The 72,089-nt window shown below is 40.6% G+C and overlaps 2 protein-coding genes and 1 long non-coding RNA gene across 3 annotated transcripts; all 3 read right to left on the reverse strand.

Moving 5' to 3' along the window:
- Nucleotides 1-17,249: 17,249 nt before the first annotated feature.
- Nucleotides 17,250-18,866, reverse strand: LOC122023153. The gene is made up of 2 exons (XM_042581239.1): nt 17,681-18,866; nt 17,250-17,635 (listed from the first exon to the last, which is right to left on the reverse strand). The coding sequence occupies exons 1-2, from the start codon at nt 18,864-18,866 to the stop codon at nt 17,250-17,252; spliced, it is 1,572 nt and encodes a 523-aa protein (XP_042437173.1).
- A 5,551-nt stretch (nt 18,867-24,417) lies between these two features.
- Nucleotides 24,418-38,679, reverse strand: LOC122023154 (beta-fructofuranosidase, insoluble isoenzyme 3-like). The gene is made up of 4 exons (XM_042581240.1): nt 38,322-38,679; nt 25,420-26,288; nt 24,942-25,342; nt 24,418-24,856 (listed from the first exon to the last, which is right to left on the reverse strand). The coding sequence occupies exons 1-4, from the start codon at nt 38,677-38,679 to the stop codon at nt 24,574-24,576; spliced, it is 1,911 nt and encodes a 636-aa protein (XP_042437174.1). The 3' UTR covers nt 24,418-24,573.
- Nucleotides 38,680-52,465: 13,786 nt separating this feature from the next.
- Nucleotides 52,466-53,124, reverse strand: LOC122025656. Its single transcript, XR_006123795.1, has 4 exons — nt 53,086-53,124; nt 52,782-52,865; nt 52,626-52,702; nt 52,466-52,547 (listed from the first exon to the last, which is right to left on the reverse strand). It is a non-coding gene; the product is annotated as an uncharacterized LOC122025656 (long non-coding RNA).
- Nucleotides 53,125-72,089: the final 18,965 nt, after the last annotated feature.

A 72,089-nucleotide genomic window follows, 5' to 3' on the forward strand; every position in this document is an offset into this window, starting at 1 on the left:
TGGCTATTATTCATGGTATGAACGTTCCGCCTTGTATCCGTCTGTTATTATCCATGGTATGAACATCCCGACCTGCACTCTGAGTTCGCTCCATGACCTGAATCCGTCTGTTGTTATCCATGGTATGAACGTCACGACCTGCACGTTGGGTCAGATCCCTGACCTGTGTCTGTTTGTTGTTACCCATGGTATGAAGGTCCCGACCTGCACACTGGGTCGGCTCCCCGACCTGCATCTGTTGGCTATTATTCATGGTATGAACGTTCCACCTTGCATCCGTCTATTATTATCCATGGTATGAACATCCCGACTTGCACTCTGAGTTCGCTCCATGACCTGAATCCGTCTGTTGTTATCCATGGTATAAACGTCCCGACTTGCACGTTGGGTCGGATCCCTGACCTGTGTCCGTCTGTTGTTATCCATGGTATGACCATCCCGACCTGCACGCTGGGTAAGATCCATGACCTGTGTCCGTCTGTTGCTATCCATGATATGACCGTCCCGACCTACACGCTGGGTCAGATCCATGACTGCATCCGTTATTATCCATGGTATGATCGTCCCGACCTGCACGCTGGGTCAGATCCATGACCTGCATCTGTTATTATCCATGGTACGAACATCCTGACCCGCACGCTGAGTTCGCTCCATGGTTCGCTCCATGACCTGAATTCGTCTGTTGTTATCCATGGTATGAACGTCTCGACCTGCACGTTGGGTCGAATCCCTTACCTGTGTCCGTCTGTTGTTATCCATGGTATGATCGTCCCGACCTGCACGCTGGGTCAGATCCCTGACCTGCCTCCACGACGGTAATCGTATTCGGTATATCCATCCGATCAATAAGCTGATCCCGAGTCGCCTCCAATCCCTGGTTGCACCTGACCCCTGGGACCGACCCTTCATTGAATTTGGTCCTGAGGGTCGGGTCCTTTTTTCGATTCCCTTTTGAGATCGGATCCGGCCCCGGATCCAGCCCAACTTGTGAATATTACCCTTTGACTAGTACCTCAACTGAAGCTTGGACTTTAGCCACGTGTGCCGGAATCTTGACCTCCTTGTAATTCTGACTTTTGACCTCCACGATGGTGTAACTTTTGACTAGCCACGAGGGCTAGACTTCTGACCTCCAGGCTGGCATAACTCTTGACTAGCCACGAGAACTAGACTTCTGACCTCCAGGCTGGCATAACTCTTGACCCTTCTATGGCTTTGACTCCGTGTCATATCATCTCACAGACCCCACATCCATGCACCATATCACAAGCCTCCCCCTCAAGTCTAGTTGAAGGAAGACGCAAGTCTGACTGACTAGACCCATACACACCTCTGTGCTCTCTGCCTCATGCCTTACCTACCATACCCACCTTTATGTCCTGTCGCCTGGGATACCCTATCTGCGTAATGGCTTTAGTGGCTGCCTAGGGTACGGCGCCTACGTAATTGCTTTAGTGGTTGCTTGGGGTACGGCGCCTGCATAATTTCTTTAGTGGTTGATTGTGGTACGGAGCCTACACAATTGCTTTAGTGGTTACCTAGGGTACGGCGCCTGTGTAATTGCTTTGTCTTGAGTATTCACTCTCCTCTATAAAAAGACCACAAGATGATCGCTTCTCGTATCCTTCTTTTCCCATGCTTTCTTCCTACTTTTCGTCACTCTGCTTTCTCCCGGCTTCCCCTTGACACAATGCATTCGCCCTCTTCCGATGAAGTTGATCAGCCAACCCCCCAAATGCGGATACATCAACTCACCCAACAGCTTGCAGAGAAGGAGCGCGAGCTGAAAAACATGACCGTGGAGCGAGACCGTCAACTTGCATCCTGGCAGGACGCAGACGCCTTGTATCGCCTTGCTAAATCTCGTGTTCACGCCGAAAAGGCGATGAAAGAAAAATTCCAGTCTGACCTACAACGCCATCTTAGCGCCCAGGAGCATCTGCAGCTAAAACATGAGGCCGAGCTATCCCTCCTACGTGCGTGCCTTGATGATAAACAAGACACCATCACTCGGCAACAAACCGTCATCAGATCCCTTCAAGCAGAGCTAGCCCTAGCTTCACACTGTTGGGATCTCTTCGTACTCGTACGGCTAGAGAGGGGGGGTGTGAATAGCCGACCCCAAATCTTTGCTCGTTTCTTTCTACAAATTAGGTTAGCAGCGGAAATAACAAAAGGAAACGAAAACAAAACAAACCAAACCTCAACTCGTCGATGTAACGAGGTTCGGAGATGAAACTCCTACTCCTCGGCGTGTCCGTAAGGTGGACGAAGCCTATCAATCCGTCGGTGGATGAGTCCCCGGAAAACCGGCTAATTCAATATACTCCTTGTGGGTGGAGAAACCTCGCCACAATATTCTTGCAACAGCAAGAAAGGAATACAACAAGAAATACAAGAAGACAAGAACAATAAATGTAAAAACACAGGTTTTCTTGCCTCCTCGCCGACTGGATTCGTTGAAGCAGCAGCTCCTCAGAACACCTCCAACAGCAGGATATCCCAGTCGAGAAGCTCACGCGAAGCTTGTGAAGAAGAGCTCAACAAAGCTCAAGCACGACAGCCATCAGAGAAGAAGAGAAGAGGAAGAAGAAGCGAGGAAGCCCTCGACCCCTTTATACCTGCAAGAAGGCAGCGAAGAAACTAGTCGTTGCGTCATAGCAGCTAGAACCCCGATCGATCTGCGGCACCGATCAGCACATAAGACTGATCGGTCCCCGGACCGATCAGGTGTCGCGATCAAGCCCTGATCGGTCTAGGGACCGATCGGGCCTGATCGGTCCCAGACCGATCGGCCAACTCTATGTGAACAGGACTATCGGAGATGGGTGGACCGATCGGCCGAATGGATCGGTCCAGCGATCCATACCCTTGCTTTCATTCAGCGACATCATCTCTGATCGGTCCCGGACCGTCGGGACATCTTTGATCGATGCGTGGACCGATCGGCTGTCTTCTTCCGCCTCTGTTGCTGGCGATCGGTCACGGCCGATCGATAACGAAAACTCTGACCGATATCGATGGGTCACGGACCGATCGAACAACAGGTATCCTTGGATCGGTGCGGTGATCGATCCAGAGCTTGGTTTTTGCCCAAACCAAGTCCCAAGACTTTCAAACCAATATCCGGTCAACCTTGACCTATTGGTACTTCATCCCTAGCATCTGGTCACTCCCTTGACCTGCTAGAACTCCCTGCCAAGTGTCCGGTCAATCCCTTTGACCTACTTGGACTTTCCAACACCAGAAGTCCGATCATCCCTGATCCATCTGGATTTTCCCTTGCCTGGCTTCACTCACCAGGACTTTCACCTGGCTTCACTCACCAGGATTTCCTAACATCCCAGTTAGGACTTTCTCACTGCCTGGCTTCACTCACCAGGACTTTCCCACTGCCTGGCTTCACTCACCAGGACTTTCCACACTGCCTAACATCCCAGTTAGGACTTTCCACTGCCTGGCTTCACTTACCAGGACTTTCCAACTGCCTAACATCCCAGTTAGGACTTTCCCAGTGCCAAGTCTCCATACTTGGACTTTTCCAGTGCCAAGTCTTCATACTTGGACTTTTCGCGTGCCAAGCTCCCTGCTTGGACTTTTCCGTGCCAAGTCTCCATACTTGGACTTTTCCAGTGCCAAGCTCCCTGCTTGGATTTTTCCGTGCCAAGTCTCCATACTTGGACTTTTCCCGAATCAGGTCAACCAGGCCAACCTTGACCTACGGTTGCACCAATAATCTCCCCCTTTTTGATGTTTGACAAAACCATAATCAAGTTAGGTTAAACCGATAACCTTAACTCAGGTTTTCCAATGTTCTTCCTTGAACATTCTTTCCAAACTCCAATATTCTCCCTTGAACGTTTCTCCCCCAAACTTAGGTTAACCCGATAACCTAACTTGGGTTCCCCAATACACACATCTCAGTGGCTTCTGACCCTCAGGATGTTCCTTCGAGTGGCAGTGCCCACATCCCTTAGCTAACTCCTGTAGCTCCTGTCGAGACTTTAGTTGTCTCAGTGACTCCTGTCCGGGCTTTAGTTGTCTCAATGGCTCCTTTCCGGGCTTTAGTTGTCTCAGTGGCTCCTTTTTCGGGCTTTAGTTGTTTCAGTGGCTCCTTTTCGGGCTTTAGTTGTCTCAGTAGCTCTTTTTCAGGTTTTAGTTGTCTCAGTGGCTCCTGACTGGTAGGGCGCTCCTTCTTGTAGGACGTTCATTCCTGTAACAGTGTCTGTATCCCTTACTTGTCTTATGTAATTCATAAATAATAACTCAGTTATTGAGCTTGTGTAATGGGTGCTGGCTTTGTAATGAATGTGTTGTATGCTCACTGAACTATGCTGCGGTACTAGCCTATGATCTTGATATTTATTAATTGGAGAGGCTCATCCTTTTGGGCAATCCATCCCGCTTGATTCCCTTTGCCCATTTGGTCTATTTTGAGAATCAATTGGCTGCTTGACCTGATCACTTAAAGATGCTTCGGTCAGCGTGAGACATGCCCACCTGACTGTGCTACAACCGAGCGCCCCTCATGATCACACTAACCCTTTGACTTCCGAGTCGAATCCGCCTTTATTGCGACACCGGTTCCCAAGCGCCTTCGCCAGCTTCGAGAGAGTCCTTTCACCTTCCTCGTCTGTATAAAAGATTTGAGGGTATTTCACCCTTCCTATCCACATATTCTCTTTATACCTGTGAACGTGTTCATGGAATTCCCCGAATTGTCTGCTTTGCGTCGCCGGCTGGCTCTTACCGAGAAGGCTTTACATGATATGACCTTGAGCCGGGATCTACAGACCTCTCTTTGCAGGGAACTAGAAGAGTTATGGCGAGCGGCCAAATGCAGGACTCAGGCAGAAATGGCTCTAAAGATGAAAGCGCAAGCAGACTTTCACGCTCAACTCCATCATATCCTCTATTTGAAGTTGAAGCATGAGGATGAGGTGACATCTTTGAAAGAGGAGAATCGACTGCAAAACGACACCATTAATCAACTGCGAACCACTCTTGATCATGCCCAGGTAGAGCTGGCTCGAGCCAAAGCTTGCTTAGAGGAACTCTAAGCACCTCAAGTGTCTGGATCACATAGCGATTGAGAGCGCTATTAAATGTTCCTTTCTACGAATTCCTCTTTATGAAATGAAGTCAATTTTCTACTTTATGACTGTATTCCTTTTTCCTGTCTGTGCTTGTATTGCTATAAAACATCTACATTCTTTTAGCCTTATCAGAAAACATAACAAAAGCAATTCGCGTACCTCACTTTCTTCTTACCCCGGGCCAATGTAGCCGTAAGCAGTAATACCTGTAAGGCATGTTGTACTTTGCTTTATATGTAAAAGATAAAGGTACTGACCGAGAAAGTGATTGAACCAACCAGAAAGGTTGTTGGGCGTGAGAGCAGAGCTCACTTATAACTCGCACCGAGGCAAGAGTCTGGAATAGCCGACCGAGCAGCTTGATCGTTGGGCGTGAGAGAAGAGCTCACTTATAACTTGCACTGAGGCAAGAGTCTGGGATAGCCGACTGAGCAGCTCGGTCGTTGGGCGTGAGAACAGAGCTCACTTATAACTTGCACTGAGGCAAGAGTCTAGGACAGCCGACTGAGCAGCTCGGTCGTTGGGCGTGAGAGCAGAGCTCACTTATAACTTGCACTGAGGCAAGAGTCTGGGACAGCCGACCGAGCAGCTCGGTCGTTGGGCGTGAGAGCAGAGCTCCAGTCACAGTCAACCTGAGGGAAGAGTCTGGGACAGCCGACCGAGCAGCTCGGTCGTTGGGCGTGAGAGCAGAGCTCACTTATAACTTGCACTGAGGCAAGAGTTTGGGACAGCCGACCGAGCAGCTCGGTCGTTGGGCGTGAGAGCAGAGCTCACTTATAACTTGCACTGAGACAAGAGTCTGGGATAGCCGACCGAGCAGCTCGGTAGTTGGGCGTGAGAGCAGAGCTCACTTATAACTTGCACTGAGGCAAGAGTCTGGGACAGCCGACCGAGCAGGAGCTTTCCTGGTCCAGATAATCTGCTGTTCGATTTATCAACCAGGACCTCTGCAGCCGACCAGGGGGGTTTAATCTTCTGATCTGGATGTAAGTTACCGATCTGGGGGTCGAATTCCCGATCCGGCTATAGGTTGCTGATTTGGGGGTCGAACTCCCGACCTGGAACCGTTCGAAGAGCTTCATCTGTCATCAAAAAAACATTATTAGTGGTGTTGAGGGGATAGCCATATTAACACTTTACTTAGCCGGGGCCCTGCTGTGTTTGAATTTCTTTCCCGCTACTTTTCTTTCACGATTCCCCATAAAAGCATGTGGTAAGCGTTTCTGTATGCTTGCTTCATATCATGATTTCCTTATCACATCCATCATTAATATGGCTCCTCGGAGGTCGACACCTGTCCTCTGCCTTTATTGCTTATGCAGAGTGACGCCGCCCACACCACTCCTTTTTGTACACGCTTTCCCATAAGAGTATGTTCTTTGATGATCGGACGGTTAAGCACTTCACCCAAAAAGATACTCTTCTTTTCGATATTCCCTAGGAACACTTCCTTTATAAACCCTAAAGGCCGTCCGCAGTCATTGACTTGCACGTTTTGACTGTTGGACCCCGTGGTAGTTTTGATGTGATCAACCAAGTTGGTTAGGTCCTGCTGTGTTTGATCCCTGTGTCTGAGTGTGCAGGAGCTTAGGAACACAGGAAGTCGAGCGGAAGACGCAGCTAGCGAGAAGGACGGCACGGGAAGGGAGCCGACGGGCTCGGTGCGTCCGAAGGACGAGAGAGCTGTGGAAGAGTACTCCGGTGGGCGTGAAGAGCGTGCGCGGCGTTTGAGGGACGTTAAGTCGGGACGGAAGGCTTCTCGAGGAGAAGGCCGGGAATTGGGTTCGGGTGAGCCCTATTCTGGTTGGCCGCAATCACCCAAAAGAACGGAGCGTCGGAAGCTGGAAAAACCAAGCTGGAAACTGTGCTGCCAGCTTGGAGGCGCCTCCATCATGAAGGCGCCTTCAACCCTGTTGAAGGCGCCTTCAACAGGTCAGATTTGACCGTTTGCGTTGTGGATAAAGTTTTATCCGCTGACCGAGCTAGAGGCGCCTTGAACCTTGTTGGAGGCACCTTGGACCCTCGGGATAGACTTTCCAGGAGCTATATAAAGGCCCCTAGAGCTAGGAATTCAACAACAACTCAAGCAATCAATCTGTAAGCAATTCCTAGCAGTAGTTCTGAGCAGTTAGAGTGTAAAAGGTTTCTCCACCTTCAAAGAAGGAAAATTTTCTTAGTGCGCTTTTCACTGCCCTGGATTAACAACCCTCTTGGTTGTAACCAGGTTAAACTTCTGTTTCTGCTTTTATTTTCTGTCTTTATTATTTTACTCAATTTATTCCGAGTTGAAATCCGAGGAGGGTAGTTTCATTTTTGTTTCCGACCCCCCCCTCTTGCGGTCTCATTGCACCAACAAGTGGTATCGAGCACGATCGCCTCGGAAGGACTAACCGCAGCACTCCGATCAAGGCGATGGCGGGCGAACATTCATCCCAGTTCGGCGGAGACTTCGCCACATGGAAGCGCAAAATGGAGGTATTTTTAAAATCGAATTTGACATTACTTAATTATGAAATATGGCTATGTAGTTCCGAAGATAAGGAGAAAATACGGATGAAAAGGAGCAAGCGATTTCGTCCAGCGGAAGGTGAGTTCCACCTACTCGTTCTACTGCGAGGTAAATCGGATCGGAAGCTACGACTCGTGAAGATCTGGGAAAAATTCTTGGAGCTTCACGAAGGTACTTCGAGCGAAGCTAAGCGCGACATCCTCCGGAACCGGTTAACGAACCTCGGATGAACCAAGGCGAGAAGGTAGCGCAACTCGAGGCGAGAATCAAGGAGCCGATAACGCAACTAACGAACCTTGGAGAATAGGTAACCAACCGGGATTCAATCTGATGCGCCAATGCCTTCCGAGAACTCCAGGTGGGCCTCCTTAGTAGATGTGTACTACATCTCTAAGGACCTCGAGGTAAATACGTTAGAACAATTATTTTCGACTTTTGAACTTTACGAATCTCGAGTTTCAGAGCCAAATGGAGTAGAGAAGACCGGTCGAACATAGCTCTAAAGGCAAAGGTAACAGTTCGACTCCGAAGCCTCGATCGGCCAATCAAGCGGCACTACTGGTAGACGCTTCAATAAGTTTTCAGTTCTAATAAATTTAAATCGCGAGGCATCATCGAAAGAAGAGGGCGGTTCGTTGCTACACTGCAGCGAAGAAGGGCACATCAAGGAGGACTGCCCAATAAAAGAAAGGAGAAAGAAAAGGAAAAGCCAAAATACAAGAAACGAGAACCCTCCAAGAACAAGAATCAAGGCTACTTGGTGATTAGTCAACCTCTGAGTCGGACATCGAAGAATTCTCGGGGTTAGCGCTGTTGGCAAACCATCAACTGGAGAAAGCTCGCTCGAGATGAGCATCGATGAAGGGGAGGAACATCGAGAAGAAAGCGGCGGTGAAGGAGGCGTCACGGATCGGGTAAGTAAGATGCAATCTAACCTGTCTCAGTCATTTCGATTTATTAAATCGCTTTCTAAAGACTTATTCGAAGTAGAAAAAGAAAATAAAGAATTAAAAATGAAATTAGCAAAAGCATGCCCACTTGAAATGTATGATAGTGTAAAATCAGAAAATGATAAATTAAAATTAGAAATTGAAAAACTGAAATCTGCTGCATGCTTAAATCAATTTCCAAATTCAAAATTAAAAATTTATGGTAAATTAAATTGGTATATAAGGAAGAATCAAGGTCAACTTAGGAAAATACCAAGAAACTATGTACCCCCTAGATTTTTGAATAATCCTGTAGGAAGGAACCTCTATTGGTATCCAAAATCTGTACTTAATTAATTTTTCAAAAATTAAAAGCTTACAGTGAGAAAATTAAACATTGAAATTCTTTATGGAAGCTTTGTCTAAGGAAGTGGTTGTTACTCCAATAACCAAGAAGGCCTAGTGCCTCGCCACGACCTGGAAGCTAAAATATTGAAAGAAAATGTTTAATTAACTTTATGAAAAAGCATTGAACAAGAATTAAATAATACTTTGAAAGTTTATCAAATATTCGTTAAAATAAATAAAAATTCCTTAGAAATTTTTTAAAAAATTCTAACTTAATTTTTTAGGTTAGAAATTTTCTTCTGGAAAATTCTAAAAGTTCATTCACTTGACTTAGAAATTTTTTTGGGGAATATTTGAACATTTACTTAGGATTTTTTTACTTAGAAATTTTTTTTGGAAAATTTATTTTAACTTAGCAATTCTTTCAAAAATTCATTTTTAACTTAGAAAATTTTCAAAAAACTTCAATCTTACTTGAAAATTCTTAAGACCCCATTTTTGCTGTGATCAAAGGGGGAGAGAAAAGTACAAGTTTAGGGGGAGTTAGAGAAAACTTAAAATTTTTTTTATAAAAAGTGTTACAATTTTACTAATTGCAAAAATATTCTTAACTTGTTAGTTTAGTAATTTTTTCTTTAAAATTACTGTTTATGTCTATTTTTAACCCTAACTTGAACTTGGGTTGATGCACATCAAAAAGGGGGAGATTGTTGGACCCCGTGGTAGTTTTGATGTCATCAACCAAGTTGGTTAGGTCCTGCTGTGTTTGATCCCTGTATGCGGGAGCTTAGGAATCTGGTCGGCGGAAGATGCGAGAAGGGCGGCACGGAAGGGAGCGGACGGGTTCGGTGCGTCCAAGGGACGAAGACTGGAAGAGTACTCCGGTGGGCATGAAGAGCGTGCGCGGCGTTCGAGGGACGTTAAGCCGGGACGGAAGGCTGCTCGAGGAGAAGGCCGGGAATTGGGTTCGGGTGAGCCCTATTCCGGTTGGCCGCAATCACCCAAAAGAACAGAGCGACGGAAGCTGGAAAAACCAAGCTGGAAACTGTGCTGCCAGCTTGGAGGCACCTCCAGCAGGCTTGGAGGCACCTCCAGTAGGCTTGGAGGCGCCTCCATCATGAAGGCGCCTTCAACCCTATTGAAGGCGCCTTCAACAGGTCAAATTTGACCGTTTGCGTTGCGGATAAAGTTTTATCCGCTGACCGAGCTGGAGGCGCCTTGAACCTTGTTGGAGGCGCCTTGGACCCTTAGGATAGACTTACCAGGAACTATATAAAGGCCCCTGGAGCTAGGAATTCAACAACAACTCAAGCAATCAATCTGTAAGCAATTCCTAGCAGTAGTTCTGAGCAATTAGAGTGTAAAAGGCTTCTCCTCCTTCAGAGAAGGAGAATTTTCTTAGTGCGATTTTCACTGCCCTGGATTAACAACCCTCTTGGTTGTAACCAGGTTAAACTTCTGTTTCTGCTTTTATTTTATGTCTTTATTATTTTACTACTGCATTTATTCTGAGTTGAAATCTGAGGAGGGTAGTTTCATTTTTGTTTACAGCAATTCATCCCCCTCTTGCCGGTCTCTGCTGCACCAACATTGACTGCTCGCTTCCTGTTGCTTCGACTTCGCCGGCGTCCGAACCTTTCCTCTTCTAAGCTCCTCCGTCTAGCATTCTTCTCCTCTTCGACTAATCTCACCCTCAACCCCTTTCCCCTGATAATGGCTGATGGTAAGACCACTCTTTGGCATTCCTGCTTCATTTCAGATATGGATGACCAAGACCTATCAGTGATTTGCTCGGACCTGCATCTTGATACCGTTTATGAACTCCGAGCTCCCACACCGCAAGAGCATCCTGCTAGCCTCCCAGAAGGTTTCATGACTATTTTTAGAGACCAGATTTTAGGGGGTCTTCGCTTTCCCATCCATCCATTCATTTCTTCCCCGAGTGAATACTTTGGCGTTTGCATTTCTCAGTTTGCTCCTAACTTCTTTAGGGCCATTTGTGACACCATTATTCTATGTCGTGTATATGAGCTTCCCTTGACTGTTCATCTCTTTCACCACTTTTATTCCTTCAAACGTTCAGAGCCAGGAGTATTCATGGTACAAGCTAGGCCCGGCTATAAGTTCTTTGCGGACATGCCCTCCTCGAACAAGGGAAGGAAATCCCGATTTTTCTTTGTCAGGCTACCTCAACCGCTGGTCGGGCCCATACAATGGCGCCCAGACCTCCCTGACAACATTCCTACACACCAGCATCAACCTGCTTGTGTCTTGGCCTCCGAAGCACTCCAAGGCGTACTTGTTAACTTTTCTGTGATGTTGTTGGAAGGCTTTCTATATTTATTTGGGCTCAGCCTTGCTCAGAAGGACCTCGGGGCTCCGTTTGGTAAGACCTCGTTTTCCTTTCATCTATTATTCGCTAACTGAGATATCTTTCTTCTTTATTGCAGAGGCTGCCATGTATCGAGCTTACTCCTCCGATGTTAAGCGCCGGTCCTCCTCTTATTTGAAAAATCTAGGTTAGGAGCTTAGGCGGGGTGTAGCAGCTTCCTCTCAATCTGCTCCTACTGCTTCACAATCCACTCCTTCTGTTCCACCACCCATACTGCCAGCAACGACCCAAGAAGTAACCTTCATAGCGCCTCCCCTGGAGATGGTTCCCGCGGAGGGCCCAGTTGCTGCAGAACAAGATGATTTGTCCATGGCCGGGCAGATTGAGGGAGCCTCTAAAGAACAGGCCGAGGAGGCCATTGGAGAGCTAGTAGAGGAAAGACAAGTGGCATTCCCCCGACTGGCTGAACGCCTGAAACTCCAACGCAAGAGGAAAAGAGTGACTCCAGCTATTCAAGCGTCACCCCCGCCTATCCCATCCAGCCGTCGTTCTTCTACTGCCCATCGCTCTCTGGAACTCCCGGCTGCTTCCTCGGCCCGAGAGAGCACTATGAGGCCTGAGGTTCCTGTTGTGTCCCCCCGCCTGTCAGTATTGGCTCCTGGTCAAGATGTAGCTCCTGAACAAGCTTCTTCACAAGCGCCATACTCTTCTCCCGGTCAGCCACCTTTACCCTTAGCAGACCAGCCCGGGAGCTCTGCACTCCAATTGCCCCACTTCCCTTAGATGCTCCCGTGTCTACTTCGCGATCCCGGAGGAAAACTTGCAAGAAATATTCCTTCACTGATTTTTGGCGCGTGTCTTCCTCTACAGGCTCAAGGGTCGCCGCAGCAACTACTGATGGGGCTCCTCCTCTTACTGCTCTGATCGAGTTAGAGGGCGATTTGGTGGCCTCATGGCGCACTGGCAATCGCAAATTTTGGAAGAATGCTCCATTGGGGGGGGCTAGATCATGCGGCTTGTCAAATGGTTGTTGTAAGTCTTTTTATACCTACGCTTCTTTGCCACAATCTTTTATAGCCTTTCTTCTTATACCTGACACCCGATTCAGGCCTGCTCCGCCAACTTAAGTGCCCTTCAATACGCCTGTAGCTTACAGAGGGACAATGAAGCGCTGAAAGCTTGCCTGGAGGAAATAGAGCTGCCCCTGACTCCTCGCGATCCACTCAACCCAACCCCCGGGGATCTGGCTCACTATCTTCGCTTAATTGGAGAGTCCGTCGGCTCGGCCCGCGATATTTCTCATGCGGCTTTTGACAAGATCCAGGACTTGGAAGTAGCTTTGCGGACAAGTGAGTCAGAGTTGGCCTCCGAGGTAAAAAACCGTCAAGAGCTTGAGGCTGAGCTGAAGAAGAAGGATGCTCAATTGGCTAGCTTGTAAGGAACCCGAGAGAGTCTTCAAAAAACCCTGGCAGAGGTCCAAAGTCAATTGGCTTCTAGCGCCGACAGGGAGAAGGCTCTTCAAAGCCAGTAGGAGGCTAGCCAGGTGACTCTCAAAGATGTACATGCCGACCTTCTAAAAATTCAGGAGGATGCCTCCCAAAGCCATGAAGCCCTGACTCAAGCCCGCGCCAACACGAAGAAAGTAGAGACACAGCTAGCCGATTATCAAGCAGGCGAAGTGGGTCGGTTGAGGGCCTACAGACAAGCATATCTTACCTCCCCTTTCTTCATGAAGAAAATGGGGGATCTCATGCACTTCCTGGTATGCTGCGGCATGGGCGGAGGAGCTCGTCAGATGCTTGCACAGAATATGATCCTCACTGTCCCTTCAGAAGATTTTATAGATATAGATCGCATCCTGGATGAGATTCCTGATGGGTCCTTCCCCTCTTTTAAGGATGATGACGACCTCTTCCTGCTGCCCGAGCCTCCGGCTAACTCTGCTCCTGGCCCTACTGAGCATATGGCTGGTCCTACCGAAGATAATCCTCCCCCTGCTACCAAACAGCCTTAAGCTAGTTATATGTACTGCATTCTTAGGCACTTTCTCGGTGTACAGATTAACTTTTTTGCAACTTATTCACTGCTTTTTCGTTATTCCGCCATTCTTATCTTCCTCGTGATATCTCATGCCCGCGGATTTTCATTGATTCCCTAGCTTTGTCTGTAATGTGGCTCTATTGCTGATAATCTTGCATACTTCCCTCCTGGACTAATCTCAAAGTTCTGCTTATAATTTGGCCGCTTATTTTATATCCCATTCATCTTAGACCGGGGATCTTCCTGGTTCCTCAATCTGCATCCTATCTTTGGCCAATCCTCGGCCTCGATCTTACTTCTGATTTGCATCTCATCTCCGACCTGAGTAACCACAGACCAGCCACAGTTTACTCTGACCTGCGTCTTATTCCCGATCTGGATAATCGAAGGTCAGAAATTTGGGGTCACACACAGACCGAGGTACCTCTTGATCCAGGTCTGAATACGTAGACCGAGAAATATGATAATCATTCCTAGTTCGGGAAAGCCTGAGTACTTAACAACTGCAGATACCTTTTCCCAAGATCCTCCTCGTATATCACGCTGGTGCTCTTCCAAATATGCCCCTGGGCGTTACTTCCTAGGCGGATCCTACGATTTCCGTTGTTCCCGTCCATTATTTTGCGCCGATGGATGATAATCTGACAAAATTACCCCTTTGCTAGGCGTCTATAAATATTCTTCTCGCCTTCGACTTACAACGTTTGACGCTTTTTTCTTCTACCTTTTGCTTGCTTCCTTCTTGCACCTGCTGTTTTAGACTAGATCCTTCTCCACTTAATACTCCCTCTTTTCGTTTCCGCTTCTCATGGCGTCCCCTTCTTTTCTCTCTTCTTTGGTGTCGATACTTTACCTCGGCTCTTCCTCTTTCGATGAATGTGCCCGAGATGACTTACGGTACACCTATGGGGTCGAAGATGACGTGCAAGTGATCATCCCAACTGGAGTACATCGATTCTCTGACCCCCCCTATTAGCTCTAGCACCTTTTTTAGAGAACAATTTGTGGCTGGCCTCCGTCTTCCCATCCATCCTTTCTTTACCGATATAGGCAGCTATTTTCAGATTCCTCTAGGGCAACTGACACCCAATTCCATAAGGATCCTTTGTAGCTTTGTAATTCTGTGTAAAGTGTGTGAAATATTCTGGTCCGCCTACTTATTTCATTGTTTCTTTACCCTAGAGCACCAAGAAGAAGGCACATTTCGTTTCCGGCCCCGTCTTCGAACTAATTTTTTCTCGTCTCTACCACCTTCTGACCCGAGCTGGAGAGGCCAATTCTTCTTCATTGCCTTTCCCCGTGATGTGGACTGGCCCCTGCGATGGCGACAATTACCTCCGTCTTCTCCTGAACTGGGAGAGTTCCATCTAGACGCTTCTTATTTGGAAGCCTCGTCTCGCCTGGCCGGCTGGTGCATTAACTTAATGCGTCTTCTATCTGAGGAATTGTTGTCCTATTTTCGCTTGAGTCATCTGACCCAAGAGACGCCTCGCTCCCTGGGTAAGCTTTTCTTTCTACTCTGTCATCACCGCATAAATATTTTATTTCTTCTGGGGGCCTAGGGAAAATAATTTCACCCTTTACCCGATGCAGTTGAAATCCCGACCTATGCTTCGGAGGTTCATCCCCTCCCTCTAAGTGACATGGAGATAATGAGGCGAGGGCGGATTATCCTAGAGAGAAGAGCATTTCCCCACTCGTCTTCAACCTCAATCGGTGGGGCTTCATCGACCCATCCTTCGGTCAGACCCACTCGGCGAGGATCTTCTGCTGCCCGACCTTCGTTACAAACTCCTACTCGCTCTCGGTCAGCTTGTGCTCCTCGATCGGCCTCTTCCACTTGTCCCCGAGCTACTCGTCCACCTCGGCGGGCTACTCTTGTTCGTCCTCGGGCTCCCGCTCGACCCCGGGCCCCATGTACGGCCCGACCTATTCCCCCAACACAGCTACCCTCGGTTAGTCCTCCTCGAGCCCCTTACATTCCCAGTCAGAGCCTTGGTGAAAGGCATATGGGTCTTGGCGGAAGGACAGGTAGCGTCTCTCTTGCCAGTCCTGCTTTAAGAGAGGCTTCTCAGGCGGCTCGCAGGGCTCGTGCCACGAATGAACGACTGAACCAAAACACCCCACTTCCCTCTAGACGCAGAGCTCGGTTGTCCTCCGATGATTCTGACTCTGACGATCAGCCGCTATCTCAAAGACGTCGGCGCCGAGCCCCTCGCCTGATGTCCGACTCCGCCCCATCATTTATTCCTTCTCCTCCTCTAAATGCAGCTGCCTCTTCTACATCCCTCCAGGCAACTCCACTTTTAATCCCAGGCAATGTGGCTGATCCTCCTGCGTCATCCAATAATCAGGCCGAGCCCCCAATTACTCACCCGGCCATCTCACAGAACACTCAGGAAGATGAAGCTGGCCCCTCGGAACGACCTTCTACCACACCGTCTGCAGTACCTCCTCAAAGACCTTCTTCAGATCCTTCTGGTGCAGCCGCCGAGCCTTCAGCTCCTCCAAGCTCAGCTACAGGTCCCTTAGGACCCCCTCCGCTCATTTATCATAATTATTATACTACCCTTCCTTCTGAGGAGCAATTATGGTCTCAATCAGATGTTCCCACCAGCTCTCTCAAGATGAAAGGTTGTCTGGCCACTTTATGGGAAGAAAGCTTGCAGCATATGAATTCCTTGTCCTCCTCGGCTCAAATGGACCACTTCGCCGAATTATATATCAAGGAAACCTATAAAAACTTCCCAACTATTGTTTTTCCTGCTCTTATCATATATTTCTTGTATGTTCCAGGCCTGCACAGAATCTCTGATAGTGAACCATTCCTTCCATGCTACTCATTATCAAAATAAGATGCTGCGCGACCAGGTTGCTGAACTAGCATTACAACTGAATGATCCTGCTCAGGCTAGCCATGCTCTAAGGGCCGAAATAAAAGACTTAACCAAAAAGAAGAATAGCCTGGAAGTATCCTTGGCCCGCACCAACCACGAATATAAGGATCTCCAGGAAAAGCAAAGTCAGGCTGATAATGTACACCAACAAAGTATGAATCAGCAGGCTTCAGAGTATCAAAGAGCTATGGACCAGTTAGCTCAAAAGTTACGTGTTGCTGAGGCTTTGGCACAGGATCAAGATCAAAAGTTGAAATCACAAGAGGCCCTTTTGAAATCTCAAGAGACCCAATTGGCTTCCCAAGCAATAGAATTAGCCACTGCCAGAAGTGAGCTGGCTCAAGCTAGGGCCACCACAGAGGGCGTGTCGATAGCTCTGGCAATTTACAAAGAAGGGGAGAACGATCGCTGCTTGCAAAATCGTGCTATGTATCTGCGTTCCCCAGAATTTTGTGTTCAGGTGGGACATCGTTTTTCCACATCTGCTATCTACGAGGCAGGCGGGGCTTTGCGACAACTTCATGAGCAGGACTATTTAAAGTCCCTTCCGCCTCCTGAATTCTTAGACCATGATCGGATCATCAAAGAAATACCGGATGAGATATTTTCCCCCTTCGACTGACCTTTTTTGACTTTTTGTACATAATGATTCGAGAATTGCTTGTAAATTTCTTTGCTGCTTCTTTGTTTACCCTCCAATGCTTGCCTTAAATTGTTTAGCTTCGTCATAAAGTTTTACATATAATCTGCTTTCACATTTCTCGTTTTTTCCGATCTCCTTCTCCTCAGTCTACTAACCCAACCCGTAAGATAAATCACAGCTCAGCTTATCCCTCGACCTGCGCTTCTCGGCCTGTCTCTTCAAACTCGATAAGGTCGTTGATAATTAGCGCTCCAGGGCTGATCTAGCTTCTTGCCTCGTTCATCTTGTAAATAATAGGCTCCAGAGGCTAGCTTTTTAATGACTTTATAAGGTCCGTCCCATTGTGGTGCTAGCTTCGTCACGTCCCCTACTGGCTTGATTTGCTTCCAAACCAAATCTCCTTCTCCGAAGAATCGGGGAATTACTCTTCTGTTGTAATTTTGTCTCATTCTTTGTCAATAAGCCTCCAGCCGAGCCACTGTTTGATCGCGGGTCTCACTAATAAGATCCAGCTCAACTAGTCGTCGCTCAGTATTTCTTTCATCGTATAGTGTCCTTCTGACCGAATGTACTCCAATTTCTATAGGTACCACTGCCTTATTGCCATAAACTAAGTGAAATGGCGTCAGACCTGTGCTTTCCCGAGGTGTTGTTCGATAGGCCCACAGAATGCTTGGCAGCTCTTCCACCCAATTACCTCCGACATGATCTAGTTTGACCTTCAAACCTCGAACTATTTCTCTGTTAATTACCTCGGTCTGTCCATTTCTTTGAGGATAAGCTACTGAAGTAAAAGCTTGCGTTATGTCAAATCCCTTGCACCAGGCCTGTATCCTCTGTCCTTGAAATTGTCTTCCATTGTCAGACACCAACTTATGAGGAATACCAAATCTACAGAGGATGTTCTTCCATAAAAATTGAATGACAGCATCCTCTGTAATCCGGGCCAGGGCTTCTGCTTCCACCCATTTATAAAAATAGTCCACGACCACCAATAAGAAGCGTCTTTGACCTGGTGCCATCGGAAATGGTCCCACGATATCCATGCCCCATTGATCAAAAGGGCAGGACACTATGGAAGTTCTCAATAGAGTCGTAGGTCGATGTGTCAAGTTTTGATGCCTCTGGCAGGACAAGCATGTGTTCACCAACTTGTGAGCATCCCTCTGTAGAGTAGGCCAGAAATACCCGGCCAGGAGCACCTTGCGAGATAATGTTCGCCCTCCTACATGATTGTCACAGCATCCCAAATGTATTTCTCGCAAGGCCTGGTCGGCTTCCTCCATACTCAAGCATTTAAGTAAAGGTCGGGAGAAGGACCTTTTGTAGAGCTGGTCCCCGATCATGACATAAGCATGGGCCTGCCTCCTTATCAATCGAGCTTCTTCCGGGTCGGTTGGTAAGATACCTTGCCTGAGATAACTGGTCACGGGTGCCCACCAATCAATAGTTGCTTCTGCATTGTTTTGCAAATCTATCTGGGCTATCAGAAAGGTTTGTGCCGTTGACCGATCCAGCACCCAAGTAGTTAAGGAACTGACCATCTTTGCTAATTCATCTGCCCGTTCATTCTCCGACCTGGGTATCTTTGTTACAGTGACCTCTGTAAATTCTGCCTTCATCTTCTCATTCGCCTCCCGATACATTTGCAATTTATCATAATTTATAATAAAATTGCCCGTAACCTGCTGAGTCACCAACTGGGAATCTGAATAGATGATTACCCGAGCTTCCCCGACATGCCGAGCTGCTTGCAGTCCAGCCAATAAAGCCTCATACTCCGCTTCATTGTTTGTGGCTCGAAAATTCAATCGCACTGCCACCTGGAGTATATCTCCTTGAGGAGATATTATTAAGACCCCGACCCCGCTTCCATGATGATTAGCAGACCCATCCACATAGATCTTCCACATTTCTTCAGGGCTAATTTGATGTATCTCTGTTAAGAAATCTGCCAGGGCCTGTGCCTTAATAGCAGTGCGCGGCTGGTACTGGATATCATATTCTCCCAACTCTGTGTCCCATTTGATAAGCCGACCTGCAACTTCTACGTTGGTCAATGCTCTTCCCATGGTGCTATTGGTTAAGACGGTGATTGGATGCGATAAAAAGTAAGGTCGTAACCGCCGAGCCATAAGAACCAATCTATAAACCAACTTCTCGAGTGTCGTGTATCAGGACTCGGCTCCCTTTAATAAATGACTAAAGAAATACACTAGTCGTTGTACATTGTCATGTTCTTTAACGAGCACTGCCCCTACAGCTTCGGGGGTAGCTGACAAGTAAACCCATAAAGGTTCTCCTACAACTGGCTTAAAAAGAGGGGGCAGGGTCTCTAGATACTTCTTCAGCTCTTCAAAAGCTTTAGTGCATTCTTCATCCCACTGGAATTTGGAGGCCTTCCTTAGCACCTTGAAAAAAGGAGCGGCCCGGTCCGCAGATCTGGAAATGAATCTTGACAGGGCTGTTATTCTGCCGACCAACTTCTGGGTTTCTTTTAAATTCTGAGGAGGCTGCATATCCTTGAGCACTTGAACCTTTTCAGGATTGACCTCTATTCCTCGCTCTGTTACCAGGTAACCCAAGAATTTTCCTCCTTTAGCCCCGAATAAGCATTTCAAGGGATTGAGTTTCAGCCCATACCGTCGGAGAGTCTTGCATGTTTCTTCCACATCCTTGATCAAGTTTTCGGCCAACGGGGATTTGATGAGTATGTCGTCTACATAGACCTCCACATTTCGCGCGATCTGCTCCCGAAAGATTTTATCCATCATTCGCTGATATGTGGCTCCGACGTTCCTGAGGCCAAAGGGCATGACAGTATAATAGAAATTACCGTCAGCCGTAATAAAACTAACCTTTTCTTGATCTTCCCGGGCTAGAGGTATCTGATGACACCCCTGGTAGGCGTCCAGCATACATATTCTTTCACATCCGGCCGTGGAATCTACCATTTGATCAATCCGGGGTAGAGGATAGCAATCTTTGGGGCTTGCCCGATTGAGGTCTCGGAAGTCGATACATACAATCCACTTATTGTTGGACTTCTTTACCAAGGCTACATTGGAGAGCCAGGATGGAAACTAAACCTCCCGAACATGTCCTGCTTTTTTGAGTTGATCTACCTCGGCTCTTATTATTTTATTCTGGTCAGCTGAGAAATTTCTTTTCTTTTGCTTCACGGGCCGAGAGTCAGGTAGTAGATGCAACTTGTGCTCAGCCACCTCTGGCTTGACCCCGGGCAACTCCTCAGTAGACCAGGAAAAGACATCCCGATTGTGGATTAAACACTGAATAAATTCTTCTTTGAGGGGAGGAGGAAGGTCACTTGCCACCCGGGTCAGACTTTCAGGCCGATCAGTGTGTAGTTGTACTTCTTCCCAAGGGATGGGCTCCTCAGCTATAGGAAGAGGCTCCTCTTGAACGACATGAACGCCTCCATCCTGAATCCTCTGATATTTCCGAGCTTCAACTCGGACCATGTCGATATAACACCGTCGAGAAATCTTCTGTTCTCCTCTAACTTCCCCGACTTGCTCGCCCACAAGAAACTTGATTTTTTGTTGAAAAGTCGAGACCGCAGCCCTAAATTTGTGCAGGGCGGGCCTCCCTAGAATAACATTATAGGAAGAAGGGGAGTCTACTACTATAAATGTGCTCCTCCTTGTGCACACCAGTGGCTCGGTGCCCAAAGATATTGCCAGCTTAATCTGGCCCATAGGCTTCACTTCATTGCCGGCAAACCCATATAGAGATGTAGCCACTGGCTGAAGTTCAGCAGCATCAATCTGCATTTCTTCAAATGCAGTCCTGAATAGAATGTTAACCGAGCTCCCGGTATCGACAAAAACCCGAGCTACTCGACTATTGGCAATGATGGCTTTGATGATGAGCGCATCGTCATGAGGCAACTCCAGATCCTCCAGGTCTACAGGCCCGAAGCTAAGAACAGGGCCAGCAGCTTGTTCCTGACTGCATCCGACAGCTTGAACCTCCAATCGCCGAACATGAGACTTACGTGCTCTCCCGGAATCTCCGTCGGTCGGCCCTCCAGAGATCATGCCGATCTCTCTAACAGTTGCGTTACCTCTGTTTTCGACCGCTTGTGATCCTTCCGGCTCTTTTCCCCGGCCAGGCTAATGAGTGCTAGGTCCCGCTAGGTCAGGACGAGATGATCCGGCCTGCCCTGTCATCCTTTGTTCTTCCATCATCTTGATCAACTGAGGCGCTAGCTCAGGCGGGGGCAAACCCATCTCTGTGGCTCATTTAGAGTCTCGAGCAAACTGAAAACATCTATTAGTATCATGTGTGCGGGATCTATGATAGGTGCAGTACCGATTACTCCCTGACCCTGGTCGGGGGATGTGTACAGCAGCAACTCGAGGAGCAGGTCGAATTTTCGGCCCGGGATGAAAGGCAGGTCTGGCTTTCCGGACTCGCGGTAGAGGTTGAGGGGGTGGTTGAGGCGCTCTTCTTTCTTGCTTGTTATTAGAAGGAAGTGGTCTTTCGGCCTTCCTTTGAGCTTCTTGTGCTTCTTCCACCTTGATGTAGGAAGCATCTTTTTCCACCATCTCATCAAAATTCCGAGTGGGATTTTTGATGAGATCTCTGAAGAACTCTCCCTCTCCCAACCCATGAGAGAAAGAGCTCATCAGAATCTCCGAAGTGGCAGTAGGGACATCTTGAGCCACTTGATTAAAGCGGTTGATATAACTTCTCAGGGGCTCAGTCGACCCCTGCTTTAGAGCAAAAAGACAATGATATGTCTTCTGATATTTCTTACTGCTGGCAAATCAGCGCAGAAAAGTCGTTTTGAAGTCTAGAAAATAGGTAATGGACCCTTGAGGCAACCCATCGAACCACTTTAAGGCTGAACCAGATAAAGTATTCAGGAAAGCTCTGCATTTAACAGCATCGCTATATTGGTGTAGCAGGGCTGCGTTTTTGAATTTTCGCAAATGATCTTCCGGATCCTTACTCCCATCATATTCTTCGATCGATGGAGCTCTATAACCCTCAGGCAGTCTTTCATTTAGAATCCTGACTGAGAAAGGTACTTTCTCGTCTGGATCTTCGGGGAAGGCCTCAGGTATAACAAGGGCCTTTCCTTTCTTCGAATCCTGTGGCTGTGAACTCTCAGCCACAGATGCTTGAGGCTTCTCCTTCTTGAGGCTTTGTGCTTGGGGCTCCGGCTGATAATATCCTATTCCCGGCTCGCGATAAGGATGTTGAGAAATACCTCAGGCTGCTTTCTTTTGGAACCCCGATCTGAAACAGGGAGGGGTTCCTTGGAAGCCTCAGTAAGGGCTTGTCGTGGTCGCGAGACAGTTGCCTGTCTTTCCGAGGCTGCCAATCTTTTGGCCTCCTTAAAGAGTTCATACTCCCCAGCGGTCATAGTAACGTGAATGCGGCCAGACTCCTCCATCGTCATGTTCCGGATCAGGTTGTTGTGTTTCCCACAGACGGTGTCAAATTTGATCACGTCCGGAAGCTGAGTCGGATGAGGGCAGGCCTTGCTGTGCTAAATGTTGACGGAAAGTCGTTGAGATGCTGAATCAGCGAGGTACCCTGTGGACAGGTGTACAAGGGCGGTTGTACGAAAAGAAAAGCTCAAGATGGCGGCGCTATTGCTCTGCACACACTCAGACGAGTCACACGGTCGTTAGAGACCAGAAACCAGGGAAAAAGTCCCCGGGTCAGGCTCTCCGACGCTCAAGTCAGGTACTTTTTCCCCAGAAATCACAGAGAAAGCAAGAAAAAGTAAAAGACTGGTAAGAAAATGACGAGAGAGCATACCCGCGTAAGGGACAAAGCATCCCTTTTTATACTGCAACTAAGGCTTCTGGAACCTGACGAATGTCAGGGAATGTCGGGTGTCAGGCTCTGTCTGGCGGTGGTCGACACGTGGCTTTCTCTCATAGGCCGGCGGAGGAGCCAAGAGGAGTATGAGCCCTTTACTGTTAGAATATTACCTGACATGTGATGATTGTTCTCTGACAGGTGGTTACGATTCCTTGCAGACCTATTTGTCATGTAGTGTCTGGCCTCCTGACCCACCTTCGTCTGTGTCATTCGAATTATGTACATCTCGACGATCTACTGATTACCGACCTGCACGATGGGTCAGCTCCTCGACCTGCCTCTGTTTGTTATTACCCATGGTATGAAGGTCCCGACCTGCACACTGGGTCGGCTCCCCGACCTGCATTTGTTGGTTATTATTCATGGTATGAATGTTCCGCCTTGCATCCGTCTGTTATTATCCATGGTATGAACATCCCGACCTGCACTTTGAGTTCGCTCCATGACCTGAATCCGTCTGTTGTTATCCATGGTATGAACGTCCCGACTTGCACGTTGGGTCGGATCCCTAACCTGTGTCTGTTTGTTGTTACCCATGGTATGAAGGTCCTGACCTGCATCTGTTGGCTATTATTCATGGTATGAACGTTCCGCCTTGCATCCGTCTATTATTATCCATGGTATGAACATCCCGACCTGCACTCTGAGTTCGCTCCATGACCTGAATCCGTCTGTTGTTATCCATGGTATGAACGTCCCGACCTGCACGTTGGGTCGGATCCCTGACTTGTGTCCGTCTGTTGTTATCCATGGTATGACCGTCCCGACCTGCACGCTGGGTCAGATCCATGACATGTGTCCGTCTGTTGTTATCCATGGTATGACCGTCCCGACCTGCACGCTGGGTCAGATCCATGACCTGCATCCATTATTATCCATGGTATGATCGTCCCAACCTGTACGCTGGGTCAGATCCATGATCTGCATCCGTTATTATCCATGCTACGAACATCCCGACCCGCACGCTGAGTTCGCTCCATGACCTGAATTCGTCTGCTGTTATCCATGGTATGAACGTCTCGACCTGCACGTTGGGTCGGATCCCTGACCTGTGTCCGTCTGTTGTTATCCATGGTATGATCGTCCTGACCTGCACGCTGGGTTAGATCCCTGACCTGCCTCCACGACGGCAATCGTATTCGGTATATCCGTCCGATTAATAAGCTGATCCCGAGTCGCCTCCAATCCCTGGTTGCACCTGACCCCTGGGACCGGCCCTTCATTGAATTTGGTCCTGGGGGTCGGGTCCTTTTTTCGATTCCCTTTTGAGATCGGATCCGGCCCCGGATCCAGCCCAACTTGTGAATATTACCCTTTGACTAATACCTCAACTGAAGCTTGGACTTTAGCCACGTGTGCCGAAATTTGTAATTCTGACTTTTGACCTCCACGATGGTGTAACTTTTGACTAGCCACGAGGGCTAGACTTCTGCTGGCATAACTCTTGACTAGCCACGAGGACTAGACTTCTGACCTCCAGGCTGGCATAACTCTTGACTAGTCACGAGGGCTTGACTTCTGACCTCCAGGTTAGTATAACTCTTGACCCTTCTATGACTTTGACTCCGTACTATATCATCTCACAGACCCCATATTCATGCACCATATCAGCGGCCATCGGCTCCGTCGCCGGAATCATCACCGACCTCCAAATCTACCGTCCCTTTAAGAGTAGCTCTTAATAATTTGCCGCTCCGTTTATCATCCACGCTTTTAATTCAGTGATGTAAATAAATAATAAATAATTTAAAATATTTTTTAAAAATTAATTAGACGGAATTTTATTAAACACATTCAACTCCAAATACTCTAAACAGCTCTATCTATCCAAGAGTCTGTTATCGGCCAAAAATAAAAATAAAACTAAAAACAAATTTAAAAGAAAAAAAAAAGTATTTTCGTTAGAGATTTATTTGATCAGATTTCCTTGTTCATGAAAGGCGTCCTAATCTCCCATGCATTCAGCTCCGAAACCTTAACATCCACTGCTCCATTGTTGAACACGAACAGATGGGCATCTCTTCCGATCGCCAAGCTCGGATAAACTCTGGACGTGATGCATATTTTTCCTCCTGCGCCAAAGCTCTCCACCACCGAGTGATCGATCAAGCTTCTAAGAGAGATCGTCTTAGACGAATCGATGTCAACGTCAACAAAGCCAGCAAAAGTCGGCTTATATATGTTCTCCCTTTTAGTTGACCTGATCATTCAGACAAAAAAAACAAGGTCAATCAAACCGTTGACTTGGACACGGGGTGTTAAAAGAGCAAGCTTAGCTCGCTCACCTGGTGGGATCATGGCAGAAGAGAACAACGTGCTTCCTCTTGTGCTTGAAGACCTTGAAGAACACTGCGGTTCTTTCTTCGAGAGCGGGATCGGCGAGAACGTAAAGCCCGAACGGGCCGACTCCTCCCTTCACATCGGCGGCGTGCCTGGCGCAGTAAGCTTGGGCATCTCCGACGTACGAAGGGTCGAAATCCTCTGCTTTTTCCAAACTGCTGATCTCGAATGTAACCTCCACATCCGCCTGAACCGCATCGATGTTGTTTACTCGGAAGAAGCCACCGGGATTCACGACCTGATTCGCCAAAGAAACGTGCTTGCTTCTCAGCCGATCGAACTCCTCCACCGGCCACTGCAACAGCTGCCGGCCGTTCTCGTCCAGCCAAAGTTCTCTAGGAACCAACTGAAAGAAGAGGAGGAGGTTTTGAGAAATAATGAAAGAAAAGGGAGGTAAAATGAAAACAAGGGGAAAAAACTCACGATCACTCCGGACCAGCCTTTGCTGACGTCATCGGCAATGGTATCCGACTCGTTGGCCCAGCCAGTCAAAACCCTCCTCCTCTTCGCCGGATCGAAGAAGGTCTTCGAGGCGTAGAAGTTGCCGTAATCGTACCTCAACCCATCGCTGCCGTCCACCAACGCCTGGTCCGGAAGGTATCGGTCCAGCGCAGGGTAGTACGTTCCCAGAGTGTAGTACTCGAACCTCGTCCGGTCGAGGCTCACCTTCAGCACGTGCTTCACTCCGCGGCCGGTCGCCGACGTGTCCCTTCCTTCCCTCCCGCCGACCGCCACCGGGAAGAAGTCCGGGCACTCCCACATCCCCGTCCCCTTGCTCGAGTGCAGCGGGTGCTTCGCCTTCGTCCAGTTCACGAAATCCTTGCTCCGGTACAAGATCGCCACCCCTCTCTGCCCCACTTCCCTGGTGCCCCCGATCGCGATGCTCCAGTGCTTGTTGTCCGGGTGGAGCCACGCCGTGGTCGGATCGCGGAACTGGGTGGCGCTGATCGACGGATCGGAGGAGATCACGGGGTTGTAGTCGGGCTTGTCCCACTCGCGGAGAAGGGGGTCGGATAAATTGGCCGGGAAGGCGATGTTTTGGACCTGGGTCTTGAAGTTGTCGACGATGCCGGTGTAGAGGATCACCGGCATGCCGTCGGGGAGGACGGTGGCGGAGCCGGACCAGCATCCGTAGATGTCGAAGGGCTTCGACGGGTAGATTGCCGGGTCGAGCGCGTACCAGTTGATCAGATCGGTGGAGACCGAGTGGCCCCACACGATGTTACCCCACACGGAGCCATAGGGGTTGTACTGGTAGAAAAGGTGGTAGATTCCCTTGTAGTAGAATGGCCCTGCGACACGTATTTTTTTTTTAAAAAAATATGTAAAATATTCCCTCAGACTTTAGAGGTTTAATATTTACAACGACTTTGAAATTTGACAAAAAAAAAACTTTAACCACGTACCGTTTGGATCTGCTTGCAAAAGTTGTTGATAATTAGTGGAGAAGATTCATAAGCATAAACAAGAACAAAAACAATTAGAAAAAAAAAAGTAAAATACATTAATTTTAGAGAAAAAATTATATAAATTACCATTAATCCAATTTATGGGGGGACGGAAGTGATAACTAGGTAAAAGAGTTTTGTCGACTAAGGAAGGAGATAAACTAGAGAGTTCTTCATACAATCGATGAGAGGAATTCACTTTTTGCAATGAAACGAGGAGAAATATAGCAACTAAAGTTAACCATAACTTTGAAAGTGTATTAGACATTGTCAATGTATGGAGAGGGACTACAAGAAGAGATTGATGAAGGATGGAAGAGAAGCCTACAATATATAATGGAGTGAATCTCTAGACTAAGTCTTATTTTGTAAATAAATAAATATTTATTATTTAATATCTTTTATGACGATGGAGTAAATAGTAGGATAGATGTTATGTGGATATTGATTTAAATTCTAATGTAATAAGTTAAATATTCAAAAACATTACCATAAAAGATAATTTTTTGGATAGATTTTTGAGATTTGAATTAAAATTTATTTGTATTAGCTGTAATTTGTAAATATAAGGCAAAACCATATCTATATCTTTCGTACATTTAATTTTAAAGTGTTTTTTTTTAATTTAATTGTGTTTGAGTATTAGTTGTTATAAAATATATATATAATTTCGATTAAATTGATTTTTTATAAAATAATTAAAAAAGAGTTTTTTTAAATTTTTTATTAGACCGATTAAATTTTAATTAAAAATATTTAGGTTTTTATTTTTAAAAAATTTAATTAATTTGGTTATAAACCAATTTTATATTTTATTCGATTTTAATTATAAAATTTGATTAATTTAGTTAATAAAAAATTCTAATTAATTCAATTTCGAATTTCATCGGTTCTATTTTATTTGTATTGAACATGTTTATCTTACTATCTTACTATTTTATTAAAAATCTCCCCCTTTACTAACTAACTTTGGCGAAACCTAAAATGAATTTACGTTAATATCCTTTTTTTCTATTCACACTAAAAATAATTCGAAGGTTTATTAGTAATTCCACAAGTGAAACAATCAGTAATCTAGAGTTCGAGACTCGGCTGCGACATATTATTATGAATTTTTCTCATCATTAATTTTCTCTGGTTGTTTTATATAAAAAAAATATTTATTTTTTTATTTTTTGAAAAAATAATTAATTTGGTTATTAACCAATTTTATATCAATTCAGTTTATTCGATTTTAATTATAAAATTCGATTAATTTAGTTAGTAAAAAATTTTAATTAATTCAATTATTATTTGATATGATGGAGGAAATAGTAGTATATAGATGTTATCCTTACCAAATGTGTGGATATTGATTTAAATTCTAATATTTGGATAAATATTTGCTGATGTAATAAGTTGAAATATTCAAAAACATTACCATAAAAGATAATTTCTATTTTATTAAAAATCTCCTCCTTTACTAACTAACTTTGGCGAAACCTAAAATGAATTTACGTTAATATCCTTTTTTTCTATTCACAATAAAAATAATTCGAAAGTTTATTAGTAATTCCATAAGTGAATTTCACAAGTGAAACAATCAGTAATCTAGAGTTCGAGATTCGGCTGCGACATATTATTATAAATTTTTCTCGTCATTAATTTTCTCTGATGGTTTTATATAAAAAAAATATTTAGTTTTTTATTTTTAAAAAAATTAATTAATTTGGTTATAAACCAATTTTATATCGATTCAGTTTATTCGATTTTAATTATAAAATTTGATTAATTTAGTTAATAAAAAAACTCTAATTAATTCAATTATTATTTGATATCTTTTATGGTGATGGAGGAAATAGTAGTATATAGATGTTATCCTTACCAAATGTGTGGATATTGATTTAAATTCTAATATTTAGATAAATATTTGCTGATGTAATAATTTGAAATATTCAAAAACATTACCATAAAAGATAATTTTTTGGATAGATTTTCCAGATTTGAATTAAAATTTATTTGTATTAGCTGGAATTTGTAAATATAAGGCAAAACCATATCTATATCTTTCGTTTTAATGTACATTTAATTTTAAAGTGTTTTTTTTTAAATTTAATTGTGCTTGAGTATTAGTTGTTATAATATATATATATATAATTTTGATTAAATTGATTTTTTATAAAATAATTAAAAAAGAGTTTTTAAAATTTTTTATTAGACCGATTAAATTTTAATTAAAAATATTTAGGTTTTTATTTTTAAAAAATTTAATTAATTTGGTTATAAACCAATTTTATATTTTATTCAATTTTAATTATAAAATTCGGTTAATTTAGTTAATTAAAAATTCTAATTAATTCAATTTCGAATTTCATCGGTTCTATTTTATTTGAATTGAACATGTTTATCTTACTATTTTATTAAAAATCTCCCTCTTTACTAACTAACTTTGGCGAAACCTAAAATGAATTTACGTTAATATCCTTTTTTCTATTCACACTAAAAATAATTCGAAGGTTTATTAGTAATTCCATAAGTGAAATAATCAGTAATCTAGAATTCGAGAATCGGCTACGGTATATTATTATGAATTTTTCTCATCATTAATTTTCTCCGGTTGTTTTATATAAAAAAAATATTTATTTTTTATTTATAAAAAAAATTAATTAATTTGGTTATAAACCAATTTTATATCGATTCAGTTTATTCGATTTTAATTATAAAATTCGATTAATTTAGTTAGTAAAAAAACTCTAATATTTTTATGGTGATGGAGGAAATAGTAGTATATAGATGTTATCCTTACGGATATTGATTTAAATTCTAATATTTGGATAAATATTTGCTGATGTAATAAGTTGAAATATTCAAAAACATTACCATAAAAGATAATTTTTTTGGATAGATTTCGAGATTTGAATTAAAATTTATTTGTATTAGCTGGAATTTGTAAATATAAGGCAAAACCATATCCATATCTTTCGTTTTAATTTACATTTAATTATAAAGTGTTTTGTTTTAATTTAATTGTTTTTGAGTATTAGTTGTTATAAAATATAGATATTGTGTAGATTTGTCTAGATTTATAATCTTAAAAATTTTAATTGAGTTATTGTTTATATTTGTTTATTGTTGTTATATAAGATATATATAATTTATAGGTTAAAAGTGAGCAAAATTCAAAACAATTTACTAAACCTAATTAATTTGTAAATTCAGAAATTTGGTTCGGTGTTTTAGGATTTTTTTTAAAATAAGAAATTTTGAATTTTAAAAATTAATCAAATCGATTAAATTGATTTTTTTATAAAATAATTAAAAAAGAGTTTTTTAAAAAAAAAAATTATTAGACCGATTAAACTTTAATTAAAAATATTTAGTTTTTTATTTTTTAAAAAATTAATTAATTTGGTTATAAACTAATTTTATATCGATTCAGTTTATTCGATTTTAATTATAAAATTCGATTAATTTAGTTAGTAAAAAAACTCTAATTAATTCAATTTCGAATAGTTCGGTTTATATTAATTGTTGTTTATAGTGAATTATGAAAACATCATTGTTAAAAACTTTATCATTACTTCAAATAAAAAAAATTCTTATAAACTTTCAAATATAACTTATTAAAAAATAATATATTTATATATTAAATATTTTTAATCAACTAAATAAGGTAAATTTGACTAATATAGAAAAGACAATGAATGATAACATAGTGATAATAACTTGTGGAGGAGTTTGAGCAATATAACATTATAAAAATAATGAGAAGAAGATAAAAAAAATTATAGAAAAATAATATTAAATGTGATTTTACTATTTTTATATAAAAATATTAATTACTAATAAATATTTTTAATTTATTAGATAAACCTAAATTGGACGATCCCAATAAAAATTAAAATTATTTATCAAATTTTGTTTAGAAAAATTATATATCAAGAAATCTAAAGTAAAAAAAATTAAATTATCGATGAAATTTAATTCAGTAAAAAATTATAATTAAAAATTATCGAGTAAAATTCGGTTAATTTAGTTAGTAAAAAAACTCTAATTAATTCAATTTAGAATAGTTTGGTTTATATTAATTGTTGTTTATAGTGAATTATGAAAACATCATTGTTGTTAAAAACTTTATCATTACTTCAAATAAAAAAAATTCTTATAAACTTTCAAATATAATATATTAAAAAATAATATATTTATATATTAAAATATTTTTAATCAACTAAATAAGGTGAATTTGACTAATATAAAAAAACAATGAATGATAACATTAACAGTGACAATAATAGGAGCTACAGCAATAATAACATTATAAAAATAATGAGGAAGAAGATAAAAAAAATTATAGAAAAACAATATTAAATGTGTTTTTACTATTTTTATATAAAAATATTAATTACTAATAAATATTTTTAATTTATTAGATAAACCTAAATTGGATTATGCCCAATAAAAAATTAAAATTATTTATAAAATTTTGTTTAGAAAAATTATAAGTTATCAAGAAATCTAAAGTAAAAAAAAAAAAAAATAAATTATCGATGAAATTTAATTCAGTAAAAAATTATAATTAAAAATTATCGAGTAAATAAATCTCAATAAAAATTTATTCTAATCAATAATTTTAAATATTAACTCATATGTTTACAAAATAAATTAATAATTATATTTTTATTTAATAAATATAATATATAAATTTTTTTGAAATGCGATAGTGAAAAATAAAGGCTTAGGCCTTGAGCCGGTTCGTTCGATCCAGGTATTGTCCGAACTAAATGGTCGACACGTGTGTCTTTTTTTTATTTTTTTTACTTTACATCCATCATTGACGAACGCCCCTTGCCTACAGTAGAAATGGGGTAAAATTTTTCCCCGCTATTTCGAATAGTCGCAATCGCCAGATTCCAATGGTTTTAGAATTTAGGACATTTTTCACAGCGAAGATAACATTCACGATGAAAAATGGAAGATAATAATTCACTGTCACTTGAAGCGCTAGAGGGAGACTACAATCAAGAAGTTGAAAATAATCAAATTTCAAAAGTACAATATAGAGTCTCTGATTTATTGAGGTACAAATTAAAAACTCCATGGAGTAAGTTACAAGTGGATAATTATGAACAGTATTAAAGATGCTTATTTATTATATTGTCAATATGCACATCCCAAGGGATTTTGTGTGAGAAAAGGTGATCAACAATGTTTTTCTCATACTACTGAACTTCAATCAAAGGAATTTAATTGTTCATGTCAAAGTTTGAAAGACGAAAAAAGTTCTAGTAAAAGGATTCTAGTTTATCAAAAATCGATCTCTAGAACTAACTGTAAAGCCAAATTGAAGATTACAAGGGAGAGAGAAGGTAAATGGCGGGTGAGTAAATTTTTTGTGGAGCATAACCATCAAATGTTTACACCTGATCAAACTCATTTGTTAAGATCGACACTCAATATATCATATGCAAAAAAATCTACTCTAGAAGCTATGGTAAATGCTAGAATATCTATCTCTATGCTGTTCTTTTATGGAAAATTAAGCATGTGGACTCAAAAATTTAAGTTTTATTAGAAAAGAAAAAACATATCAAAGTTGAGAATGGAGATGCTACTGCACTTATTCAATATTTTATAAATAAGGCGAATAAGGCAAATTACTTTTACTAGAATGTGCAATTGGATGATAATGATAGGGTGATGAACTTTTCTTTAGGGACTATAGATGTGCGATTGATTAAGAATATTTTGGTGATGTCATATGAATTGATACAACATATAGAACAAATAAGTATAATTTGATATGTGCTTGAAAAATGGGCTACTGCTTTTAGTAATGGAAGGTTTAGTGCGGGACTTTTGGCTACTTCTAGGAGTGAGATAATAAGATGAGTTCTTTGCATGAATTTGTGATGAATTATGGAAAGATTCAAGATAATTAGCGGCTGGAGAGGGTTGAGGATACTTGTTGTCATCATGGTAAGGCTGTACAAATTTTGAAAAATCATCCACTATTGATTCATGTTGCTGATGTTTATATAATTACTATATGCAGTTATTTGAAATTGAATTGGTTAATTCTTTGAATTGTCAATATGTTGAATCACCATCTTGTTTTGGTAATGATCGACATTGGACCATGATCAAAATAAAATCTCATGATGAATATCCAAGGGCACGTGACATTCAACAAGTAGAATCATGGAATAAAGTGCAGTTGTTATAAGTTTGAGGTGATGGGGATTTTGTGTAAGCATGCTTTCATTGTGTTTAATTGTATGGATGTCACTATTCTACCTAACTGTTATATTTTAAAGAGATGGATGAAAAATGAAAGAAATAAAGTTAACTCTGATTTTCAAGAAAGTGGCAGTGGTGGTCATGTTTCTGAGATGACGTTTGTCAACCAAGTAATGAGATTGATATATGATCTAACTCAATTGAGTAAACTACATGAGGATGTGAGAAAAATATTATGTAGGTTGGTTGACAATGCAAAAGATGAAATGTCCGAACTTATCTCGAAGTTGAGTGTAGATGATGAGACACCATGTGATGATATTCAAAGTGATGAAGTTTGCATACGTAACCTACTTACTGTTGGGACCTTAACATCCGCTAGAGGGGGAAGGGAGGGGTGAATATCGTTTCACTAAATCGTCACTTCCTACACTTAGTAGTACGCGGCGGAAAACAAAAATACAAACTAACAAATAGAATGCTAAACCTAGAGATAATAACCAAGACAATCAAACCTCTAACACGTTTATGTAACGTGGTTCGGAGATCACTTACTTCTACTCCACGACTGTTCGTAAGGTGGACGCTCCCGATCCATCGATGGATGACTTTCCAGAAAACCTTTGGCTAGCTCAATCTCCTTGTCGGTGGAGAAACCTCACCACAAACACTTGAATACAAGCACACCGATCACACGAGGGCTTGGGAGACTCTAATAAGCTTTAACCAAGTCTATTTCATCAATCTTAACCAAGCTCCCAAGGCTTGGTTATATAGGTCACGGGTTGAAAACTCCGTCTACCAGTCGACTACCAAAACCATCAGTCAACTGATCTCTTGTGTAAATTCGACCGTTACATTCCAACGGCTCGATACCAGTCGACTGGTAAAACCACCAGTCGACTGCCCAGTCGACTACACTAGTCGACTAATGAACCCACCAGTTGACTACTACAATACTGCTACAGTAACACTATAATACTGCTATAGTAAAACCATAATCCTAGGATTTAACCCCCGAGTACATTCACTCAGCACTCGTCCTCGCCCGACCAATCTAGACCTAGCCTTCTAGCCTCCTCTATCCTTGCATCCCTCGGATGCCCCCCCATCCTTCACGTCTTGCCTTCTGGAGCTTCCATCGGCTTTATCATTATTATTGGGTCTTCCTTTGCCAAGAGGTCATACCTCCGGGACTTCATCTATTGCCAAGTCACACTTGGACTTACGTTGCCAAGACTACATGCTTGGACTTACATCGCCAAGACTCATCCTTGGACTTTCCTCTGCCAAGATCACCCTTGGACTTTCCTTGTGTACGTGTATCCTGCACACTCACAATGCATATCAAATATAACAATAGACCTAACTTAAACTTTTTCCCAAATATCAAAATCTAGGGTACCCAGATTGCTCCAACACTTACTGCTAAAGAAAAAGGAGTTACAAATGCAAATATTACACAACACTGGGATCCTAAAAGCAAAAAAAAAGAAAAGGGAAGGGAAAAGCTCAAATTTCAAGCAAGTTTTTATTTATTCAAAATTTTATTCAAATAATTGTTATATGGTTAATCAACCACTAAGTTTGTAATTTTCTTGGACTTGCTACGTGCAAAAGAAACCAAAAGGAAGGGACAAATTCACAAGATACCACCAGCACAAGGGAAATGAATTATATACCATCACAACAACACTCAAATTCTACCCTATCGTAATATCCGTCTGCATCTTCTCAAGTTCCATCTCTATGTAGGCATAATCATCATTTTTTCATTATTCAAATCAAATGGTAACTAATTCTTTTTTAATTTTCAATATGGAAGATGAATTTAGACACAATCAATATTTATATCTTAGATTTATTTTTTTATTAAAAAATACAGTTTAGAGGTCCTCATTCATCATAATTTTGGAGGTCCTCGTGTCACTTTAGGGGTGCTCATTCTTCACAAGTAAGAAATTTTATCGAAAAAAATTAAATTTATTTATAAATTCGAAGAGGGGTCTTGGTGCAACGGTAAAGTTGTTTCTTTGTGATAAAAAAGTTACGGATTCGAATCCTGAAAATAGTTTCTTGCAAAAAGTATAGTAAGGTTGCATACAATGAATCCTTCCCCGGGACCCCGCATGGCGGTAGCTTCATACACCGAACTGCCCTTTTCTTTTTACAAATTCATTAAATTTTTACATTGTAAGGGATGTGGACATGGACATGATCATGATAACTGAAGAAGCATGAATTGTTGATAAGGATGCTATCATCGTTGTCATTCATATTGTTGATATTTGAAAAATTATATGTTGTATTAATTTTCAAATCTTGCTTAGTAAATTATTATTTTGACGCATCAATAAGCTGGTTTTAATGGAGGAAATGGTGGAGGCCTATGGGTTAAAGAATTGAGAATGTTTGTTGGAGCAAGAACGATGTTTAGGGATTATTGTGCTTGATGTTCTTGCTAGAACCATCATCTTCTGCACTTTCCATCAAGCCAGGTTAGGCACTTTAAACTTTAAATGATACATAAAATAAAATAAATATATATAACCTCCTCCAATCCAACATTTGGGATCACCTATATTTTTCAAACAAACTAAATGGCACTAAATTAATCTAGCATTACATTTTCTAACTAACACTGACCATCTTCAGCTTTCCTAGATTTTCTTTGTGAGATTCAACTGGAAGTTGCACATGAACTTTCCTTGGACTAGTCTTGAATGATGTTGTTGGACGTCACTTCTTCACATTTTCCTCAAAAGCTCTTATCGCTTCTGCCCAAGTCGTGAACTTCTTATATAAGGGTTTTATTGCTTTCCTAGCCACTTCTGGATTTTTTTTTTAAACAAATATTGTTCTTTAGGTTGGTTGCGACTAAGATTGCTATAAAAAATCAATATACAACACGCATGAACATATGATCAAAAAAGAAAAAAAAATACATAAACACAAAGCCAAACAAGATCATTATTTATAAAAAAAAAATTCTTGCAAGAACACCAAAGAGATTAACATAGTGGCGAGATCATATAAGTAACAGTTTTATCAAACATTTACGCAAGCAATATTTATTTTGCAATCTTTTAAACCTTAAGATACAAGATGACGAGATAACTTTCAAGCAACCATCTTTTTGCTGTAAAATCAAGAGCTGTATATCAACCTCTAAACAATTTGATTTAACACAATTAGAGCTTTAGAACCATCTAATGAGGAAAAGTCTTGGGAATTTGAGATTTTAGAAGAAAGATTTTGACTTAGTGTCGTGAACCCTGGCTCACCGCTGCTCAGAAATTATCGTAATCTTAAGATTTAGATCTATAATAACTATGAAAATTGGCGGTCGAAAATGATCGCTTCAAAAAAAATTAAGGTGTTTTTTTTAAATAACAACTCCTTTCTCCCCTCCGCTCTCTCCCTGTCAAATGATTTTTTTCTTTATTTTTTTCAATTTTATTTAATTTTATTTAGTTTTATTTTTTTAATTAATTTTATTTATTATTTTTTCAACAATACTTATATTTATTTTTTTAAATTAATTTAGTTTATTATTTTTCCATCAATATTTATATATTTTTAAGTTTTATTAAATTTTATTTTTAATTAATTTTGATTATTATTTTTAAATTTTATTTTTTAATAAATTTTGTTTATTATTATTTTTTATTTTTTCAAAACACTCTCTCCCTTTAAATTACGCATTTTCAACTTTTGGCAGATGTCAAAACTTCTATTCCCTTTAAATTACCCTCCTTCTACCCTTGACTTATGTCAAAATCTCTCATCCCTTTAAATTACCCCCCTTTCAACCTTTGACACATGTCAAAATCTCTCATCCCTTTAAATTACCCCACTTCTAATTCTTGACACATGTCAGAATTTATCACTCTCCTTAAATTACCCATGTCAAAATCTTTGATCCCTTTAAATTACCCTCATTTCAACTCTTGACATATGTCAAAATCTTTCATCCCTTTAAATTATCTTACTTCTAACTCTTGACACATGTCAGAACTTCTCACACTCTTTAAATTGTCCACCCTCCAATACTTGACACATGTCAAAACGCCCCTTTCCCTTTAAATTACCCCCTCCAACGCTTGACACATGTCATAACCTTCCCTCCCCTTAAATTATCCACCTTTCAACTCTTGACACATGTCAAAATCTCCTCCTTTAAATTCTTCTCTCACACTTCATTTTTAGTCACTCTTCAGTCACACCTCCCTCCACTGCTATCTCCCTCTCAGCCTCTCATTCTCTCTTCCTGAAACATAGTTATCTTGTTAACTATTACAAATAATAACTCCTAAAATCTATAACTAAAAATAAACAAAAGATTATAAATATATAATACAAATTTATTAAAAAAATAAAATTGATAAAAATTTTAAAAACGGATTAAAACACAAAAAATAAACAAAACTTTAAAAAACAGCAAAACGAATAAGGGGCCAAAGTACAAGAAAATAAAATGAATAAAGGAAAAGATAGAAATGGAAGAAAATTAAAATAGGAGGTGGGGTCGGGCGGAGGGGCGTGTTAGAGGGGTGCGAAAAGCTGCCCACCTGATCTATTCCTTGTGCTACCTCATTGTCAGTGCCTCCTGTATCATCATTATCGGCCGCTGACTAGATTTATTTATATCATTGTTTAAAGTTTACCAAAAAGAAATATATGAACAGAAATGAGAGAATTTTTAATTAATAAAAGTGAAATAATATAATACATGATCGTATCCGAAAGTGAAGAAATAAATGATTGGAGGGAGGTCCTAGGACCGGTTGAGCTAGAAGAGGGGGGGGGGGGGGGGGGAATGACTTACTTCGTTATCTTTGTTGACTTGAGTGTGCACAATGGAAATTTGAAAGCAATGCTAACTCTGGTATTTACTTGGTATCCACCTCCTCATGGAGGTGACTAGTCTAAGGATCCACACCACTTTCACTCTTCCACTATAGAACTTCTCATTCTCGGAATTACACCGAAGGTGGAGAAACCTTACAAGATTTACAACTCTCTCTCTCCAAAAGAAAAAGATCACAACCACTACAATGTAGAAGAAGAGGATGATTACAAACTTAGAATACCTTCTTCTTTGCAGAGTACTCCCCCTTAAGGGGGAGTAATTAAGCATAAACTTCAACTTATATCTCGAGGGGTACTCCCCCTAAACCAAAAGACAATAGGGTATGCCTCCCACGTATTATGCAAACCAAACACTATGATAACAGAACTAAAAACACTAGTGCCACAAAACATATGTCCAATAAGAAGTCATATCATAGATACAACACACGAAATAGTGTCTAAGAGGCACACCATAGACTAAAAGTCAAACAAAAAAAACTATCCATACAGGAAGGGAAACTATAAGTCATAACAAAACAGTAAACTCAATCATGTCACCCTCAGGAGGATCAGTAGGATCAGCAGGACTTCTGGAAGCATCAAAAATAGGTGGCACATCACCTGTTGGAGGGGGAAGCTAAGGAGAGTGACCTGATATCCAAAATTGTACTAGCTCGGTCAAAGACTCAACGCTCATCAGTACAGTGGCAACCTCGACGCACATCTCATCAATAGCCATGGACAACTCCTCAAAGCAAGTGTCCACGGTCTCCTCAAGTGTTTGAATCTATGCATCCAGAACAGGACCTGGAGAAGCAGGTGCCTCAACATCCGCCTCAGGATCAGCAACCTCCGGAGCTGGCGCCTGTCCCGCCCCCCGAGGTCGATCTCGCCATCCCTCACCAAGGGCACGCCGGTCAATCCATCGTATGCCATCTGACCTAGCCTCAAAACCAGTCTTAGTGAAGGACCGTGTAGAGATTCGGGAATACAAAACTGTCATATGCTCTAGTTTCCCTCGGGATACATCTATATGCATGGACTCTAACCAGTCGGTAATGATGTTGCTAAAAGGCATATGAATTGTCTGCTGCACAGGCTGAGTGAAATGGATGATGCAGTGAAAGATGTTCAAAGCAATGTTGACATCAAAGCGGTGTCGCATGACGTACAATAAAAACATCTGAGAGGGTCTGATGAGGGCTAAGGAAAGGGAGACGATAGGCAAAAGATAGTTAATAACTATTTTGAATAAAGTGTTGTCCCTGGCAGATAATTCAAGGGAGGAGAAAGTGGTGATATGCATATTTGGACCATCTGGACGGGGATGACCAAAAAAATTCTGATGCATGGAATCAATTGTGATATGCTCGAATGGCGGAGGCAAGAGATCAGGTAGGGTAGGGTAAAACACGAACTCATTCGTTGACGGTCGACACCTCAAAAATTGTTGAAGAATCCGATAAGAAAAATCCAAGCTACGCTTGGCGACACGAGTACGGTAAAGAACTCCATCCGATGTATGCAAGTTATTATAGAACTCAGATACAAGCCCGGGATTGGCACTTCTTTCATAGTAGACAATGGAAGAAAGTTAGTAATGTTCGATTAGGGAAAACACTTCAAAGCAGGAATCATGATAAAATTTACGATCGATGGACCGAGGAGGGATCAATTTGAAGGTGTTTCGATTAAAAGCTTACTGCAAGGCAACATTCGAAAAATGCTGATCAGTGGGAGGTTGAGGGCGAGACTACAGCCGAGACAAACCCTCACCTGACTCATCGACCTTTTGTTTCTTTCTAAAATAAGAGGAGGGAAATGAAATGCACAAGGCCACAGATAACACAATACAAAGAATGCAATGTCGTGCATATGATGCATGAATGAAATATGCCAAAAACACAATAAGATTAGCAACATTCAAATTATAGAAGCAAAGTTTAGAGAGAAAGTAAAGGAAAAAGTGTAGGAGTTACTTAGGGTTTGGATTCCGCATCATGAGTTCTGCGACGAGGAGATGAGGAAGGCAGTGACCGCGAGCCCCGTTCGCCAAGAGGAGGAGAGCGGAAGTGGGCGAGAAAAAAAAAAGAGCACTCGATGCCGGAGAAGACCGTCGGAGAAGACGACCGACGAGGTTGGGAGTATTGCCAAAGAAATCGCCCAAATTAGGGCACGGGACGAGTCGAGAGAGAGAAAGGTTTGAAGTGAGAGGAGACTTAGGTCAACAACGCTTTAAGTTGAATTTCAAATTCTCCAATCGATCGACCGATCGATTGAGAGCAAGTGAATCGATTGACCGATCGATTCATGAAGCTTCTGTGCAATTCAAACATGCAACTCAATCAATCGCCCGATCAATTGATACTTGCTGAATCGATCTAGTGATCGATTAAGTGACGCTCTGTGGGTGAGGCGCAAGCTTCCCAATCGATTAACCAATTGATTGGGATTTCTGATAATGCTGCAGTTTTGATTATTTTCAGAGCCGAGTGTCGTAAATGCACAAATAATTATATACTAATCAAAAAATCATGAAATGTTGGGTAGACACTCACTACAACAAAAACATTAAAAGACAACGGTTAAAAACCGTTGTCGTAGGCCCTTTAAAACCGTTGTAATTGGCAGTGTTGTTAAAATTGGGGGCTACGACAACGGTTTTAAACCATTATCTTTTAATGAAAAGACAACAGTTTTACAACGGTTTTAAACCGTTGTCTTTGAATGAAAAGACAACGGTTTAAAACCGTTGTTGTTTAGAGTATTTTTATTAACATTGCCAGTTTACAACCGTTTCTGGGGCTACGACAACGGTTTTTAATCGTTGTCTTTGAGGGTGATAGACAACAATAATGGTTTTAAATCATTGTCTTTTAAATTATTATCTTTTAATACCAATATATCATATTTCAATATAAATATATAATAAAGAATCATAATCACAAAAGAAAAAATATTTCCCATATCAATGTTATTCAAAATGTTACTTATACAAGAATTACAATCACAAAAGAAGAAACATGTCTAATATTCAAATAAAATTTATCCCAATACAAATAAACAAATAAACTTCATTTACAACTAATGAACAATAGTCAAAAGACTAGAAACTTGTGATGGTGGTTCATGCCATGTAGGATTGCAAGTAATTATTGTCAACCCAAGCCCCATCACAATCTTCAACTTGTAGAATTTCATTGGACTCCTCTTTCTCACTTGCTAATTCTTCCATGTCAACCTTTTCCAACATTCTGGATTTTTGTGAAGCAAAGTATGTGAGCAAAGCACCAAAAATAAAAGGGAAGAATAGAATACCTGTAGAAGACGTAAAACAAGGTTGATAGCTAAAATTTGGAGAAATGTAGTTGCTACAACCACAATAACATATTTGATAAATCATATACTCTTCAAGTACCCTATTCATATCGGCAAATAAAACCACAACATAAAAGCTTACATGTAGAGGTGGTGGTGTTTTGGCATAATAACATGTTGGATTGCAGTACTCAAGCTCCCCCTTGGTAGGCTCATCAGACCATGGAGAACCAAATGTTTTATAAAGACTATCTATCAAGCTCAATCTCAGTTCTACTGTTGTTAAATCAATTCCCAATGCAAGAGATGTTAGATCTAGATCATTCATATTAATAACACTCAATAATCCAAGCATGCCAAATGGACTAGGCGGTAATTGTGACTCCTGAGTGGAATTTACATTTTGATCTCTATATGACTAGCTAACATCAGACATCTGCTGTAGTCAAAGTTGAGAAAGACTTTGTGGTTGTTGATATTGTTGGTTGCTACTCGGAAAGCCTATAGGTTCCACTGTACAAAAATTTTGTACAAAGATCTGAACCTTTTCCTAGCTACCATGTGTTCTTTTAAATTAAATTTTGGATCTCCTGCGGAACTTAACACGTTTGATCCAAAACTTAATCTATTTGTTCTTTTAGGTTTTGACTTGGATCTCCTGCGGAACTTAACACGTTCGACCCAAGTCTCCTTAAGTTATTAATTCCATTAAATATTAATTTCCATAAAAGGTTCCCAGTACTGACGTGGCGAGGCACATGGCCTTCTTGGATATGGGAGCAACCACCACCGACTAGACAAAACCTTTAATAGAAAGCTAATATTTAATTTCCTAAAATAACTTTAGGTTAACCAAAGAGAACAATCAAATCACAAGGAAAAGAAAGAAACAAAAGAACACAACTTCGAAAAACATATTCGAAATACTAGAACGTAAGCCTCTTGTATTTGGTATTATTTCCATAAATAACTAGCATGATGCGGAAATAGAAATTACTAGTTATACCTTGTAGAAAAACCTCTTGATCTTCTACCGTATTCTCTTCTAACCTCGGACGTTGTGTGGGCAACGATCTTCCAAGATGAGAAACCACCAACCACCTTCTTCTCCTCCAAGCAAGGTTCGGCCACAAAAGAAAAGCTTCACCAAGGAGGAAAACCAAAATACTAACCAAGCTCCAAGAGATGCTAGCTTTCTCTCCTTCTTCTTCTTCTTCTCCGAGTAGTATCCGGCCACCACAAGAACTCCAAGGGAGAGGGAGAGGTTCGGCCACCACAAGAGGAAGAGAAGGAGATGATGGCCGGCCACACCAAGGAACAAAAGAGGGAGAGGAATAATAGATGTTGTATCTTGTGAAGGCACCCTCACCCCTTCTTTTATATTCCTTGGCCTAGGTAAATTAGGAAATTTAATTACAATAAATTTTCCTTAATTTCCTTGACATGATTTAATTGAGAAAAATAAAATAATATTTCCCCAATTAAACAATGATGGCCGGCCAAAACAATAGGAAGCAAATTGGACAAGTTTCAATCAACAATTAAAACTTTCCTTATTTGTTTCCGGAAATTTTAAAAAATAAAATTTCTCTTTAAAATTTCTTCATGGTTAATAAAAGGAAATATCTATAATTTTAATTTTATTAACATGTGAATAATTTTAAAGAGAAAATAAAACAACTCTCCAATCTACAAATAAGGAAAGAAATCTAATCTCTTTCTTTAATCTTTTGTAAATTTTTACAAGAGAGATATTTTAATTTTAATTCTCTTTTAAATTAAATCTTCCACATAATAATAAACATTAAAATTAAATTTTCTTTTTAATTAATTATGGCCGGCCCTACTAGCTTGGGTTCAAGCTAGGGCCGGCCACCTTAAACCCAAGCCGGCCCTAGCTTGGTTCCCAAGCTAGCTTGGCCGGCCCCCTTTAGGTGGGTATAAAAGGTGGGTATATGTGGGTATAGTACTCTATAAATAAGAGGCTACGATAGGGACCGAGAGGAGGAATTGGTTTTGGTCTCCTGATAAAATTAAGCATCCCATGTTCGCCCCGAACACACAACTTAATTTTATCAATGATAATTCATTCCACTAGAGAACTATCATTGAACTACCGCACCAATCCCAAATTACATTTTTGGGCTCCTTCTTATTATGAGTGTGTTAGTCTCCCTGTGTTTAAGATATCGAATGTCCACTAATTAAGTGAGTTACTGACAACTCATTTAATTAATATCTAAGTCCAAGAGTAGTACCACTCAACCTTATTATCATGTCGGACTAAGTCCACCTGCAGGGTTTAACATGACAATCTTTATGAGCTCCTCTTGAGGACATTATCAACCTAGTATCACTAGGACACAGTTTCCTTCTATAATCAACAACACACACTATGAGTGATACCATTTCCCAATTTATCGGGTTTATTGATTCATCGAACTAAATCTCACCCATTGATAAATTAAAGAAATAAATATCAAACATATATGCTTGTTATTATATTAGGATTAAGAGCACACACTTCCATAATAACTGAGGTCTTTATTCCTTTATAAAGTCAGTATAAAAGGAACGACTTCAAATGGTCCTACTCAATACACTCTGAGTGTACTAGTGTAATTATATAGTCAAGATAAACTAATATCTAATTACACTACGACTTTCTAATGGTTTGTTCCTTTCCATTCTGGTCGTGAGCTACTGTTTATAATTTATAAGGTACTGATAACATCATCTTCTGTATGTGACACCACATACTATGTTATCTACAATATAAATTAAATGAACAACTACAAACAAATGTAGATAATTAGACCAAATGTGATTCTTTATTCATAATGAATGTTTACAAAGCTTAGGCTTTCAGTATACACTCCAACAGATATTGCTAAATAAGTTGCTCATACATACTCATACCAGAGGCTGGTGTAGGAGAGTTCAATGGTCTCAACCCAATACTAAGGTATCCACTGTTTTGAATCTGTATAAAGTTGAGGGAAAAATCATTTAATCCATAGGATTAATAAAGATTAAACTATCTAAAGAATTGCATAAGCCAGGGCAAGGTACCTGTGAATGATAATTATCATGAGAAGGAATGAAATCAGAGCCATGTGAACGTAGGTCTTGAGTGTTTCCAGTGGCAAAAGGCAACTCACCACTATGGGCTGTGGTATTATGCAGTTGCTATTGCTAGCAGAAGGCTAGATTGAAAAGTTCCTCCTAAGCTAAATCCGCCAGATCGCGTCATCTGGTTGCTATCGAACTACCAAATGAATGAAGAAACATGATCAACATAGATAAGCTAATTCCAAAAGTTCACCACAGTTCAACTCACGGGTAAATGTTGCGACTGCATGGTAGAAATATTTTCATGATCCACTATGTGAAAAATGACTTTTTACTTCGCCACAATTTACTTCGTCAATTTAAATATACGAAGTAAAAGTGTATAAGCAACTTCGCTGAAAAAACCGACGAAGTATATACAAATATAGACTTCGCAGATTTAAAAACACTGGCTTCGCTTTAAACTGAAATAAGCTATTACTTCGGAAAGTTGTTAAATACCGAAGTAGTAACGTCGTGAATACAATTTTTAGTGTTTACTCTGAAGTAATAGTACAAGAGTTAACTTTTATTTTGAGACCACTTTTATTTCCCCCCACTTTTTCGTTTTCTTGGGTTAGGGCTTCCCTCTGCCGAAATTGAGTTGTTGGACCTCCTCTTCCTTCCCCTTCATTTCAGTCCTCTCCGTTCCCCCTCGTTAGGGCTTCCGATTTGGAGTCTTAGGCAACAGAGACGAAGGTTTCCTCGTTAGGACTTCCGAAATAAGGTTTGACAACTTGAACTTTCTTACGCAGGGTTTAGGTTGCAAGTGTTTGAGATATACGTATGTTTTCAATTTGACAGAGCTGGTGGAAGGCTGAGGTCCAGGTTTCTTTCCTTCGATTTCTTTTTCTTATTCTTCTTCTTTTTCTCCTCCTTTATTTTGCAAAATCATGTTTTAGACGGTCTCCAATTTGTTGTAGGTTTGGTGCTATTCTTCCAACAAAGACAAGTGTTTGGAATTTTTTTTTGCTTTTTTTTTCAGTCTCTATGTTTACGAGGTCATTACCTAAAGGGCTGATTCATGATGCTTTCTTGGAGTAGATACTTCTGTTTTCGGTTGTTCTTTATTTGGTTTGTTGTTGTGGATCATGTATTGTGGGATTGATTTCTGTTGTGAAAGTTTATACCAATTAAAATTGTTGGTTTTTGATGTAGAAGAATGCATTTCAGCTGCACAAATATAGATTTTTATTGAGCACTGACAATACTTCATGAGATTTATGAGTCATCCCATGCTTTCGTTCTTTATATATCCACATATTGTACAAAATACGCATTATTTTTCTTCATGATGAGTAGAAAATATTGACAGCTGTTGGAATGAGTATAAAATACGGAACTGTGCTCGATATGAATTTGACTACCTTTTTGCAGTCTTACTCTAACGTTTGCTTAACATATATGTAGTATCTTCAGGTTTTGATCAAAGAACACATTGAGCTAGCGGTAAATAATTTTAGCACGATAATTCTGAAGAAGTTTCTTGGGATTCTGTTGTACTATAATGGATAAATCCTGGATTTACTTAGATAGGAGGTCCAAAGAGTATGAGGAGGGTGTGGAACAATTCATTAGAAGTTGTTTGCAGAATCCACATATCGACCCCAATTTAATTCATTGTCCTTGTTGCAAATGTATGAATCTTAAAAAGGGAGCGGTTATGTGGATTCGGGAGCATCTTTACTTCAATGGTTTCAGTAAAAATTATTTTAATTGGATTTGGCATGGCGAGGCTGCAGAGAAGGATAGATTAAATTCAAGTGTCAACCAAGAGCCAACTGATAATTGTCATGATGATTTTGAAACTGTTAATTTGTGTGAGGCAGCGTATGATAACCATACAGAAAATCCAGAAGCATTTATGAAGTTTTTGGAGGAAGCAGAGAAGCCACTGTATAAGGGATACAAACGTTACACAAAGTTGAGTGCACTTGTAAAACTATACAATACCAAAGTAAGGCATGGGATGAGTGATGCTCTATTTTCAGATCTACTAGCAGATTTTGGGGACATGCTGCCAGATAACCACAATCTGCCATCGTCAATTTATGAAGCAAAGAAGACGTTGAGTTGTTTGGCTTTGAGTCATGAAAAGATTCATGCTTGTTCCAATGATTGCATCCTTTATAGGAAACAATATAAAGACAGCGTAAGCTGCCCGAAATGTGGCTTATCAAGATGGAAGCTAACCAAGAAAAATGTTGAGAAGAAAGGTGTTCCTGCCAAAGTGGTTTGATATTTCCCTCCCATACCAAGATTTAAGCGCATGTTTAAATCTTTTGAAACTTCCAGAAATTTAACATGGCATGTAGATAGCACAAGAGTTGTTGGTTAGTTACGCCATCCAGTTGATTCACTGTCATGGAAATTGGTGGATCATATATGGCGCGACTTTGGAAGTGAGGCAAGAAATATTCGCCTGGCACTTGCAGCCGATGGAATTAATCCTCACAGCAATCTTAGTAGTCGCTACAGTTGCTGGCCAATCATGTTGGCCACATATAATTTGCCTCCAGACATGTGCATGAAAAGGAAATTCATCATGCTAACGATGCTCATTTCAGGGCCGAAACAGCCTGGAAACGATATCGACGTCTACCTTGAGGTTCTGGTTGATGATTTGTAGCTGTTGTGGGAAGGAGTTGATGGAGTTTATCATGCTTATCGAAGGGAGGTTTTCACTCTTAAAGCAGTTCTTTTATGGACCATCAACGACTTTCCTGCATATGGTAACCTTAGTGGATGTACTACACATGGTTATTACGCATGCCCAATATGTGGTGAGGATACTTATGCAAAGCACTTACAAAATGGGAAGAAAATGTCATTTGCTGGGCATAGACGATTCCTACCACGATTTCATCCATATCGGAGGCAAATAAAGGAGTTTAATGGCATGGAGGAACTTGGTGAAGCAGGTAGGCCATTATCTGGAATTAAGTTGTTTGACAAGCTTTCAGACATAACATGTGAGTTTGGAAAGAAAACAAGTGTGAAGGGGAAAATAAGGAAAAAAGCAAAGGAGAATATTGTGGAAGACATTGAAGAAGAAAAGTATGTTGGAGCTACAAATTTCAGTAAATGTTGGAAGAAGAAGTCAATTTTTTTCAATCTTCCATACTGGAAATACCTACATGTTAGGCATTGTCTCGATGTTATGCACATTGAGAAAAATGTTTTCGAGTCTCTGATTAATACTTTGATGAACACCAAGGGAAAAACCAAGGACAATGTGGCAGCTAGGTTAGACATGGTTCAGATGGGAATTAGGCCTCAATTGGCTCCTAAAATTGGTGAGAAAAGAACATATCTACCTCCTGCAGCATGCTCATTCACAAAAAATGAGAGATTACAAGTATGTAGGTCATTAATGGATATAAAAGTTCCGGAAGGTTTCTCATCAAACATGAAGAATCTTGTCTGCATGGATGAGATGAAGCTGAGTAGCTTGAAATCACATGATTCTCATGTTATAATGCAGCACTTCCTGCCAATAGTCATACGTAATTCTCTGCCAAAATATGTTAGATATGCTGTCATAAGATTATGCTTCTTCTTCAAAGGTATTTGTTGCAAGATTATCGATGTAGCCAAGTTAGATAAGCTGCAATCTGACTTGATCGTTACACTCTGCTTATTGGAGCAGTATTTCCCCCCTTCTTTCTTCGATATCATGCTCCACTTAACAGTTCATCTTGTTCGTGAAGTCCAATTATGTGGACCAATCTACTTCAGATGGATGTACCCATTTGAAAGATGCATGAAGGTGTTGAAAAGTTACGTAGGCAGTCGAAAATATCCGAAAGGTTGCATTGTTCGGAGATATGCAACAAAAGAAGCAGTTGAATTTTGTTCAGAATATCTCAATGACCTTGATCCTGTTGGGGTCCCTAAATCACTACGTGACCCAAACGCAAGCATTCCTGGATTCTCAGCAAGAAATTCATCAATCATCATCCAACAAATTGATCTCCAACAAGCACACTTGACTGTTCTAGAAATAACAGAAGAAATATCTCCATACATTATGTAAGTGTACTGCATAACTAATAATTATATGTACTTGGCAGTCCATATGTATTCATGAAAATAAAACTTTAGAAGTAAAATTCTTCAGTGAACACAAATCCTTCTTGAAGATAATGTTTCCCAAGAAACAGAAAGATGCAAGGTGGATACAAGATGCTCATAATAAGAGGTTCATTGACTGGTTTCGTGCAAAGGTGATGTAGAAGATGCTAACATACAATATTTGTTAATCATTGTTTTGATCACACTAATTAATAGGAATGCATGTCAGGTGGCTGTTGAAATCGATAGTTGCAATGGTGGAATGACATCGTCATTGAGATGGCTGGCCCATGGACCACGTGTGCGAGTCTTAAAGTGTGATAGATATGTCATAAATGGCAATTTATACCAAACAAAAGAGCGGGATGATGAGAAAGTTTGTCAAAACAGTGGTGTTTCTCTACTTGCCAACACGATGCTTGTTTGTAGTGCCAAAGATAAGAATCCCGTGTTAGAGAATGTGACTTTTTATGGAGTTATTGAAGAGATATGGGAACTAGACTATCATCAATTTCAAGTTCCTCTTTTCAAGTGCGCATGGGTATCAAATGACAAAGGAATACAATACAATGATGAATGTGGCTTCACCTTAGTTAATCTGAACAAACGAGGCCACCAGAAGGATGAATTTGTGCTTGCAAGTCAAGTTAGACAAGTATTTTATGTTGCTGACCCATTGAACAAAGGGTGGTCAATAGTGCTTCAAGTTCCAAATAGATGTTACGAGGGAGAAGAGGATCTTTGGACCAGAATTCCCGAAGCTCGACCAATTGATAATGTTGATATTCATTGTATTCCTACACATGAAGGATACTTTAGATCTTCTAAAGAGGGTTTCTTTGTAACAAACAAGAAAAAATGATGTTTTCCACTTTTATGTCATCTGCATTAATATTTATTGTTTTTACTAGTATTATTTTTACTTGTTCGTATGTGTTAATGTTATTATTTGTATCACGTCTTCTTTTATTATATTGTCACTGCAGACTTATATACCGTTATCTCATCATTTATTTTCCTATATGCAGGGAAAAGAAAAATGCGTCCTAAAAAACAGCGAAAAATAGCAAAATATGATGAGCCACTTGTAGTTGAGGACACCGAACTACACCAAGATGTTGATGGGTTAGCAGCTGTAGAGCTACGAGGAGAGACTGAAATAGAAGAACCTCCTATTACTGGGCAGAAGAAGACTCGGGGGCCTACATCAATGTGCAGACTTATTGCTGCTGCAAGATGGGGAAAAAAGTCGACGATTGAATATGATGACATGGGACGACCTGTGTACAATGAAAATGGGAAGGCACTACAATCTTTCATAGGATCTGTTGTTAGATCCATGGTGCCTATTAACATAAAGTCATGACCCATTGTTCCAGAGAACATGAAACAGAAAGTGTGGGAAGAAATATCGGTGAGTATAATCCAATAATACACTTCCTTATGAGATTGCTTATGTTTTTTTTCATTGTGATTTTTTCAATATACAAACTGATAGCAATTACTGCTGTGTGTTACAGAATGTCTTCGACTTAGCACCTCAAAGGGAGGCGGCAGTGATGAGTTCAGCAGGCCAGAAATGGAGAGACTTCAAAAATAAACTCAACAGTAGGTTTTTCTGGCCATATAGAGATAATCCTGAAAAACTGAGGTCACCACCGGAGCAGTATCAGATCCCATCTGCAATTTGGAAAGCTTTTGTCGATGAGAGGCTACATCCATCTTGGGAGGTACTTGATGATATTATCATGTTATATTTAAATTATTATATGCACCAAGATTTAAAACATTTAGGGCATTTAATTAACAAAATGAAGTTCTGTACAGTAGGAATATATATAATAAGTTCATGTACAGCAGGAATATATATAATAAGTTCATCATACTCCATCCTATTGTTTTTAAATTCTAGCCATTCTTCTAAAAATTTACTTTTTTTTTACGTGACATAGGTCACTCATGAAAAACAAAAGGAACGGGCGAGCAATTGCAAGTATCATCACAAAATGTCTCGCAAGGGATACATTGGATTGGAGACTGAATTGGTAATCCATGGAACATTATATTATCCTTTTCATGTAGTACGTCATGTTTTAAATGATCGTTTTTTGGAATTGTAGAGGCAGAGAAAAATATTCAGGGAGGATGAGGAAGTTGATAGGTCATTCCTTTGGCGTAAGGCCCGCGAAGACAAATCCGGAAACATCACAAATACAGAGACTGCTGAAGTTGCTGAAAAAATTGTATTATTTTAGTTTTATTTCGAGTTCATTCATAATAAGTGAAAAAAGTGTCTTCATTGGATATTTAATGTTACCTCCATATTTTTAGGACGATTTGTTGGACAAAAAAAAGAGGGGAGAGTTCATATCTTCTGGAAGCAATGACGTATTAACTACTGCATTAGGGAGCCAAGAACCTTACAGAAGGGTTAGAGGTGTAGGGGGATTTGTGAAGCCCCAAGTCTACTTCAAAACTCCAAGGAAGAAGAGGGAGTTGGTGTCAAAGGCTTTGGCTGAAAACATCAAAGAGCAAGCAGAGGAAACAAAGAGTTTGAAAGCTGAAGTTGAAAAACTGAAGGCTCTTCTTGCTCGATTTATGCCAGAAACAAGTGATCGAGATTCTGAACGTGTAGCATCTAACAAGTCATCGCACATGGCAGTTCAAATATTGGAAGATGATGTGGAAGTTTTTGAATGCGATAATTCATTTAATGAGGTTTTGTATTATATTTGGTACATTAAATTTGTTTCCTAGCTTCAGATATTAAAAGATAATATCTTATTGTTCAGGGGAAAAAATGTCATTTGGCTCTGAAGAATAAGGGGAATGTGGTGGCATATATGGCACGATAGTATCCGACGGAGGCCCAAATGTAATGCTGCACAATGCTCCACTTGGGGAAGGCAACTTAAAGGTGTCTGTTGATATTGTTTTACAGGAGGAAGCGGAGCTTCCAATTCCACTTAAGTCGGGACCAACAATAATGGTAGATGCTGTTGGAACTGTGGTTGGCTGGCCAAAAGAATTGGTGATATTTCCGACGACAAAGGTATTTTCAGTTCACTTTTCTGTTACTATAGTTATATATTTTGCTACAATTATTTAAAATTACAGAAAAAGGAGAAACCTGCACCACCATTTGCTATTTTGGAGGTTCCTGATGAGAAAAATAAATTCAAGGAAGTTGAAAGTGCTCTACCAATGCCATGCAAGTTTTTGTATTCTTTTGTTGTTAGACTGATGACTAAGGAGGAGACCATTCCTATCGAATTTGATGAAGCCATGTTTGGACGTAATGTGAGTACATCGTTGTTGAGAGAGGATGTCATGCGCTGTATGGAAATGAGAGAGATAGGGTCCAGGCAAATTTTGATTTACATGGGGTAAGTTATGTCTTATATACAATTCTTCTCTTTGCATGAGTTCATGTCTTAAGTAACCATGTTTTTTATTACTTGAATGCAGTTACTTGTACAAGTACTTGAAGGAAACAAACAGGGCTGAGTATGTGTCGTTTGTGGATCCCAACAAAATACCAGCCGCTCAAGATGGCAGTACCTCTTCACAACACATTGCTAATCAGTTGAAAGTATCAAACGGAGACAGCATATGCCTTATCCCATACAACATTGGGTATATTTTTAATCCCTGCTCAATTCCTAATACATAGTAGCTTAGCTATATATTGACAATCGTGCAGGAACCACTGGATCTTGACCGTTATAAACAAGGACAAAGATACAATTTATTTGTTGGACTCAATGGGTAATAGGAACCGAGATAACGCTTGGAAAACTACAGTGTGCAAGTATGTTTTAGATTATGTAGATTGTGAATAGATTGATTAGCAAATATGAAATGAAATAAGTTCTATTTTTACAATATAGTGGAGTGAGGACGTACCTTTGTATGGGGGGTAATCCAAAACGACCAACTTTCAAATAGTTGACGGTATGTCTTATTGAAAACATGCATTCCTGGTTCTTATATATTTGGTTTTTCACTTTGCATTAACTTTGATTCATTAAGGTAATCTCAAACAACAAGGTTGTGTTGAATGTGGATATTGTGTCATGCGGTACATGAAAGAGATTGTTGAATGTGAGGATCTACAGTTGGAGAGGAAGGTGTGTGAATTTCTTCCATTTTGAACAGGAATGCACATACTGAATCAAATTGTTCACGCCCTGCTACTGCTTTCTTCTCATGCTTTGATATGGCTTCTTTCCTTCTTTTTTTTCCTCACCCTTAGATGACACCCTGTTTATGGTTTTATACAAAACTGTGTTATGCATAGTTCTATTAGTAGCTGGGGGAAATTAGTAACTGATTTGGGCATGGTTACCTTATAGAACTAATAAACTATTAAATTTCTGCTTGCCGATGATTGAGAATATAGAAGGCTGTCAAGGAACAACTATTTTTATTTCTAGAGCAGTAGTTACCTTCACAGGATGTGTACCCATCTCCTTGATATGAGACATTATTCACTATAGGGCATACACAGAGTCTACCTCTGAAGGTATCCTAAAGAATTCAAATTGACATAATTTATCTAAAATGCAACTTCAAAGCCTATAAACAATGTGATTAATGACAAAGTACCTTGCAGGCTGTGATATTTAATTTTGGGTGCTGCCAACAACCACCATTTGATTTAAGGCACTCATTTGTTTCAATATCTGAAAAAAGAATAAAGCAAGCATGAACCACCCACTCGTTTTGGCATGCAGTTCAGTAGAAATGAATAGTCATGCAAACCTCCACTCAAGCACACAGGAGGTTCGGTAGACTCCTTGAATCCTGCACATATAGCCTTCAGCACAGCACTCCTCTCTAATTTTCCTTTTTGTGGACAGAAAAGTATAGTTTTGCTATTAGCACTAATGTTATAAAATGCTTTTAATTAATACTAGTCATTTGCTAATAACAATGACAAAACCTTTCTAGACACGTGCTTAGTTTAAATCAAATCCAATAGAACCTTAGGCATCAAAATATAAACTGTATTATGAGTTGAAATTCAGATGTTTTAAGATGAGAGACAAGGGATCATAAGTCATACCTCGATATTGAACATTATTTATGACCAAGGTGGGTAGAATACTGACATCTCCACGAGAACCATGCCCAAGCTACCATAAGAAAATGTTCAACATATCAGCTAGGCTACTTGAAAGATGCAGTTATCTGTCCACACTGCTAATTCAGTACTTTCGTGTTGTGTGATTATTGAGCAAGTCTCATTGTACAATTTTTTACTTTTTTGTCATAGTGCATGTGAAATTGAAAATGCAATACATTAATTTAACTAAGCATCTAATCACTATGCGATTGGAACTACTAAAACTTAAGGTTCAAAAAACTGTTGGATCATTTTTATTGCACATTTGATGAAATGTTATTGTTACTATAAGAGTGCATATAACAATACATATTTATTTGTCTTATCATGCTTTTGTTAATTTAATTCATGATTTTTTTGTCAACTTACTGTGTTTTGATTTAAAGTTTTCAGTTACAAAATATAACATGATGGTTCTTTCTAAATTGCAGTTTGCAGGTTGTGTGAAGAACCAGTACTATACGCAGACACAATATGATGAAGTGAGAATTGAATGGAGTGAATTTGTGTACTCGTATTTGAAGTGAATTGCAGGTTGTGTGAATGAACCAGTACATGTTTTTGGTTTTTTATGGCTTATTTTGATCATATTTAGGGAGATTGTGTACTTGTTTTTTATGGTTGTGTGAATTGCAGGGTGTGAGATTTGTTTTGTATAAACATATGCTGAAATCATGGCTTATTTTGATCAAGGCTTATGAAATTACCTTTTGTGATGCTCAAAATTACTGAAGTCTAAAAATAATGAAGTAAAAAGAGAAAAAATACTTCACTTTATTCATAAAATCCGAAGTAAAATCTACTTATAACTTCGAAGCAATACAATTTGTTGCTGTAAAATAGTATCAACTACTTTAGTTATTACCAAAAATTCCGAAGTAGTATCTATCTATTACTTCGATCCAGAACGAAGCTAAATGTAATTTAATCGATAATTACTTCAGGAATTAACGATATATGACGAAGTAAAAGTAATCCATTACTTCATTTTTAACCGAAGTTAAAGTAGGTATATTACTTCACAACAAATACTAAACGATGAAGTCGAAAAGGATTAATTACTTCGGTGTTTTTAAAAACCGACGAAGTTATATGCACTTTTTACTTCATAATATGTCCGAACCCGACACCCAATACGACTTCGTTTTTTCTGGGCCTACGACTTCGAAGTTTATCCGAAGTAAAATGAATCTTTTTACTACACGCGTGTCTACATCGGTAAAAATAGATCTTTTACTTCAGGTAATCAACGAAGTAAAAAGTCGTTTTTCACATAGTGTGAAGTTGTTCCTTTTGATGCAAATCCACCGAAAAATTTGAGCTACCACCTAAACAAGAATAAAAAATAATAATGCCATGACATTCTCATGTAACTTGGAAGGAGCAGCAGTCCATACAATTTATAGACACTATAGATACAATATGATTAACATCTCTGATGCTAATAACATTCACATGACTCTAGAATCGTACACCCAAAATTTGAAAGTTAATGTAGAACAACAATCTCCCCTAGTATTTATCCCATATGGTAGAAAAATTGTAACACTTGAACAAACATAACCCAAGTTGGATGACGTCTCAGTTAGAGGCATTAGATCTTGTATAATATCATTTGCTCAAGCATGGGTAATATGAAGTGCACCTACAAATTTATGGTAAAGATCAAAGGGAACTCATATGTCATCATATATGCAATAATATAGACAGAATGCCCAATAAATTCAGGTTATACAGTAAGAAATGTGTTTAGAATTGTTTAGTATAACAAAAACATATGTTACAGTTAACTGATTGAGATTCATTGAGTGACCGGAAAAAATAACTTATGCATTACAAAATAAATAAAAAATGTAATATGAAATGATAATAACCTACATTACTAAGAGCATAATAATATAACATAATCGTCACATAAAAAAATCAAAAAATAACTAAATTCAATTAATAAAAGAAGAATTCCTAACATGGTAATTATATCATAGCCTTAGAAAGTAGCAGTATAACTAAAGTTAATACCTCAATTTCATTTCTTTTAACATTTTCCAGTGAATCATCTCTATAACCTGAATGCCTTCATCAACAGATAAAAGGAAGAGATCTAATCCATAGTTGTGTCGACAATTCGACTATGACATAACATATGCAAGAACAGTTGACTCTGCATAGAAGGAATTTGTCATTTGTGTGAGAGGAAATTTGAAAAAAAAATCATCTTTGAACTGAGGTAATTCTAATTAACTGAAGAATGAAACTATTTACTCTTGGAACATGACAGTAAAAGTTTCCAATAAACTCCTGTAGAAGCATTGTGTTAATAGAGAAGCTTCACCTTGTATATATAAACACATTTTTTGTTAAAAGGGAAAAGAATAAATATGACTTGGCATTTGATACTTATAAGAACTTGTCATTCACCTTTTCCTTCCGAATAAATGGCAATCAATGCTCTTTTATATATATATATATAAACACCCAACCAATCAAGCTAGAGAGTATTCTTCAACAATCTTGTGACATAATAGACTAGTACACATTTTTTCTTAGGAAATAATAGCATGCCATGATGTAACCACTAGTGATAAAGAACAAATTCTTTATCACCTTGTTCCAGTCCAGTTGGTATGCATCCTTTGACATTTTGATTTGCAAGTAGAAAATCAACCACTGGTCTAGGACACACAGTCATAGTAGTAGAGACATCTATATTCAACAACTAAGAAAGATAATAATATTTTAAAACAATAAAGTGATTGAATGACAATGCAACAAAAAGCAAATAGCAGAAGTGTAGAGACATTGCAAGTTCTTACCAATAATCAAAAAAAGGTCTCCTTGTGAAGTCCTCAAATTACAAGGAAAACCTCCACATCCTATAACTCCACCACCAATGTCAATACAATTTTTAGGATTGTTTTGAAAAAATGATTGTCTCACAAGAAGACATTCCCTAAAAATGTATTTTTGTAACTATCAAAATGCAACAAACAAACCCATAATTATGTAATCCATAATGTCAACAATAAATGACTAGAACGAAATTCACATACTAGAACGAATTACATTGGCAGAAGAAAAAACACATCCAGTCTCATAAGCATCATTTACATCCAAATAGATGAAAGAGAAGATGAGTTAGTAATGCACCTGCCCTTTGGGTTTGAACCCTTTCGGAACCAAAGGAGAATGGAATCTTCGGCGAGCACGTCTTGCTCATAAAGGGACCTAATAATGTCAGGGAATAACTTCATCAGTTTGGCATCCTCGTAGCACTAGATCTGGACTTTGTACATCAATTCTAATTCCAGCTTCCCACTAGTACAAAAGGCATTCAGAAGGCCCATGAGCTATCATGATAAATTAAAAACAAATCAAGTCATTCTTTGGTAAGTCCACATATTCATATCCGCATGCAGGAACACATAATTATTAGCATATTGTTTTAAAAACAGATTATAGAAATCCAATATTGCAAAACAAGAAAATCTGAGAAAAAAACACTAGCAGATCACCTAAAATTAGGGGAATAAATATTCCACCACAAAGTGTTAATCAACCATCACCAAATAATTGGTTGAGTGAATGTCTATTTCGGTACCAATACAATTCAATGCAATCATTAGTTGATTAAATGTCTATTCCGGAACCAATACAGTTATATGTTATTTAACTTGCGTTGCTTCAGTAAAAAAGGGGGGAAATAATAACAAGATAAACAAGCAACAAGTTTTCATTGGTAAAAAAAATATAATACAAAATCATTCTCATTTCTATGAAATTTGAAAATGAAAGAGAAAAATAAAACTCAAATAACTATACATAACCAAAAACGGACCCACCCCTTACATTGACCCAAGCGTAAGTATCAGATTGAAATTACAAGAATATGCTTGATGGTTCGGTGAAAAATCAATCAAGTCATTCCTTCACATATACCAGTCGATGTTGTCAACAAAAGATAGCAATAACAAAGGGCTTGTTCAACAAACCTGCATTAGAATCTTGACCCGCTCTAGTGGTGCCACATACGTCTTCGAAAATGCTCCAGCGACACCTCCGACAATCAATTCCTTGACATATACAGGCATCCAATCCAGCGTGAAGACATCTACATCTGCTGCTACAGAGGTCATCATCGACTTTGGGAAAGAATCCATCACTGCAGATAGAAGCGGAGCAAAGCAATGTTCAGTTACCCTGCCTGCAAATTAGTGAATTCCTTATCCCATCGATCTTTATGGAGGCAAAAGAAGAGGTCTTTCCCAAGGGAAAGGAGCGAGCACGAGGATCAGATGTCAGGAAACTGGAAATGCTCCTTCGCACCCGAATCGACCTCGGAGAAGAGAACATCATGGTAAATTAAAACTAGTACAAAAGGCATTCTTCACCTGATGAGGTAGAAAATTGGCCCATGAGCTACAATGGTAAATTAAAACTCTGTATTGAATTGCATGAGAATATAAAATAGATCGATAACACAGAAACTAGGTAAAAGATGGAGTCAACCAATATGACCATGCCAGGAAAGCAGGAAAATGAAAGGAAAGCTTAGAGCAAACAACAGTTTAGGGATTATTCTTCTCCTTCTCCTAGGGTGAGGGTTCACCGGTGACTCCTTCACCAGAGACGTTTTTCGGTAGGAAGGCTAAGGGAGGAAAAGATCGTATGAGGAGAGGGGTTTAGGGTTCGGGAAGGTTAAGGGGGGAAAACACGGTGCCAAAAAATTTTCGAAGAGAGGGAAGCAAAACATTGCTACAACAAAAACGACGAAGGGGAAAACAGTGAAAAAATAAAGTCAAAGACAACGGTTTATTAAAACGGTTGTCTTTGACCCCTAAAAAAGCACTTAAAGACAACGGTTTTAGAAAACCGTTGTAAAAGGTGTTGTTGATTTTACAAAAAGTCGCTCAACGACAACAGTTTTTGCAAAACTGTTGTCTTTTATTTTTTGGAGGAGCTCAAAGACAACGGCAAAAACCGTTGTCTTTTACCAAATTAACAACAGTTCCTTCTAAAATCGTTGTCTTTATGGTGTTGTCTTTTAACATTTTTGTTGTAGTGATTACATATGTTTTCTATGATCAGGGAAAAATAAGTGTTGACGAAAATGATCCTTGTGTCCGAAGATTGACACGTAATTGGAAATCGTCTAAAACTTCAATAGTTTTTTGTAAGTTCGTATCTATCGACGCAATAGTAACTCTTATCCAAACACAACCTTCAACAGGATTTTTCAAAAATGAGTTTGATATGTATTTCAAAATAGAAATTTTCAATCATAATCTTTGGGCTAAATGCGCATGATTTGTACACTCGCTTTTTCTATGACTGGACAAATGAATGTTTCATATGAAATTCACCTTTCTTGACCAAAATAATGCATCATAACAAGCATTATGTCCAAGAGAAATGTCCCTAACCTCTCACCCCCTATCTACACATTATCAAGAGAACATTCCTATGTATTTGTGAGAGGCAAAATTAAGGTTAAGAGAACTTCAAGAACTTTACCTATGAAGTGATCATGGAGGATGTGATTTAATCAATACAACACATTCCCAATTCCCTTCTAAGAAAACTAAATTCAACTTGGGGAAGAGGTTTAGTAAAGATATCGGCTAAGTTTTATTTTGACTCAATATAATTTAGAACAATGTCACCTCGAGTTACATGATCACGGATAAAATGACGTTTAACCTCTATGTGTTTTGTTCTTGAATGATGGACGGTATTTTTGGTCAAGTTGATTGTACTCACATTATCACAAAGAACTTGAACATTGTTGTAGGTAAGTTTATAGTCCTCTAGAGTATAGGTCATCCACAATAATTGTGATACACACTCTTCCATGACAATATATTCCGCTTCAGTTGTAGAGAGAGTTACACAATGTTGTTTTCTACTTGACCAACTTACTAGAGAGGATCCTAGAAATTGGCAATCACCATTAGTACTTTTGCGATCCAATTTGCATCCGACATAATTGGAATCGGTATATCCCACTAGGTCAAAAGTTTCAGTTCGAGAATACCAAAAGCCAACATTTTGAGTTCCCTTTAGATATCAGAGAATTCGCTTAACGACACTCAAATGAGACTCCTTGGCACAAGATTGATACCTTGCACATATACTCACGACAAAAAGTATATCGGGTCTACTAGTCGTGAGATAAAGAAGACTTCCTATAGCACTACGATACACCATAGAGTCAACCTCTTTTCCCTCAAGATCTTTATCTAATTTAGTACTAGTGGCCATGGTAGTAGATATATCTTTTGTATTTTCTATTCCAAATTTCTTAAATAGATTTTTGGCATATTTAGATTGATGAATGTAAATTTCCTCTTTGGTTTACTTAATTTGTAAACCTAGAGAAAATGTCAACTCGCCAACCAAACTCATTTCAAACTCACTCTCCATGTGATTAATGAACTCATTTAAAAAATCTTTATTTGTGGAACCACAAATAATGTCATCTACATATACTTGGGCCACAAACTGTTGGATCGGATGAGTGCGATAGAGGGGGGGGGGGGGGGTGAATATCACGCTTTTAAAACTTGTCTTTTACTTTAGAAAACAAAGTCATGCATCGGAAAGTAAAAGGGACTTGTTCAGTTACTTGGTTCGAAATCTAGGTCAACTCCTACTCCAAGGCCAGCGATCCTTGACCGTACCGATAGGCAATCCACTAAGATTTTTCTTCCCGAAAACCTCGGAAAGAAGTAATGCGTATAGTAAGCAATGATATAAGATAGTAACAATCCTACTATCTTATATGAATTTAAGTGCAATACAAATAAAGTATACCGACAATAGTAAGTGAAGGTTGAAGCTCGGTCGATACTTCCGAACGGAGTAGCTTGAAGAGTCATAGAGAACTTGTAGCACGGTCCGCTTGCAGAGAAGAGTTTTGAGATGATCAGAAAAGTATTGTCCAGTCTCAGACCTCGAGTCACTTTTTATAAGTGTCATTGAGGTTCGATCGACCGATCCCTCTGTTTGATCGACCGAACCAACTCCCTTCCTTCCTGGCTGGAGTCTGACGCTAGCTCGATCTTTTGCATTAACTATCATTATAAGGGTTCGGTCGACCGATCCCTTTGTTCGGTCGACCGAATAGGCTCCTTCCCTGTTCGTCGAGATTTGTCATGATCTGCATTTACTGGGCCTTTAATATTGATCGTTCGGTTGACCGATCATCCGGTTCGATCGACCGATCAGTGTAGTTTCCTTATGCTCTTGATCGTTGCTGTCTGTGCTGAGTCATTAGGGTTCGGTCGACCGATCTTACTGTTTGATTGACCGATCAAGCTATGATCGGATTTTGGTCTGTTCTGGTCTGATCTGAATACTGCTTTGATTTCTTCTTGTTTAGTAGACCGATTCACCTGTTCGGTCGACTGATCCAACTGGACCTACAAAACAGTGTTAGGCAAAACATCCTGCAAAACAGATGTTAGCACAATAATATTATAATGCATGGGTAATATAAAAGACAGTAGAACTATCTTGATCTCAACTTAGAAACCTTCCCGATTTCTTCAGTTGGATTAGCAACCTTAGGTTGTTCCTTTCAAGAACACGACCTTACTATCGCTCCTCCAGTTGCATACCTCAACTTACCTGCCAAACATTGGTCCTCCAGACCTGTTTGGACTTTGCGTGCTCAGTGTATGATCGCCTGATCCACTAAGACCTTTCCTGCAATACTATATTAGCGAACAACAATAATAATGCAGAATACAATGGTAAACCTAAACCTAGATTTATCGAGATTCGCTGGTCCGGTCGACCGCGCGCGGTCGATCAAAAATTATCTGATCAACCTTGCTTGGAGTTTACTTCTCCAAGACTTCTCGTTACCTAAGGTTATCTCCCCCTAGGTTTTTCACCACTTGGCTTCACTCACCAAGACTCAATATTCGGCTACCCAGGGATCAGGTCCTCCAGACCTATCCACCTGGTTTCCACGATATACCGAGATTTTCCTTGCCTCAATATTTGGGGAGCAGGTCCTCCAGACCTATCCACCTGGTTTCCACGATATACTAAGATTTTCCTTACCTAGCTTGCAAATAGGACTTTCCAAGACTTAGTTGACTTCTCACCCTTGCCTAGCTATGACTAGGACTTCCCATGATCAAGCTCCATTAAACATACTTAAACATATTTGTCGGACATTAAAACCTTGGAGGTCGATTGCACCAACACAAACATATCATTACCACTATTTTTCAAGAATAATGTGGGATCAATTTTCTCTCTATGAAACCCTTTTGATACTAGAAATGTTGACAATTATTCATCCCAAGCCCGGGGAGCTTGTTTTAGCCCATATAAGGTCTTTTTAAGTTTATATACATGATTTGGACACTTCAAATTTTCAAACCCCGGTGGTTGCTCAACATACACCTCTTCTTTTATAACACTATTTAAAAATATTATTTTACATCCATTTGGTACAACTTGAACTCCTTGTGGGCGACAAAGGTCAACATCATTCTAATAGACTCCAATCTTGCTACGGGTACATAAGTTTCATCATAATCTAACCCTTCTACTTGATTGAAACCCCTAGCAACTAATCTAGCTTTGTTTCTCACAACCATCCCCTTATCATCAAGTTTGTTTCTAAAGACCCATTTTGTATCAATAATTAATTTGTTGGTAGGCCTAGGAACTAAATCCCAAACTTGAATTCTCTTAAATTGAGATAGTTCATCTTGTATTGCTAAAATCCAATCCGGATCAAACAAGGCATCATCAATGGTTTTTGGCTCTATTTGAGAGATTAGGGCTACTCGACTTCCTTCATTTCTAAAGTAAGATCGAATTCTCACTCCTTGAGTGGTGTCTCCTACTACTTGATTTAAGGGATGATTTACATGAATCCTAGTAGGTCTTAATTCTTGATTTGTTACAATTTTGAGTTCAAGTGGCAAAGTTTCAATTTTCTCATCATCACTCTCTTAGATTTCTCCCCCTTGATCATTTAATTCGTTTAGTGTTAATTTCTCTAACTTAAATTGTAATTCTTCATCGTTTATTCTTATAGGGTTCAAAGAAGGATTTTCTTCAAATACAACATTTAATGATTCTTCAACTACTTTAGATCTTTTGTTGTAAATTCGATACACTTTGCTATGACTTGAGTAACCTACAAGAATGCTCTCATCCGCCTTAGCGGAGAATTTTTCCAAATGATCTTTGGTGTTTAAAATATAAACTTATATCCAAATACTCTAAGGGTGCGTTTGGTTCAAGTTATCACATATAACCTTAGTTATGTGATTACCAGGTAATCACATAACCTTGGTTATGAGGAATGAAACATAACCTATGTTGTTTGGTTTAATTTAGGTAATGCAATAAAACTTTGTTTGTTTGGAGATTTTAGTATATAACCTAGTATGATATTTTACCATATTATCCTTAGTTTAATAAAGTATGATATTTTATCATATTATCCTTAGTTTAATAATGATAATATTGTTATTAATAATGATATATATAAATAAAATTGGATAATATTTTAATTGTTTATTATTATTTTAGGAAATTTTTAGATAATTTAATTAGATTTTAATTAAATCTATTCAATTTATGTGAATTTAATAAGGTTTTAATTAAAATAATAAAATTAAAAACAAATCTCGGTATCTCCCTCTTCCTCGCGTCGCCTGTTTCTCGCTCACGCGCCGGCTTCGGCTCCCGCCGCCTACCGCCACCCCCCTCGCTCGCCCCTGCTGCCACCCCCCTCGCTCGCCTCTTCCTCGCACTGCCTGCTCTCCCTCTCACGCCGCCGCTCACGGTCCCGCCGCCCCCTCGCACCGCCTGCTCTCCCTCTCACGCCGCCGCTCACGGTCCCGCCGCCCCCTCGCACCGCCTGCTCTCCCTCTCACGCCGCCGCTCACGGTCCCGCCGCCCCCTCGCACCGCCTGCTCTCCCTCTCACGTCGTCGCTCACGCTCCCGCCGCCCGCTCCGACTCCCGCCGCCTGCCGCCATCCCCTTCTCCTACCCCCTGCTGCCACCTCCGACTGGCATGCCTGCTCGCACCGCTTGCTCTCCCTTTCACGGCGTCGCTCAGGCTCCCGCCGCCCGCCCAGGCTCCTGCCGCCACCCTCCGGCCGTCATGCCCACTCGCGCCACCTGCTCAGCTCCCACCGCCCGCTCCTGCTCCACCTCCTCAACGCTGCCTCGCTGTTGATACGAGACCGCCCAGATCGACGACTTCGGCTCGCTCCGATGAAAGGTTAATTTAGGAATATTTTTTGCTTAACCTCAGGAATCGGCAAAAACCAAGGCAGATGGAGGTTTTTTGATTCCTGGTGATATGCCCAAATTGATGACGTTTGATGACGTGTAGGAATTGAGAAAAACTTCGGAATTTAAAAAAACCTTAACCAAACACGGTTATCATGGATAACCTTATATAGATAACCAAGGTTATCCATAATAACCCTGAACCAAACACGCCCTAAGATACTTAATTGTAGGTGGTTTACCAAACCACAACTCATGAGGTATTTTTCCTAGAAACCTATGTATTAAAGTTCAATTTTGTACATAACAAGCCATATTAATTGCTTCGGGCCATAGAAAACTAAGAAGTGAATATTCATTTAACATGCTCCTAGCGACCTCTTGCAAAACCCTATTTTTCCTCTCAACAACTCCATTTTGTTGAGAAGTCCTAGGGGTGGAAAATTCATGTTTATAACCTTTTTCCATACAAAAACTTGTGAATCTATCATTTTCAAATTCACCTCCATGATCACTTCTTATTTTGATTCTCTTATGATTCTTTTCATTTTCTACCTTTTTACAAAAAGCAATCAAGGTATCTAGAGTTTGATCCTTATGTTTCAAGAAGAACACCCATGTATATCTAGTGTAATCATCCACAATCACAAAGCAATACCTACTACCATTTAAAGAAATATATCTACTACTATCAAACAAATCCATGTGAATGAGCTCCAAAGCATTTGAGGTACTTACAACGTTTTTACCTTTATAGGTAGCTTTGGTTTGCTTACCCATTTGGCATGCATCACACAATTTGTCTTTTGAAACTTCAACTTTGGCAATCCTTGCACCAACTCTTTCTTCGAAAGTCTTTTGATATTCCTCATGTTGGTGTGAGCAAGTCTCCGGTGCCAAAGCCAAGTCTCCTCTTCTTTAGACATGAGGCACTTAGCAAATACATTAGTAGCACCAAATAACTCAAATTGATAAATATTTTCTCTTCTATGGCCTATAAGGATAATGATATTTAGTTCATTATGCTTGATTAGGCATTAAGATGAATTAAACTTAACTCCATAACCCGAATAACATAGTTGACTAACACTAAGAGAAAAATGGGCTACTGCTTTTAATAATGGAAGGTTTAGTGTGGGACTTTTGGCTACTTCTAGGAGTGAGGTCACAAATATGATTTTGAAAAAGGCAGGTAATAAGATCAGTTCTTTGTATGAATTTGTGATGAATTATGGAAAGATTCAAGATAATTGACGGGTAGAGGAGAAGGTTGAGGATACTTGTTGTCTTCATGGTAAGGCTATACAAATTTTGAAAAATCATCCACTGTTGATTCATGCTGCTGATGTTTATACAATTACTATATACCAATTATTTGAAATTGAATTGGTTAATTCTTTGAATTGCCAATATGCTAAACCACCATCTTGTTTTGGTAATGATCGGAATTGGACCATGATCAAAATAAAATCTCATGATGAAAATCCAAGGGCACGTGACATTCAACAAGTAGAATCATGGAATAAAGTGTAGTTGTTATAAGTTTGAGGTGATGGGGATTTTGTGTAAGCATGCTTTGATTGTGTTTAATTGTATGGATGTCACTATTTTACCCAACTGTTATATTTTGAAGAGATGAATGAAAAATGAAAGAAATAGAGTTAATGTTGATACGGTCTGACCTGGCTGTTGTTTTGATGTTGACACTGATTTAAGTTTGTATCAGATATTAATTAAACTCAGATTGATTACTGATCAATGTTGATCAGGTGGAAGGGAAAAGTCCAAGTATGGAAACTTGGCACGCGAAGTCAGAGAGGGCTCGGTAGCTCGTTCTCCGGACTAGGTCAAAGAGGGCTCGGTAGCTCGTTCTCTGGACCGGACGAAGTCGGAGAGGGCTCGGTAGCTCGTTCTCTGGACTAGGTCAGAGAGGGCTCGGTAGCTCGTTCTCTAGACCAGGAAGGCTTTAGGGTTTAGGGCTGGGAAGCTCTAAACCTACCTACATAGGCATTGGATCGGTCTGTTGACCGATCTAGTGATACTATGGATATCTGATCGGTCTGTTGACCGATCGAGTGATACTATGGTTATATGATCGGTCACCAGACCGATCAGTAACCAATCAGTAACTCACTGTGAGAATTACTGATCGGTCTGTAGACCGATCAGTAACCAATCAGTAACACTCTGTGAGATTTACTAATCGGTCTGGAGACCGATCAGGAGGCAATGAAGTTTGGGAGAGAGTATAGGGGATCGGTCTGTGGACCGATCCACCTATAGCCTGATCGGTCCACAGACCGATCAGAGCTCTCCTGGACCGATTAGGGAATCTCCTGATCGGTCCAACAAGCTGTGGATCGATCTGTTGACCGATCCACAATACTGTCTGAAGTTTCTGCTGTTTCTCTGCAACTTCTGATCCATCTGATTTAACCATCTGCTGTTAGCTTTTTAAGTTGCAGGTTGCAGGTATCATGCCAATGCTTAAATTCAAATTAAGCTCCATCAGAAGAATAAGACAAAGGGTTCTTTCTACTGTGTTTCGCTGCAAATGGTGCAATTGGAGCATCAACGGTTACTGGCTGCGATCAGGCTGTGATCTGGCTGCGATCAGTTGGGAATCAGCTTGACTCTTGCTCATTGGTTCGAGCTCAGAGACCCTAGTGAAGACCATGGGTTCTATTGGTGTGAGTTCAGAGAACCAGAGGAGGAGGAAGAGTGATTGGCGACGTCGTAGCTTGCAGCAGGGATTCGGTGCAGGTTGACAGCAATTCGGGACAGGCTGAACGCAGTGGAAGCAGAGGCATAAGAAGAAGGATGAAGAGAGGTTCGATAAGAGAACTCTCGGTCGATCAAGCAAGGGTGCTGAGCTTTGAGTTCTTGGCTGTGCTTCCTTCTTGTGCTCTGTTTAACTCTTGTCTTCGCGTGGTTGTGAGCGTTTTTCTTCATTCTCTTTAGCCACTGATCTGTAAGTCTTGTGCTTTATTTACATATCTTCTGAGACTTTGTGGAGAGGTTACTCCACCGAGAAGGAGAAATCTTTAGCCGGTATCTATCCGGGGTGTGATCTACCGAAAGATCAAGGGATCGTCCACCTTATGGACACGCCGAGGAGTAGAGGCAAGTTATCCCCGAACCTCGTACATACTGGTGTTAGTGGTGTGTGTCTTTCTTTTCCTTGTATTAGATTTTCATGTGCATATTTCCGCTGCGCTAACGATTTGATTGAAGAATTTAGTTAAGTTTTAGAGGAGGCTATTCACACCCCCCCTCTCTAGTCATCCGAAGATCCTAACAAGTGGTATCAGAGCAAGGTGCTCTTCATCCAGATTAACACCCTAAAGAGCAAGAAGATGGCTATGAAGGAAGGGTTTAGCACCAATCGTCCACCCTACTTCGACGGAGCAGACTTTCAATACTGGAAGAGCCGCATGGAATATTATCTCAAGACCGACATCTCAATGTGGTTCTCCATCAAGGAAGGGTTTACACCTCCGAAGGACGAAGAAGGTAAGGAACTTGACTCATCAAGGTGGTCCACCGAGCAAACTCGCAAAGGACAAGCTGATGCCAAGGCAGTGGTCACTCTACAATGTGGGATAGCCAAGGATCAACTCGTCAAGGTAGGTCCATTCACGAGCGCAAAAGACTTGTGGAACAAGCTCATCGAGCTCCAAGAAGGAACTCGAGACTCTTGGATCGCCAAGAGAGATTTATTCTTAAACCAACTACAAAACCTCACCATGAAGGAGAACGAGACAGTAAGTGAACTACACGGAAGGTTCAAAGAAATTATCAATGGTCTTCATTCCGTAGATGGACTCGTAGAGAATCGCGATCTCGTAAGGTATGCTCTCAAAGCCTTTCCTAGGAATGCCCTGTGGTCATCTATGATAGATGCCTACAAGGTCTACAAGGACCTTTCAATTGTTAAAGTAGATGAATTTTTTTGTGAAATGGAACTCCATGAGTTTGCTAACAAGGGTTAAAAAGAGAAAGGTATTGCCTTAGTTGCAAGAAAAAAGAGCAAAGATGGAAGAAGGAAGAAAGAAAATAAGAAGGAAAAAGAGATTCCTTCATCCTCATCCTCCTCCGAGTCTGATGATGAAGGTGGATCATCATCAAGCGAGATGACCAACTTTGTAAGGAGAATCATGAAAAGAAGCCAGAGATACAAAGGGAAAGGTAAACCTATCGATCAAAATGTTGATAAAACTAATGTTACTTGTTATGAGTGTAGCAAGAAAGGACACTATCGGAGCGAGTGTCCAAAACTCAAGAAGAAGGAGGAAAGGGCCAAGAAGAAGAAAGCTCTCAAGGCTACTTGGGATGAATCCTCTGTTGGAGGATCGGTGGCCGGCTTGAAGGGGGGTTGGATAGACGGCACCCCCAAAACTCGCTTCCTACGTATTCGTTAGTGCGTAAGCGGAAATACAAATACTAAAACAATGAATACGAAAGCTAAAGACAAAGAAAAGAACTAGCAAACCAATACACGTCAATGTAACGTGGTTCGGAGATGATACTCCTACTCCACGGCTATCCGTAAGGTGGACGATCCCGATCCTTCGGTGGATTAGCCCCCGGAAACTCCGACTATCTCAAGTCACTCCTTGTGGGTGGAGAAACCTCACCACAAACTCACCAAGACCTCTTGGATTACACAAACACTTGAGCACTTGTAGACTACTAATTAGACCTTAACCAAGTCTAATTTCGTCGCCTTGGCCGGCCATACCAAGCTCCTCCTTATAGAGCTCGGGGAAATCAGCCTTGCTGATTTGCCCGTTACCAGTCGACTGGTCCATGCACCAGTCGACTGGTGCCAGCCCAACGGCACTCCAACGGCTATCTACCAGTCGACTGGTCATGTGACCAGTCGACTGATCCCAGCCATTTCGGGCACAGAAAGCTTCTGTGCTCACCACCAATCGACTGGTTCCAGTACCAGTCGACTGGTACAACCCCAAACTTAGGGTTTCCCATCCCGAGTACATTTCTCTCGCACTCGGACCCTCACGACTCACTTGACTCTTCTTTGCAGCCTTGATCTCTTACCTTCAAGCCTACTTCCTTTGGCTCTCGTCCCTCGGATGCATCCAAGCCCGCGGCTCGTCCCCAATGCCATCCTTCGCGTATGCCTCGAAGTCGCTTCCCTCGGCCCTTGTCCTCGCTGCCTTGTCCACGGTCCCTCGGATGCTCCATCCTTCACCGGACCCGAAGCCGTCAACCTGAGTCACATGTGTCACCTGCAGTCCTGCACAACTCAAATACACATATCAAATAACGAGGGTAAACCTAACTTAAACCCTTTGCCCAAACACCAAAACACATGGTCCCTCGGACCATTGGGATTGCTCCAACAATCTCCCCCTTTTTTGTGTTTGGCAATACGTTTAAGTTAGGGAAAACATATAGCAAAACAAACATGCTAAAACAAATGGACTTACGATGCCAAGGCTACACACTTGGACTTACTCCGTCGAATGGACTTATGTTGCCAAGGCTACACACTTGGACTTACACCGCCGAATGGACTTACGTTGCCAAGGCTACACACTTGGCAACCGCCGAATGGACTTACGTTGCCAAGGCTACACACTTGGACTTACACCGCCGAATGGACTTACATTGCCAAGGCTACACACTTGGCAACCGCCGAATGGACTTACGTTGCCAAGGCTACACACTTGGACTTACACCGCCGAATGGACTTATGTTGCCAAGGCTACACACTTGGCAACCGCCGAATGGACTTACGTTGCTAAGGCTACACACTTGGCAACCGCCGAATGGACTTATATTGCCAAGGCTACACACTTGGCAACCGCCGAATGGACTTACGTTGCCAAGGCTACACACTTGGCAACCGCCGTAACAAAATGCAAACATGCATTGGAACCTATCACAAGGCTCCCCCTACACCTACGCTCCCCGTTGAGCAAGGATTTTATCACAAGGCTTTTTAAGAACCTATCCCAAGGCTCCCCCTACGCAAAGGCACTAAAGGTTTTCCCAACTAAACCTTAATTCTCCCCCTTGCCTAACATCCAAAAAGTTCTCCAACAATATCCCAATTGTTGAAAATTTCTCATCCAAACTGACCCTAAACTCATGTATTAATCCCCCTTGGATTCCATACATCTAAGTGAGTTGACATGGTCACAAACCAATGCTGAAAACAGTTTCAGACTGGTATCAGTCGACTGCCCTCGTCAAAATGAGCTTACAGAACCATTCTGTGCTCAAAAATATTGTTACCAGTCGACTGGTATCTGCACCAGTCGATTGGTACCCTATTTCTGAAAAAATCAACCTTTTCAGGCCAACTTCAGAAATGCACCAGTAATTCCCTAGACCTCCAAAAATTCCCAAATTTTGTGGAGAGGTCTATTGTACCCTTGTATACTTGGGAAAAATACATTACAAAATGTATCTATCACTAATCCCAAGATTGACACAAAATCCAAAACTAGCTAAATGGTTCAATTGAACCTTGACCTAAAGTCCTAGTTTTGGCTTCCTTTTGATGTATTTGCCCATACTAACCCACAATGCCTCCCTAGCATTGGTTTATATGGCATCTTTACATCCAAAACTAATTATCATGCAATATGACCCCAATTGTCATATTTCTTGCATGAAACACAATCCATGTGTGCCAAATCCCTAGGTTTGAGACTCAAATCCGTCTCTAAACCATTTGGCACACTCCATGGCTCCTCTAGACCCCCAAGTAGAACCCACCTGAGATCCATTGACCATGGGTCCCAAATTGACTCTTTGAGCTCCCCTTAGAGCTCTTTACCTTAGTCACCTCCCTAGGTGACTCATCTATTGTGACTAGGCCACATCGGTGCACCTCCGATGACACTTGGTCTACAAACCTAACCTTTTTAACCTTAGACACCTTGTCCTTGGTTAATTTCTTCTTACCATTAAATGACTTTCCCTTGCCATTTATTGGCTTCTCCTTGCTATAGTCATATGCAACCCTAGCATAAGACTTTCCCTTAGCTTTGGAGGAACTAGATCGGTATCCCAAGCCCGATCTATCATTGTTGGGTTTTTGACTCCCCAACACCATACTTAATTCCTTAGATCCAACATTGAATCTTTTAAGGAACTTCTCTAAACCATCAAGCTTTGCCTTCAAAGCTTGATTCTCCCTTTCTAGGTTCCTAACCCTAGAGTCAACATGTCCACCTTGGACATTCCTAGACCAACCCTTTCTAGGCATATGTCTCCCCTTCTTGGGATTAATGCCTTGGGTCTCCTTAGGTCTACCATTTTTAGAGTTATCATGCATAGGTCTCCTAGGGTTATCTCTAGCATTTACCTTATTCCTATCATGATATCTAAATCCAAAATTCTTCATTGCTATATAATGATTATCATTATTTTTCCTAGCATGCATGGGAATATAAGAATTTGAATTATGATTCAAATTAGGATATACCTCCCTTACCCTTGAAGCTCCCCCTTGATTTGAGCTCCTCTTCTTCTTCTCCCATTTCTTCAAATGCGCCAACTTCTTGATTTCTTTCTTCTTTGGGCATTTGGTGTGGTAATGACCCCGCTCACCACACGTGAAGCACACTATGTGCCATTTCTTCTCCTTCTTTTGAGCTTCTTTATTCCTACAACCCATGTTAGTATTCAAAATAACTTGATTGGGTTTAGGAGTTACCTTCTTCTTACCCATTGGACACCTACTCTTGTAGTGTCCCTTCTCATTGCATCCGAAGCACACAATGTGGTCCTTGGACTTTGCTTCGGTGGAGGTGCTTGCTAGATTAACCTCCAAGACCCCTTTTTCATCCTCTTCACTTGTCTTGGACTTTTCTTCAATCCTTGAGGATGTCTCCTTATCCACACTAGTGGATAGCATTTCTTCATCCTTCTCCTCTTTCTCCTCAGAAGTTGAGCATGACTCAACTTCTGGTTGCTCCTCCTCCTCTTCTTGAGCTACTAAGCCCATCTCCTTGGGCTCTACCTCATCATGTGTAGGCAAAAGTTCTTCTCCTAGAACTTTCTTTACCTTGCTCCACAACTCGTGGGCGTTCTTGTATTCACCTACACGACTTATCACGTTAGAAGGTAAAATTTCAATCAATATTGATATTACCTTTGAATTTGCCTCCGATCGTGTGGTTTGCTCCTCCGTCCAATGTCATTTTCGGAGCTTCTTCCCTTTCTTGTCTTTAGGGACTTCAAATGGCTCTTCCGCCACCATCATTGTGTCCCAATCCGTCTCGAAGAAGTTCTTCATCTTCACCATCCAAAAGGTGATGTCCCATAAGCTTCCTCCTTCGAACTTTGGCGGATCTATCAAGCCGGTCATCTTTTCTTCCTCGGCGGTTAGTCCGACGGAGAGCGGCCTCGCTCTGATACCACTTGTTGGAGGATCGGTGGCCGGCTTAAAGGGGGGTTGGATAGACGGCACCCCCAAAACTCGCTTCCTACGTATTCGTTAGTGCGCAAGCGGAAATACAAATACTAAAACAATGAATACGAAAGCTAAAGACAAAGAAAAGAACTAGCAAACCAATACACGTCAATGTAACGTGGTTCGGAGATGATACTCCTACTCCACGGCTGTCCGTAAGGTGGACGATCCCGATCCTTCGGTGGATTAGCCCTCGGAAACTCCGGCTATCTCAAGTCACTCCTT

Source organism: Zingiber officinale, chromosome 9B (genome assembly GCF_018446385.1).
Source record: "Zingiber officinale cultivar Zhangliang chromosome 9B, Zo_v1.1, whole genome shotgun sequence".
Classification (NCBI taxonomy): Eukaryota; Viridiplantae; Streptophyta; class Magnoliopsida; order Zingiberales; family Zingiberaceae; genus Zingiber; species Zingiber officinale.

What these genes read in the sequence shown, in the direction of transcription:
- LOC122023153 (XM_042581239.1), bottom strand. Translation starts at nt 18,866, where the DNA reads ATGGGAAGAGCATTGACCAACGTAGAAGTTGCAGGTCGGCTTATCAAA. An exon ending in GAACATCCTCTGTAGATTTG is followed by an intron (nt 17,636 to 17,680) that starts GTATTCCTCATA and finishes GACAATTTCAAG; the next exon opens with GACAGAGGATACAGGCCTGG.
- LOC122023154 (XM_042581240.1), bottom strand. Translation starts at nt 38,679, where the DNA reads ATGCGACACCGCTTTGATGTCAACATTGCTTTGAACATCTTTCACTGC. An exon ending in TGAGGCACCTGCTTCTCCAG is followed by an intron (nt 26,289 to 38,321) that starts GTCCTGTTCTGG and finishes TACGTGTCGCAG; the next exon opens with GGCCATTCTACTACAAGGGA. An exon ending in TTCTGCCATGATCCCACCAG is followed by an intron (nt 24,857 to 24,941) that starts GTGAGCGAGCTA and finishes CTGAATGATCAG; the next exon opens with GTCAACTAAAAGGGAGAACA.